We start from the raw sequence: 72089 nt of genomic DNA on the forward strand, positions 1-72089 counted from the left end.
GAAAAAGACTACTTTAATCTGAGTTGTTACTTTTTTGTTGTTATGAAAGACAGTGGAAATAAATGACTTGAGAAAAAGTTGAATCTTCCTTTACAAAGAGTGGAAGTATATTAGGAGGCGAGAAGACATAAACTAAACCATTTAAATTAAAAAAAAAACCTGCCAACCTAAAACAAAGATTTATTCCATGAAAACTCGTTTAAAAAATAATTTATAAAGACTGTGCTTGATGTATTAAACTTCAACTTTTTCTCAGGAAAACTCAGTTATGTTACAGGCTTTATATATATGGCTGAAATTTGTGGTACATTAATTTATGAATATGCTAGCCAAAAAAAATTAATACATTTAATAATGTTTATCTTCCAAGAAAAACAACTGTTAACCTAAATAAAGAGTTAAACTGACAAGCTCAAATGGTCAGAAATTGAGTTTATTTGGGAAGAGGGGAGGAATTGAAATTAAAAAAGGCATGCTCTAGCAAGCTACAGATGAGTCCCCCAACGCTTTAGGACAGACTGTATTTATGGTCAAGAAACCCAAAGAGGGCAAAAGTCCAGTCAGAGCCCAAGTTGTAAGTTCATTGGCTGGAGAATGGGGAGAGATTCTTGGCGGATATTCATTGGTCAGGAGATAAGTCTCAGTCTTCTCTAAATCCGGCATTTATGAAAAATCAGTGTCTCAAGTTCTGTTCTGCAGATGCATGTGTGAGATTTTCCATTTTATATCCTCTGGTTTTATTTCAGATTGAAATCCTTTCACAAAACAATAATAGTAATGAAATAAGTGTTTACTGACATTTGCAATGTTTACATTTTGCAAAACACAAATTAGCCTCAACGTCTCATTGCATTTCTATTGATCACAGTGAATTGTCCTGGTCTAAGCTGCTTAAGGCTAATGGAGTGATGGTTTTCTGAGTTTATCCATTTATGCCTGGATTTAAGAGTACATGCCGAGTAGGACATTTTAGCTAAAATAGTCTTTGATACTATCTGTACACACAAGTAGATAATCCAAACAAGTACCCATTCGTTATTTTTTCCATGCACAGTTTCAAATATCCAGAGAATTGGGACATATGTAATCATTTTCTTTGACTTACTAGATAGCTACAGCTATTTAGGGCTTATTTATAGACTGAACCTAGACCTTTGAGTGGCTATAAAAATGTTGTTGGAATTTGTACCTCAAAATTTATCTATTTAAATGAAAGACATAGTTATTTTTCATGAAATTTATATTTGTTATCTATGTCTGAAAAATTGACTGCACCACTAAATCAGAAATTCACTGTGAAATTTTATTTCCTTATTTAACTCATTAATCAGGGATTTATGTCTTTATTCTTTAATTGGCAAATATTTACTAACATCAACTAAGTCTCATGTAGTTTTCTGAGAGCTGAGGATATGTCAGCAAACAAAAAAAACCCACAAAATTTTCTGATCTTTTCCAATACAGTAGAGAGATATGTTTGCCTCCAGTGGAGTGATTCAGAGGGTGACTTGTAGGGATGAAATAAGAAATAAAGTGAGGATGAGGAGATAGCTCTAGAAGGAACTTGCTGTGAACTTATGGGATTTTTTTCCCCCTTTGAGTAAGATAGAAATCATTGGGACAAAAAAATTAAGGGTGAGACATGATAAGTCTGGCTTCTCTCTGGGGACAAAATTGAAAGCAATAACAACAAAAAAAAAAAAAAGTAGAAAGCGATTTCCTCACAGGAAAGATGATAGTGGTTTGGACCAGTTGACATTTGCTGATGGATTGGAGGTAGAGTGTGAAAGAAAATGTCAATAATGATACCAAATTGTTTTTTGTTTATGTTTTTCAGAGTCTTGTTGGTTTTTATCTGAGCAACTGGAACACTTTTTCACTTCCTGATAAAAGAATGACGGTGGCAGTGGTGAGTAAGATTACAAATTCTCTTTGGATATATTAATTGTAAAATCTCTCTAAACATCTAAGGTCTGATGTTGTGTAAGCAGTGGTTTACATTAATTTGATGTTCAGGGGGACATTTCATACTGGCCATGCATTTGGGACCTATAATTATGTAGATGACCATAAGTCTAAATGAGGTCCCCAAGTGCCCCTGGGTCCTCCCTCCAACATTTGGAAGTCAAATGATGAGACATAATGAGCAAAGACACAGAGAAAGAGTGACCAGATAAGATTTCCAAGGAGTCATGTGGATCAAGTGGAGTAAATGCTGCTAACAGAAAAGGGAGATGAGATTTATGAATTGACTATGGGGTTTTATAATGTGGAGATCTTTGGAGACTGACAAGAGCAGGTTCAGTGGAGCATTGATGGTTAAAGCACAACTGCAGTACTCCAAAGGGATATGGAGATAAAGGGTGGAGACACACCTTCAAGGAATTTTGCTATGAAAGGGATCAGAAAAATGGATAGTCATTGCAGAGGAATGCAGTATAAAGAGAGATCTGGGTCAAGAATGTGGAACATACAATATATTTACTATTTGATAAAATAATTTTGCAGAGAGGAAAATCCAGGAAGAGAAGCTAAAAATATTCAAAACACTACAGTTGTGTTATTCCCTCCAACACCTTGGCACGTTGGTGCTAACTTTAAAAAACATTATGAAAAGTTTATATAACTCAAGTTTACAAGGTCAAGTTCTGAATTATTGTATGTTTTGATTTTTTAAAAATATTTTTTATTCTTAGGTGAGGGCTTAGATAGTTTGGCTCATGAAATAAAGCACTGTCTAAAATCAAAGAAGCCTACTAACATAGAAATCAATTAATCAAATCCTGTACTATCTTATTCAGTGGGTTACAAAACAGAAACATACATGTGTATTCGTGGGGCTGTTTGGCACTATTGTTCATTTGAAAGAGTGAGTGTCATATTTGGGAATGGACTTGGATTGACAGCTGTCAGGATGGATGTGCACTCCAAGCTTTACTTTCTATTCTGCCATAAGCCCTAAAGTGAGCACTTCTTATATTTTCAACTCCAAAGCAAAACATTGTATGGGATTTTTGTCCTTGGCATTTTCCCTAGAAAGGATTTTTTTTTTTAATTTTGGGCAGCATGAGTGTATGAGTGGGTTTACTAATCTGGGAGAGTTAATTTTAAAAATATAACAAATTTAGCTTAAATATATCAGTAGAAACTCCAGAAAGAAAATGACCAAAATGGTGTGTATTAGTCACCTTAAGTTCAAGGAATACCCTTAAGAGGTTGTATTTAGGTGTATGAATCCATCTCAAACTGGGAGTTCCACTTGCCTTGGATTTTTCAAATAAATGTGATGCCCTGTATTTCATTTATAGATTTTATAGGCACTTAGGTAGTCACACACACACACACAAAAGGAATGAGATACAGCAGTAACATGGGTTAGTGACAAGGCAGAATTTCAGTTCTCAGTTTTCATAAGCAAGCAGGTTAATTTTGGATGAACATGTTCAGAATTTACCTTCTGTAGTGTGAGTTATTACATAAGTCCAGGAAAAATATAACATTTGTTGATTCTGGTTTCATCAACAACCTGGTAATTTAAGCCCAAGGTTAATAACTCTGTTATGTAAAGGTCACAGAAAATCAGATTCCATTATAGTACCAAGAACCTTAATATATATATATATACTAGTTTGTTTGTTTTTTCCTTTCCTTACCTTACCTGATCTTATAGGTTTCTTACAGTTTGTGGGGTACTGTCCTGGGAATGAGCCTGGCTCAGCGGTTTCCGGAGGTCATAGGGTAGCCACTGGCATAGCACTCAGGCACCATGGTGGGCCCTTTATGCTCACCCGCTCTTAGATGGGGCAAAGCCCCTTCCAGTCTCAGGGGATGATTTCAAGTTGTCCTGACTCACTTTCCAGAAAACATCTATTGCCATTTGGTGGTTGGCTGTTGGCCAGAGTCTCAGCTTTCTCACTGATTCCCTTTGTTTCCTCCCCTTCAAACGCTGGTACCTGGTATGTTTTTGACTCTTTGTCCCAATCCTCATGTATTTTACACTTCATTTTATTGTGTTATAAAATTTACCCATGAGGTATGCTCTCTGTTTAATGTGACATTTGGAGGAGATTTAAATATTGTGTTGCTATCTTCGCAGAATCCCCTGGGGCAGTTTTATTTTTATCCCATCATCCCTGACATAACAAGGGATGTTAGCACCCCAAATTTGCTCCTTGCACACTCAGTGTATGAATTTCAGTTTTAATATTAGCACTTGTCCACAGGGTGACTTCACCTGTTGTGTATCAAAAGGAATTTTCCCCTTCTTGGGGGAGAAGTAGGGACTCTAGATTTCCTTTCCCTCCTCTGAGTCCAGCACTTCTCCAAAGATTTGATTTTGTAGCTCCTGTTGTTTATCATATTATCAGAAGGTTGAGTGTCCAAGAGTCGTTTTCTTAATGTTACCCACAAATCTTGTTTTAACCAAGATTTATGCCTTACTTTTGTAAATTAAAAAGCAAATGATTGGATGTGCTAATTCCAGGCAATTGCATCAACCTAAATTTGTTATTAAAACTTTAAGGCAATCTTCCATTATAGAGTCCTAAATTTAATCTTTAGAACAAAACCATTCTCAGTTAATACATATATATACAATCCTTCAAGAAAGGAAAACATGCCTTTTTGTAGTGTATTGATTAAATGTTATTTCAGGATATATAATGATTGGTTTTAAAAATTGGCTGATTTATTTTTTTTTTAATTGTCTAAAGTATTACGGATGTCTCCCCCTTTCCCAATTGCTACCCTACACCCCACTCCCAAACCCTCTCCAGGCCTTCCCTGTCCTACTGTCTGTGTCCATGGGTTGTGCATATATGCATATAAATTCTTTGATTAATCCCTAACTGTACCCCAACCCTTCCCGCTGAGATTCATCAGTCTGTTCCATGCTTCCGTGTCTCTGGATCTATTTTGTCTGTCAGTTTACTTTGTTCATTAGATTCCATATATAAGTGAGATCATGTTATACTTGCCTTTGTCTGACTGGCTCATTTTGCTTAGTATAATACTCTCCAGGTCCTATTTTATCTACCAATTTCTCTTTGAAGGTTAGTACTACAGGTATCTACGCATAAACAAACATATTTTAGATTATGAATTTTTATCACAACATTGAATACATAACTAAATTATGACTAGTTACACAATGGAATAATATAAGCATTTTCTAATTTTGTTTTCAAGAATATTTTTATAAAAGGAGAAATGGTAACTTGCCTCCTAATTTTATCATAAAATTACTATTTATCTTGGTAGTGAGGAGTTAGTCACATTTAAATTTTATTTTTCTTTTAAATGATTCTGTATTTTTCCAAGTTTTACAGGAAGGGTATTTTTAAGTTGAAATTAAGAGAAAATGATGTGAAGCAACTTATGGTATAGTTAAATAAGTGAAACTTAAAGGTGGGTATTGTGGTTAGGTAGAATAAATTTATCAAATTTGAAGATAGTTGATTTAGAGAACTAGTTTTCAAATTTTTCTGAAAGAAAACCTTTTAATTCAAATAAATATCTTATGGTACCGATTTAGAAATAGTAAGATAATAACTAAGTACATAAATATCTAATATTGTGCCATCGTTGCCCACTCTCTATCCCTTTCTGTTTTCTTTCTTTGCTTTTGGAAATTTTGGTCTTTAAAACTTGAAATTTATGGCTGAGGGGGCAGCTAGATTTGCATAACTAACTTGAATATAAAGATAGCATGGCTACAACTCCTTTTCACTAAACTGGCAGATACCAAAGCACCCTGAGGTCCATCAGATAAAAGAGTCATGGAAAGAAGGAGCATGATAAGGAGGGAGAGAAAGGAAGAGAAACAGGGAATGTGGAAAAAAGAAAGTCCCAATTTCAGAACCGAATTAAGCTAAATGGTCAAGGAGAACTCATCAAGGATGTCAGGAGAGTAGCAGCTGCCTTTCTGCGGGCATGCTTCTGCTTCGGGGAAGCGTGTGCCTGAGAGACGGAGGGAACTTCTGCTGATGGGGCATATCACCTGTGCGTGTTAAACTTGGCTGCAGCTGGGGGAAGGGAGCTTGGATTACTTGTATGCTATGTTCTATTATGGGACATCACAATTACCTATAAATTTAATCAAATTAGAGATGATAGAGTTGTAATAGTTGTGATAGAATTCTGATTCAGTCCCCTGAAAGCACCCAATGCATCTTTCTTACTGCTATGTAGAACACAATTTGAAAACTTATGATTTACATTAGTGACTCAGTTACACTTAAATTAATGTACATGAATATCACTCTGTCTGACTAGCTAATACCGCACAGTATCTCATTGGTCGGTAAGCTTTCAAATGGGGTTGAAAGTGCCAACCAGGGAAAAGGAAAGAGAAGGTTGTGGTCTCACGGAAGCCATGGGAAGAGGGTTTGAAGGTAAGAGTAGTCAACCATTTGAATGCTTTTTATTTTTTCACTAAGCAAATACTCATTACCATGCATCATAAACTGTGCTAGCCACTGAAACACGCCCCCACACACACACATGCATACATGCACACATGCACGCACACGTTTTATGTAGCACAGTCATTTTTAAAAATTTATAATGCGGTTGAAACATATGCTCAATTAACATTAAAGAAATATTTTCTCAGATTATGAAGAATTTTCTATGGAAATTTACATTTACTGGTGATACAAACATATGTATTTGATTTTAAAATGCAAACTTTTGAAGAATAATAAGTGCAACATTTATCTAACAGGAAGAACTATTACCTTAATTTTTATTTGAGAATTGACAATGAAATGCAATCTTAAGTTACATATTACTACACTCAAAAAGTGATTGAGGTCATTGAAAAAAAAATGGATACAAATACTATTATTTTGGATTGTTTTAAGAGTGCTATTTAAATTTTTCTATTTTTCATTTCTGCTTGAGACTACATTTAATCAAAAGAAAAATATAAACTATTACAGACATCTGTTCTAGTCACATTTTATGTGTAATATCACACCAAACCCAAATAATATAATTATGGTTATTGATGTTTTACACTAGACTTCTACTGCATAGAAAAATATTTTAAATTTGAACAGCCAAAGAATGTAATTTGAGATAGTCAGAAATATAATTCTAAGCACGTAACATTTAAAGCATATGGTTATTATTAGCCAAATTATTTTAGTGACCCCAAATATTATCTACCACTACTTCGTAAGTAAATGATTTATCAAAAATACCATTACATTAATTTCTCATGATCAGCCATAAATGCACACAGGTTGAGCTGACCTAGATAAAATATCCTTCCTATCTAAAGTATTCACTTTAATGGATTATTTTAGTGTCTATATTTCCCATACACAGTAGACTGTTTTAAGGTCTCGTAGATTATGCATTGCTCATGCCCTTCATGTGGGCCTGTGGCACCTCGCAGAATTGTGTCCTACAGACTCCATCTACTCAGCTACCAACCAAGTCTTGCCTCATTAGATGCTCATTTGTTTATCTTCTTTTTTTGTAGTGAATCTCTGAGTATCCAAATTTTACTATGACAGCAATGATTGTGAGATTATGAAGAAACATATGATGCTTTTGAAAAATGACACCTGGACTTATTTTTGTCAAACACAAAGCATACACACAAGATATTAAGAGAAATCCCCTATAGTCAAGCCACAACTAGGGAGGGAAAAGAAGAGAGGAAAGTTAAGAAACTATGGGGCCAACCTAACTAAGGGCATTTGTTGTGATATAGACTATTAAATAAGTATTTTAATATATTTAGTGGTAGAATAAATTAATGAAAATAGGACTAAAATAGATGATAAAAATTAACAAGCATATTTGGGGAAAAACCAAAATAGACATTCTAAAATACAAATTTGAGGTCTAAATTTTAATAAATACTAATCAGCAGTTTACTAGTAGACATTGATAAATATATACTTTTAATGATCTCTTTCCACAAGCATACATACAGAAATGTTTATATAAGCTGAACCATTTGAAAATGAGTCACCTATTTTCCTGTAAATATTTCAGCAGGCATCTCTGAAATTTAAGACCATTTGCCTACACAATCATAAGTACACACACACACACACACACACACACACACACACACACATATCCATACATTATAAATTTTGGTATCCTGGTAGAATATTTATGTTCAACATTAGACTACTGGATCTGGTTCTGTTCTTTAATTCTCTGCAAGACTTCTAGGCAACCCTGGAATCTCCTCAAGAAGAATTGCCATAATTGCTATCGGCTACATTTACATTCTGTTTTCAGCAGCTCAGAGTCACACATTCAGATTAAAGAGGAGCTCAGAATTATTCATTAAGCACATCTATTGGGGTTATAAATAAATATCAATAATTTGCTCATATTTTATAAAAATGGTAAAGAAACTAACTTGAACTGTCAAAATCTATTCAAAATAGGACTTGGGCTCGAATAAAAAAATCTGGGTCATATATTCTCTCTCTGTGAGATGTGTAACAAATAGCCCTGAACTCAACACACAACATCCTGGGTCCCCTCTCCAGATACCATCAGCCTGTCATGAGGCATTTTGCCTGGGATCTGGACTTTTTCAAGTCTCTACATGGAACTTGATTGATTCTCACTTTTGTCTTGCCAAGACTCCTGTCAGATTAACATATCTGCATCAGCCCAAAATTTGGTAAAGTCGGATCAAAATCAGATCAAAAATTGGTAAAATTCCTCACTGATTTCTAAAGTCTAAAATATTTCATCTGTTGTTTAAAAAACTTAGTGCTGCTGCCTTAACACAACGACCTGTTTGTCTATTTATCTTACAACTTTTTTTACATGCCCCTCATTATAGTTTGAACAGACCTACCTGTTATGTTTTACAACTTTAGACTTGTTCATGCCCCTCTCGAGTGGCAGTGTCCTAACCTTTCGATCGTGCATGATAGAACCCCAATTGTCTTACAAGAAAAGTGCCATCTTCTTCATCAAGCATTCCTGATTACTTTTACCTTAATGCCTGCTCTTTTGCATGTGACTCCTATATCGGGAAGATGTTTTAATATCTGTCTATCCTGACACGTCTCTCTTCAAAGCTTCACTAATTAAGCATTAATTGCTTGTGCCCTCCAGGATTTCTTTATGTGCTTCTTAGTAGTCTGAAGTTCATCACCTTCCTTCTTCACTTAAAAGATATGGTCCAAAGAATTTAATACTTAAGAATATTAAAGACACATTATTTGGAATGTGTCTTATTTAGTAGTGTACTTAAGGAGTACAAACAAGGTAGCAGAAGCTTTAGTTTCCATAAGCAAGCTGGACAGTCAATCTAGCACTATAATATTTGTCAGATTATTCAATAATTGCAGAGTCACTAATTCTTTGTAAGTAAAACGAGAGGCCCGATCTGTAGGGTGACCGGTAGGGTGATCGGTGGAGGGGAGGGCCCGTTGGCACCTGCCTTGGCTGGCCTGGGGCCTGTGGGCTGGGAGCGGCTCCTGCATCAAGCATCTGCCCCCTGGTGGCCAGTGCATGTCATAGCAACCAGTCCTTCCACAGTCATTCCAAGGTTTGGTCAATTTGCATATTAGGCTTTCATTTTACAGGATGAGAGTTATATTAACATATTCCTTGATTTTTGTGTGTGTGAAAAAAATACTATACATATTAACCCCCTTTAAATTGTAAAGCATTATACAAATGAAAGCATGATGTAGGCATGACCTCAATTTTAACCCTTTGTACTCGCTTTTTTCTCGATTCCTTTATTCTAATGCTAACCGTGTCGAGTCACACTCGACATCCGAGTGCAAAAGGTTAATAATTGTAATTATTTTTGTTTAATAGAGATATAGTAGTCAGAATATTGGGCTGAATGGTAGAAGAAGAAAGATTATTTAGAGATGGAGAAATATAGTTTGTTATGTATCTCAAATGACACTCAAAAAGCTAGCATTTACTCTTTGAAAGTAGGGAAGGCTGGAAATCAGAAAAGTGTTTCCCACTGGGAAACAGTAAGACTAGGAGGTAGCACATCTGTTCCTAAGCACTTAAACACTGAAATCCTTCTCTGCTTGGGCAGCTGTCTTTAAAGAAGAATCAGTACCGCCACTCAGTGCTCAACTAGACACAATCTTTCTCCCCTCAGGCAATAATTACCCCCCAGTTATCTCTTCCAGCCTTAAATGGCCCATCTTCTGGGCTGGGGCCTCAGTGAATCCACTACTGATTATTCATTCTTTTCCCACTGATCCTTGCCACACTTAAGCAATCTCTGCCAAGTTCTTTCTACTGGTCTTTAAAAGTGGCAAGGAATACAAATAAAATAAATACTGGCTTGGAACTAAGAACTTATAAAACCACCCTTAGAGAATATCAATTGACAAACTGATTTTCTCCTGTTAGCAATTGTTGGTGGAATTCAGGTCCCTAATTTGAACTTTTGCTCTATTTTGAAAGCAAAGATCTTTTCTGAGGAAATATGAAGTTTGTTACATGGTTTGAATAACCATTGGCTTTTTAGCTTAATTTAAGCCATATTGCTTTATTAAGGTTTTAACATATGAAATAATTGACTAAATTTGACTCATTAATATGAAGTTGAAATATCCATGGGAGAAGTCCAAGCAATCATTTTCATTTTCTAATGCCAACTAATGGCCTATAATCAAAGCATAGCCAGTTAGCTAAATGAGAAGCTATTAGCTTGTTTGTTTGAGGCCCAAAGAAAGGATAATGTAATTGCTAGGTTTTCTTTCCTACTGGAGATATGAGCCAGGCACATTTTCCGCCCCCATCAAAGTCAATCATTGTAGACGGTCAGTCTGACCAAAGAGCATTAAAAAGATTTCTCCTCAATAATAAGGGCTTTTAAAAATGTTGCCTGCATTATATTAAACTCTTTAAGCTCTCTTATTCGATTTGTCTGAGAAAAGTTCTGTAGTACTAAATTACAAGCATACATTTCTCAAGAAACTAGAAATTCACTGAGCAATGCAAAACTATAGGTGGAGAAGTGTAAGCCATATTTGGGGATTAAGGTTCTTCTAGGGCTTTACTTAAAATAAAATGCTGAGTTGGTGCATTGCTATTCTTGAGGAATGTTTACCACAAGCATTTTATGGTACCAAAGGATTTTTTTTCTTTCTCCTGTTACTAGTCAGTAAATTCCATTATCCAATGCTATCAATTTTGATTTAGCAATAACTTGACTATTTCCTTTGTCATCTAAGCTTTCTAATATAAAAAGCTAGTAAAGGTGCAGCCTTCAGTCAAATTATAAGGATTGGGAAATGGAATTGCATTTTTATTTATATTAGTTTATGCAAAAATAATCTAAATAGCTGTCAAAATGTCAAGGAACTAGCAGCATAATAAGGTTATCACCTTCACAGAGTTTATTTGATTTGCCCTTTGCTTATAAACATTATAAAAGGGTGATTATCAATGAACATATATTTCGACAGAGTGTGTGTCTTGAGAATTTGAGAAACAAAAACTTTATTAGAAATGGAAAATCTTGTCTATTGTGCTACTTATAATTCATATAATTACAAATTGATGAGAATCTTTCATACAGACCAGTAAGGGGGATTTGAAATAATCCCATGCAGCCCTTTTATACTTTAGATGGCAAAACTAAGTTCCAGAGAAGATAGACAACTTCTAGGTGACTACATTTAGCAGGGCCATCAATAGAATCCATCTCCCCTTTTTTCATGTGGACATTTCCCACTTTACAATATGTTTTCCATGGGAAGAAGTATATTGTGTACTGAATATTTGTGTTCCCTCAAAATTGATATGTCAAAACCCTACCTTACAATATGATACTATTAGGAGGTATGATCTTTGGAAGGAAGTGCATATTAGATGAAATCTTAAACGTGGAGCCCTTGTGAATGGAAACAGTGTCTTTCTAAATCCCCTCATAATGGGATTAGGGCTGGCTTCCTCTCTCTGAGCTCTGCTTAGTGGATACAATAGGTTGATAGTCTGCAACCTGGAAAAGAGCTCTCACTGGATCCACCGTGCTGACACCTTTATCTTAGACTGCCAGCTCCCAGGACTGTAACAAATAATTTCCTGTTGTTTATAAGCCAACCAGCCTATGGTACTTTCTTACAGCAGTCTGAGCAGACACAAACAGACTGAAAAACTGACAAGATTAAATATTAAACATTCAAAAATTTAATATTAAATACACTTCTTTCAGAGAGCCAATGCCTATTACAGGATTTGTGCTGATACAAATGAATCTGTTGACTCTGTATTGAAGATAAAGTATTTCATTTAATCAATGTTAACCATATTTAAGGGGTTCAAACTCCTTTATCAACCTTCTTCATGTAATGTGAACATTTCTTAGACTCAGTAACCAGATACTGTGAACAGCTCTGACAATTTGAGGCTCTTAGCACCTTGTCTTTAGCTGATGGTTTTATCTCAGGACCTCTTCTCTTTAAGAAATTTGGTTCACTCAGATTCAGAAATTCATAGCTCAAAGCTCACAAATCAAAACATTTAAGAGCCCAGATAAGATTATTCCTTATGTTTGTTATGCAGTCACAGGACATTTCTGTTCACATACACACAGAGGCTAGTTGCTATGACTCAAAAGATTTTGAAGCCATTTTAGTCATTTACTTATGCTCCTTTAACACCTTTAAACAATAGTAAACCCCACCCAACAGAAAAAGGCTGAACCACACTTTTCACTTTGCAAACACACTTACAGCATAATTTTCACTTTACTTTTCTTTAGCATACATCTGGTAAAGTACATTAGAATTTTTAAAAAATATCCTAATTTCTCTACTTGATAATCTTAGGAAAGAAGGAAGGTTAACTGAAAGTTACCAGAATTCTCTTTTGTTTACTTGTTCTCTATTCTTATAATCTCCCAACCTAAAACATTACCTTCAGGAATATTTACTCCATGCCATGTTATTAAATTACCTTTTTATTCACCAGAGAAAGAGATATTAATTTTTTAAAAAGGCATTCCTTTTTTCCTTGGGAAAAATTGAAATGAAATCTTTCTCTCTGGTTTCTGTAAGTGCTAGTTATTTAACAATGTAGTTCAATACTATCCTGACTGACTGACTCATGCATTCTCTGGGACATCAGGGTGTGAGATAAAAGTCTAGGCTAGGGCTTTCAAATTATGACTGCCATAACTATGTTTTTCTTTCTCACTCCCTTCCACTCTTTCTTTTTTTACTCTTTACCACTTTCTTCTCACTTAAAAAAAAAAAACAACAAAACAAACACAGTTCACTCTCAAACTGACCTCAATTTGAATGCCAAATCCACCACTTACCAAATGTAAACTTAGACTAGTTATTAATAATTTCTAAGCTCTAAATTCCTCTCTTCAAATAGGAATGACATATTCTTGGGGAAGTATGTATTCAATTCTTTTTTAAATACTGACTTATTTATTGTTGGGTTATTTGTCCTAATGATTGACATGCAAGTGTCATTTATATATTCTGGATATAAATTCATTTTCTCCTTCCTTTCTGTGTGCAGCTTTTCTGCCCCTTTATTTAACAGCAAAGGGGAGAGCAAAGGAAAATTGTGAATAATGAAAATATTCTATATCATGTGATATCCAACTGTGTATATTTATTAAAACTCTAATTTCTATATCTAAATTGATGAATTATATAAAATTAAAGCTCATTAGAACTGAGCTTTAAAAATTAGAGATGATAGTTGATAAGTTTAAAAATAAAACATTTTCTGAATATTAGTAGTAGTCAATGACATTTTAAAATTTATAAACATATAAGTATAAACTGTATGAAACTAAGCACTGATCTATAATGTCCATGTTTTGATTAAATAAATTCTGCACTAAGATATCAAGCAATATCAGGCATATTCTACCTTTTCTCCTCCTGTTTATAAGAATTGATTTGCAAGGATCTGTCACAGGGAGATCCTTGCCCTCTTCTAAGCAATGCTGTCCAAGATGATAAATGCTACTGCTGATAGCCTGAGTGTATGTGATAAAGTGGGGCTTTAAGCAATGATGATAAATAATAACCCAAAAACATAGGGTATGGAGACTGCCTTTTTGTTATAGCCACTTTACCCAAGTTTAAATTGCTCAACATTTTCTCAAAATATGTTTGTCAGTTTATCATGGTGATTACAAACACAGCTTAGATTTCGGTCCCAGATACAACACTTTCTAGCCTGTAGATACATGTACTCCACATATGTGTTCTCCACTTCCCATGCTTCTCTTGTAGAGTTACTTTAAGTTTTAAATGTTAGTATATATGAAGGGCTTCTGAATACTTGATGAGCACTACTCTACATTTCTTTTCTTTTTTTTATCAACACCTGAGGATATGTTTATTGATTTTAAAGAGATGAAGGGAGGGTGGGAGAAAAGAAGAAAGAGAGAGAGAGAGAGACAGATCAATCAGTTGCCTCCTATACTTGCCCCAACCAGGGACTGAACCTGCAACCTAGGTATGTTCTCTGACCGGGAATTGAACCCACCGCCTGTTGGTGTATGGTGTGACATTCCAACCAACTGAGTCATCTGACCAGGGCTAATCTACATTTCTATTTTTTTTTATTGATTTTTTTACAGAGAGGAAGAGAGAGGGATAGAGAGTTAGAAACATCGATGAGAGAAAACATCGATCAGCTGCCTCTTGCACACCCCCTACTGGGGATGTGCCCGCAACCAAGGTACATGCACTTGACCGGAATCGAACCTGGGACCCTTGAGTCCGCAGGCCGACACTCTATCCACTGAGCCAAACTGGTTTTGGCTAATCTACATTTCTTAAAAAAAAAAAAATCCTGATCACACATCCAAATCATATGTCTTTAGTTATTACCAAGCATTTCTCTGCTGTACCATGTTATGCCCAATCTTTCATTCCAAGACGTTTTTTTGACACTTTCATAACATTGGCAATGCCATCTAATAAGTATTCTGTACAGACTAACTCATGTTATTTTACAACTCTGTGAGCAGGGATCAATTTCTTTGATAGATAAGGAAAGTAAGGCTTAGACACTTTAAAGTAATTATCCAAGAATACTCAAATCATAACTGATTAAGTTTAGACTCAAACTCATGTATTCTAATGTCAAGCCAATAGCTAATACTTATATTAGCACTATTCTTTGACCTAAAGGCCCAAGCCAATACCGTTTGTTGCGCTCATTATATTCATCCTGGTTCCCTGAGGGAGAGGGAGAGAGAGAGAAGCAGTTCACATTTAAAAAAAAAATTAGAGAGAAGGGAACAAATACAAATGGGAGAGTTCTTGGCTGAGCACAGCATGTAATCATACCATCATGGGATGTCTTCAGAGAGGCAGTATGCACAATGCCATCTCAGTACAGGGAGGACATTTATTTTTCTGCCTTTTCCTTCTCATATTATATATATATATATATATATATATATATATATATATATATATATATATATATTTTATTTTTTTTTACTGATTTCAGAGAGGAAGGGAGAAGGAGAGAGAGATTGAAATGTCAATGATGAGAGAGAACCATTGATAGGCTGCCTCCTGCATGGCCCCTATGGGGGATCTAGCCCACAACCTGGGCATGTTCCCCTGACTGGAATCAAAAGCAGGACCTTTCAATCCCCAGGCCAATGTTCTATCCATTGAGCCAAACTGGCTCGGGCCCTTCTCATCTTTTATGTCTCTTTTGTCATCATCTGTCTTATGGATAATTTCTTTCTCTGAACATCCAGTTTGTTTCCCTAGACAAGCCAGGTGACTAAAGGAAAGACTAGAGCAACTAAGAATACTCTCTGGCCAGGGAGCAGGAAAACAGTGGCTCTTCAGCAGTAACACTACTCAGTGTTTTTTGAGCTTTAAACAGCCATGGCTTTAGCAGCAGCTGTTTGCTTCCATGGAGCCAGTAACGGGATGAGCCAGTGCCAGGGCCACTGTGGTGAGAAATCGAGGTCAATGTGCCAATCTGGGCTGATGCATAAACCAAATATGATATACCTGACACAAGAATTGTTGGCACATGTGTGTTTACTATCCTTCTAAAACTTTGCCTCCTTCAGCAAGCTTTCTGGTGGTTTTTGAGTTGGTTTTTTTTTAATTAATTATTATTTTCTTAGTTTTACTATGGTCAAAGGATAAACAGTAAACCCAAATGGAGAATATGCTTATGCCAGTCCAATAACTCCCTAGTTCTTGCAATTTACATTTTAAACTAGTTGGCATGGCATATGAAGACAATCACAATCACAGCAGCCTCAACTTTGCATTTCAGTCATATATCCTTACTATCTAAGCAATCCATATTCCTAAATGTACCCTTTGTTCCATCCTTATAATCAGATAATATGTCAGCAGATAATAAACAACCCAGAATCTCAGTGTTTTCCAATGTGAAATATATATATATATATTTCTCATTCATGCCAGTGTGCATTATCTACCACTCAGCTGAGTTTCACTTGGTTCACCTAGTTTTAGATGGGGTTAGCCTGGCTTGTCTGGATTAGCTTCAGATCTTCTCCATTTGTCTTGTTATCCTGTAATCTTCTTACACAGAATAGTCAATGATTTCCTCATATGTAGGGATTAAACTCAAGAAGGGATACATTAATGTATGATGCCTTTTAAAGCTCCTGTTCATAACATCACTTTCATACTCATGTCTCAAATCAAATTACATAGCCACGCCCCAAATCAATGGGTTAAGTAGTAAAATGCAACCACATTGCAGCATGGCAGACATTAGAGAAGAAATGGGTATTTGTGAAAATGAATACAATCACATAAGCCCTCAAGTATCTCATTATCGTTTATGCTTGTGTTTCTTCTAGCTTATTGCCAGGAACATCTTTGAGTCAGTGACTTCTATTATGAAGTGAAGGGATTATTAAAGTGTCAATTTTGGTTAAAGACATGACATGACCTTTAGACTTACATGACCCTCAGTTCAATATATTCCCTGCCATTCACTAACTTGTGCAAATATTTTTCTGAGCTCAACTTATTCATCTGTTAAATGGGAGTAATATTTTACCTGATTCGGTGTATTTTGAGGATTATGCATATGTATTACTCAGGTTAGGATAATTTAATTGCTATAATAAAACAGCAACACAAAGACAGAAACAGAACATATCTCAGTAGTTTAACAATATTCACATTTATTGCTGATTCACATAAAATCCATTATAGTTATTTCTGATAGGAAAGTTCTTTTTCAAGCAGAAATGCAGAATTCTGGCCTCTTGCATCTACAACATAGACATTTTTCATCACATCATATCACAACCATATTTTCCATGAAAAAAGAGAAGAGGAAAAAGAAACACCAGATTTACAAGCACACAGACCCAAAACTGCTATACATAGATTTGGCTCCCCCTTGATTGCTCAGAATTAGCCACATAACTCCCCCAGATGAGAGGGGGCTCTGGACTGCCATGCTTGGCTAAGAAGTTGTCATGGAATGGAAATACAGATCTTTGGTGTTTAGCCCTCTCTGCAACATGGTGTAGAGTACACAGCCCTTTACATATATTACTCACTCTATACATAATGTTCATTAAAGGTAGTCAAATATATCATGAAAGAAAGCATGCAAAAATAAATAAAATAAAAATGAACAGAAATTGTGAAAGTTATTTATAGTTAGGTAAAGAATTAACTTAGAAATTTTGAAACTTTTCATTGACATGCCACTGTTCACATCAGTGATATTTGAGCATTTCAGTTTCATTGTTTTCATTGTGCAATACCATTCTAGGTCTCTAAAAGTGCTCTGATTTTTAAAGTGAAAATGAACTAAAAGTGGTGCTCTGAGAAATTCATCACACATTTTCATTCTCATCTGACCCATCTCACAGAAATCGGGCTGTAATGTGAAGCCTGCTAGTTTGCAGTTATAAAACCAGGCCTGAAAATTATATAAGCCCATCTTGAATGTCTAACTATTTCAATAATTAGAAGTTATTGTTAATAATTACAGACCCATGTTTGTTTCTCAAAAATATCATTATAGCTGAGTTTCTATTGCAAAGTTGCAGCAACAGTTTATCTCATTATAAGCTTGTTAGATATTTCTAAATGTTCCATGTCTCTACTCTCACTTGTCCAAATTACTTACTCAACTGTTCTTGTTGGGCAATCATGGGTCTTCACAATACTATTATCATTTATTAATTGCTTTGGTAAATTCTCTCCATGTGACTGAGAAATAGTTATCTGGTAACCATCCTACCTAATAAAAGATTAATATGCAAATTGACCATACCTTTGCTGCACCCACAAGTCACACCCACCATCCACACCCACCAGCCAATCAGAGTGAGTATGCAAATAAACCCAACCAAGATGGCTACAGCCACAGAGAGCAGGAGGGAGGCTTGGGTTTTCCAGGCAACGGAGGAAGCTAAGCTTTCTGCCTGCCCTTGCCTCCACTCAAGGCTACAAAGTTTCAATTATAGCAGGTAAACAAATCCAAACAGAAATGACGGCAGCCACGGAGCTGGAAAAAGCAAGAGGCTAGGGTTGAAGGAGGAAGCCAAGCTTTTGCAGCCCTGGCCGGCCTAGGCCTCCATTCCAGGCTACAAAGTTTCAATTATAGAAGGTAAATAAACCCTAAACAGAAATGGCTGCTGCCACAGAGCAAGCAGAAGGCTTGGCTCCGCTCCAGGCTACAAAGTTTCAATTGTAGAAGGTAAATAAATTCCAGATACCAGCGCCTCTGCTTGGGTCGCCAGGGGGCGTGGCTGGCCTGCAAACCACCACAGGCCCCTTGCTCAGGCCGCCCCATGCCCCAAGGGGACCCACACCCTGTGGGACACCCTTCAGGGCAAACCAGCTGGCCCCCACCCATGCACCAGGCCTCTCTCCTATCTAATAAAAGAGTAATATGCAGATTGACCATCACTCCAACACACAATATGGCTGCCCCCATGTGGTCAAAGATCCTGCCCCCATGTGGACACAAGATGGCCACCACAAGATGGCCAGCAGGGGAGGGCAGTTGGGAGGCACCAGACCTGCAAGGGAGGGCAGTTGAGAGGTACCAGGCCTGCAAGGGAGGGCAGTTGGAAGTGATCAACCCTGCAGGGGAGGGCAGTTAGGGGTGACCAGACCAGCAGAGAAGGGAAGTTGGGGGCAAACAGGCTGGCAGAGGAGCAGTTAGGCATCAATCAGGCTGGCAGCTGAGTGGTTAGGGGGTGATCAGGCTGGCAGGCAGAAGGGGTTAGGGGCAATCAGGAAGGCAGGCAGGTGAGCAGTTGGGAGCCAGCAGTCCTGGATTGTGAGAGCGATGTCCGAACGGGCAGTCGGACATCCCTCGAGGGGTCCCAGATTGGAGAGGGTGCAGGCTGGGCTGAGGAACACCCCCCTCCATGCACAAATTTCATGCACCGGGCCTCTAGTTGCTTTATAAAATGAAAACTTTGCATGTTTTAAGCACGGGGCAACCACAGTGAAGTTTACCTTTACCAAGTCTGCCCTGGAGTGACTGCTAGTGTTAGGAGTTGGAGATTTATCACTAGAAAATCAGCATATCTGAATTTTAGTAAACATTCTATGTTGGACTCAGAGCATTATTAAAGGAATTTCAACACACAATGATAATTTTCCCCTATGGGAACACCTATGCTAAAGATGTAAAACAGTGTTCCTCAGAGTAGATATTTTCTTAGATGACCCAGACGTGACTCTACTTATAAAAGTGTTTCACCCATAGAGAGTTGGTTCAGAGAAATAAACTGTGTACTCCCCACACTAAACTCAAAGTGCAGCATCTATGGGCTGAGCAATTTATCTTATTTTCAAGATTCAAGCCTGACTTTAGAGCATAGGAAAAGGTTGGGGTGAAATGTGTAAATACTGAAAGGGCACAGAATGGTCATTTTTAATTGAATGGAGGGAAAATGGTACATTTTTCCTTTTTATTCTTTGCACTACCTCAATGCTCTGTCCCTGTTCAAAGGAGTAGAAAGGGAGCCAGAAGAAAAGATGGGTTTGACATAAGCAAGAGGTGTTTCCTTGACATCTACTTCCAGAGGAATCACCTCTAAAACTATATACTTCTCTTGGGTTCAACTCATAGATCCTGGTCCACATAGAAGATTTCTCAGTGGCCTTTTGAAGGTAACACAGCCTGAGGCGTTAAGTACTGTTGGAAAGCATGGCAAGCTCTTATTTTATCTGAATTAATTTTGGGTGTTGTTTACCCAATTATTCTCACAGGAACACCTTCCTACTTTTTCAAAGTAATGTGCCACCTTGTGGGAATTGTCTTTGAAACACAAATTGGCTGTATAATATCCATTCCCCCACTAATATTTTATATCTATTAAATTATTTTCTGGAGTCAAGGACCCTGCTTTCCTGTTCAGTAGAAACTGTAGTTCTTAATGGAGGCTACAAACACACACACACACACAAAAGCACACACACAAACTAGTGATTATTTCTATAAAGATTACACTATTTATCAAGGATTTCCCAAATAGTCCAGGACAGCTCACTGAGTTAGGCTCTGATTTGGAAAAATATTTTGTCTTATTGGAGGAGCCAAGGATACACTACTTCTCAGCTGTGACATTTGTAGTCCACAGGAATGTTTTAAGCATATATTGTCTTAATACAACACATTTATTGCAATTAACACTGGGAAATTTTATTTTTATTCTGAAAATATTATTTATATTTACAGTGTCTAGATACCCATTTTTTTCTTCAAAACCTTTGAAAAAGCAAATAAATAGGTTTGAGGTTTAAAAAAATGTGTGAACTCTTCCCTCTTGTCCTCCTACTCCATTTTTTATCCTTCTGACAGAGCAGTTGTTCTAGGGAACAAATCGATTTTGTCACTCCACTGATTAAAACCAAACAGGTGGCGACCCATCACCCAGTAGAAAGGTGTCTAAGCACCAGCACAGTGTAAAAGGACTCTGAGACCTGCACCAGACCTTCTCTGCAGTTTCTGATGATCAACTACAGTAACTTGTAGTTTTCTATTGGTGCTATGCTTCTCTCCACCTCATTGCCTGTAAACATGCTGAATATCTGTCTTACCGAGCTTCTGGCCTTTCTAGAGTTGGCTCAAGCACTGCTCCTAATATGAAGCCTTTTTGAAAACACCAAAATCTGCGCTACAATAGTTCTTTAGAACCCCAACACAGAGTGTGTGTGTGTGTGTGTTTGTTTGTTTTATACTGATTTGGAATTATTTATTGTTAGCTGTCTTTTCTATTCAGCTGTGATCAACCTGAGAGAGATATTAATGTATTTATCTCTATATTTTACAACTTGCACAGTTCAGTTTTTCTGGAAAACACACACACACACACACACACACACACACACACACACACGCACACACGATACTCAGGAGAGCCGATGGTGTAATTTCAGTTCAAATCTAAAGGCCTGAAACCCAGAAATCAGTTGGTGTAAATTTGAAGGCAGGAGAACAATGTACTCAGAGACAATCAGGCAAAGGAAGCAAATTCTCATGTTTACTCAAATATATCAAGGCGCCCTTTGCCTCAGTCAAGTTGACTTATAAGATTAACCAGCCATTACAATTGTGTGCATGCATAAAAAGAAAGAAAGAAAGAAAGAAAGAAAACAAACAAAAAAAGCCAAAATCCTTTTACTCTAAAATTGTGCTTCCAGTTCTGGTGAGAACTTTTGAAGAAAAAAATGAAAAAGGCAATTTTCAGATCTTGAGGCATTTACCTATATAAAAATAGATGGAAGTTGAGAATTTTTATCTCTAATAAAATGGAGCTCATGACTTTTGTGATTGTGACATCTTGTCAGTTATGAGACTATTAAAACAGAGAAATGATTCTGAGAGCCTTCATCCACCACACCTGTCCCTAGAGCATTCTTACACTGGAGTTTCTAGAGCTCAAAGACTCTTAGCAGAGAAAATCCATAGAATAGTTTTGTGGGCAGAGGAGAAGAGGTATCTTTCTCCCTCAAAATTGCATTTGTTCTGATAAACAGGTACATCTTGGAATACAATTTTGGGCAATATGGCTATCCCCACTTGAAGGTAGAAATTTCCAGTTTTTCACTGGACTCTGACATTTTGAAATATCTGAACATTAAAGAGTAAAGGTGGATTTACATAGAGGTAGGGTGAGACAGAAAATGTTAATATGGGCCTACCTATATAGATATATACTATGCTTTGTAAAACTTCACTAGCAATGATTAGGTTACTACTAATGACAATGAAAACCTATCTCTAATAATAAAAGTGTAATATGTAAATCGACCGAATGGCAAAGCGCAGAATGACCTTCTGGACGACCTTCCAGATGAAGCCGGGCTGCGAGGGTCAAGGCAGCTGGGGCTGTAAGGGCTACCCCTGCACAAATTTCATGCATTGGGCCTCTAGTCCAATAATATATAGAAAGATATTGATGTAGGTAAATATAGTGCAACTAGAGGCCTGATGCATGAATTTGTGCATGGGTGGGGTCCAGCCAGCCTGCCCCAATGGGGGTTCATAAGGGGAGGGGTCGGCTGGGGGAAGGGGCTGCAGGAGGTTGGCTGGCCATCCTGCCCCTGATCAGGGTGTTGGGGGCCGATCGAGGGTGGGGCCAGCCAGGGGGAGGGGCCGCGGGAGGGCTTCAGGGCATGTCCAGCCCATCTTGCTCAGTCCGGATCGGCCAGACCCCAGCAGTAAGCTAAGCTACCAGTCAGAGTGTCTGCCCCCTGGTGATCAGTGCACATCATAGCAAGCAGTTGAGCAGCCTTAGCACATCATTAGCATATTACACTTTGGTTGAATGGCTGACTGGACAACCCGACACTTAGCATAGTAGGCTTTTATTATATAGAATTACATGTACTATCTACTTTATTACTAATTTATGATTTGGATCATATTAATGACACTAAAGAAGAAACTGAGGATTTAGAAAGCTCAGACAACCTACACCAGGAAAGAAGTGCACTAAATGGGAGGGGCAAGATTCTAACCCAATCTGACCACAGATACAAGCCCTAAATTCCCCTTATGGCATTTCTCTTCAGCTCAGGGAGACAAGAAGTTGTTCATATGATTCCATTAAATCTGGGCACTAGAATATTATTTTAAATAGAAATAGCCATCTAGATAAGACATCATTATATGAAAATGACTTAGTGGTTTTTATTAGTTGGTAAAAATGGCTAAATTTTGGACAGAATGATTGAACCATAATCCTCAAATTAGAACTAACATGGTTTAAATAATCTGTGCACATCACAGTATGAAGATCATATAGTGGGTTCTGTTATAATTGCAGTCTTTTTTCTCTAAAAAATTAACCCTTAATGAGTAAGGTGGAGTTTACATTTTATTTTAAGCTAGGCACTCTTCTCTTTAACCAGCATTGATCTTTTTTTGCAATGTGGTCTAATCTGCTAAGGATTTTTCACATCTTGCTCCAGTGACCTTATATTTTCAGTGTTTGTTTATAAACTTCTGCCAATTTATATGATCCTTATGTATAGTGTTATCAGATTTTCATGGTGGTCTTTCTTCCCTCATATATGTGCTCTGTTCCTGAATGGCCACATTTGTATAAAGATACAGCTGTCTCTGAACTGAGTCCTATGTGTCTGTATATCATATTCTCTTTGATGGTCACATTCCCCAAAATTTTAGGGTTAAAATCCCTTTTTACTTGGAGACTGAACTGAAATCAGATCCTTCTAGGACAATTTGTGTCAATAGTAGTTTAGGTGTAACTCAGCAAAATTGTGATACACGTTTGTTTCCAATTGAATGGGGCTAAATTTGTTTGGTACTTGACCGGTAGTTCAGTGTTGTTCTGTTTACTTATGTTTGCTTTTGTTGTTTGTCTTTGGGTGTTGTATTATAAAATAATTTCTAAAACCAATGTCAAAAAGTCCCCCTCCCCCTATGTTGTCTTCTTGAAGTTTTATGGCTTTAGATCTTAAATTTAAGTCTTTAATCCATGTCAAGTCAATATGTGAGAGTAGTAAAAGATGGGGTGTGGAAACCCCTTTCCATGTCCTGCGTGGTTCAGGGTTCAGGTTCTGGATTCGGGTTCTGGAGGAGGCTGCACACAAATGAAAGAGACTAGAAAAATATTAATTTGTGAAATGGGGGTCAGGCGGAAGCCCAAGAGAGGACTACACCCCGCTCCGGCCTTGCTACCCCTTTTATTAAGGTTTGGGATCCACCATAGAGGCAGGCAATTCCAGTAATAGCCAATCAGCAAGGATTTACATAAGATTGAAAGGTGGAAGTTGCTTTAGCTACCATTGTCTCAACTAGACAGTGGGTGGTTGGCTCTGACCTTTCAGAGCTTCAAGGTTGACCAGCCTTCTGGGTTCCTTGTCCACACCTCTCTGCTAGTGAAGGCAATGGGCAGCTTCCAACAATGGGGTCTAGTTTTATTAGTTTACTTTACAATATCCATTTTTGCCAGGACCATTAATTGAAGAGACGATTCCTTCATTTTAGCTCCCTTTTCAAGTATCAGTTGACTACATATGCATGAATTTATTTCTGGGCTCTCAATTCTTTCCTATTGGTAAATGTGTCTGTTTTTATGCCAGTGCTATGCACTTTTGATTACTATAAATTTATAATATAGTGTTAATTCAGGACATGTGATGCCTCCAACTTTTTTTTTTTTTTCATGATTACTTTGGCTATACAAGTTCTTTTTGTGGTTTAATGTAAATTTTAGGTTTATTTTTTTCTGTTTCTGTAAAAACATGCCTTTGAAAATCTTGGTAGGGATTGCATTAAATCTATAGATTGCTTTTCATAATGTGAATATTTTTACAATATTTATTCTTCCAATCCTGGAGCATAAGGAAGTTTCCCTTTGGGGTATGTTTCCTCCAATTTCTTTAATCAGTTGCATGGTCTCAGTGTATAGATCTTTCACCTACTTGCTTGAATTAATTTCTAATCATTTTGTGTTTGATACTATTGTACATTGGGCTTGTTTTCTTTATTGATTTTTCAGATAATTTGTTGTTAATGTATAGAAATACATCTGATTATTGTATATTGATTACGTATCCTGCAACTTTACTAATTGTATTGATTAGTTCTAACAAGATTTTGGTTAAGCCTTTAGGACTTTATATATGTAAAATCATGTTATCTGCAGACAGAGACAATTTTACCTATTCCTTTTTTATTCTGATATCTTTATTTATTTTTTAGTTAGAACTCTAAGTACTATTCTGTTGCACGAGAGTGATGAGAATGGTCACTCTTTTCTTGTTCCTGATCTTAGAGGAAAACTTTTCACTGTTGAGTATCACATTAGCTGTAGACTTGCTGTGTGACCTCCAATATGTTGAGGTATATTCCCTCAATAACCAATTTGTTGAGAATTTTATCACGAATAGATGCCACATTTTGTCAACTGTGCTTTCTGCACCCATCGATACGATGTGATTTTTATCTTTCATTCTATTAATGTGATGTATCACATTTACTGATTTGCATATGTTAAAAATATCCTTGCCTCCCAGGGATGAATCACACTTGATAGTGTATGAGCCTTTTAATGTTCTAATAAGTTATGTTTTCTAATTTTTTTGAATATCTTTTGCATTTATATTTACCAGTGATATTAACTTTTAGTTTCTTTTCAGTGGTATAACATTTACCTAAGTTTTCATGACCCTTTATTATTTGTGCTGATATCTTCCAGGGTTAGAGATTCCCTTTGGCAGGGATAGTCCTTCATCAGTCAGCTCAGCTTGGGCTTCTGGATGGCTCAGCTGGTAGCATCATTGGCAGGTGGGACTTGCTATCAGGGTCTCTATTTGGACAAGGCCACTGCTTGTGTTGTGGTCTCTGCATTTCAGTGGGCCTATTGGTTGAGTATCATGTTCACATAGGGCCTGTGGGTGGAATGGGGTAGAACTTCTCCCTCTCTCTCTGGTCAGGTGGAGCCATTTACTGGACTCCGCAATAAACTCTGGTTGGGTGAGTTTGCTGGCTGTGTTCCCTGGCAGTGTGGTGCTCCTGGATGGGCTATCATTTTGGCAGGGCTATAGGCTTGGCTCCACAATCATTCCTGGTTGGCTGGAATCTCAGTCTGTGACTGGAGGGGCCACTGGCTGGACTGTGTGTCCTGGCAGAGCACCAGGCAGGGCTTCCCATTTGAACAGGAACTCAAACTGAGCTATGCAATCAGGTGGGGACACAGACTGTGCCCTGAATTAGAGTCAAGCTGCAGGCTGGGTTTCAAGTTCATGTAGGCCACTGACTGTACAGGCTGTTGGGCAAGGTCATTGGCTGGGCTTCTTGGTCAGGAGGGGCCTCCTGCTATAACCCTGCACTTGGGTGAGGCAAGAGACTATGCTCTGCAGTTGGGCAGAATCACTGTTTGGGAATCCACATAGGGTGGGGTCACATGCTATGCTCTGACATTGGACTTGGTCATTAGCTGGGCTTTCTGTCTGGGCAAGGCTTCAACTTGCACTCAGTAGTTGGCCAAGGTCATATGCTGGACAGGTTGTAAGTGTGCTCCTTGGCTGGGTGGTACCCTAGGATGTATTCTGAGGCTGTTCAGAATCATTGTTAAGGCTCCCTGGTTATGTGGGCCCACAGCCTAGACCTCACAGTTGGACAGTACTGCTGGATTGGTTCCCTGCCAAGTGTGGGATGGGCCCTGTGGCTATACTGAGCAGTTGAGTGAGACCTCGGATGTGTTTTCCTGTCTGTGTGGAGACACAGAGCGGGTCCTGCAGCCGGTATGGTCTGTCGGCTGGGGACCCAAATCAGGCAGAACTGCCCAGCAGGTGCTCTGGATGGGCACATGGGGCCACTGGTAAAGATTTCTGCTCAGATGTGCTGTTGCAAGCATGGCTACCCGATGAGCTGCACAGCTGCCCTATCCCCTGGTTAGGCTTCTGGGTCTGGCGGGGCTGGGGGTCATAATTAACAGTAGGTGGGGCTTCAGATGTGTTTCCCTGCCCAGGGAGGCCATGGAACAAGATCCACCCCCAGCACCGCTCACTGGCTATTCCTCTGTACCAGGCAGAACTTCCCATCGAACTCCTTCTCCAGATAATGTCACCAGCTTGGCTCTGCAGATGGCAGAGAGGCTGGCTGTGATCTCTGCTCACGTGCAGCTCAAGGAAGAAGGCAGTGTACCAAGATTTGTGCACTGGTTGCTATAAGCCCTGCCTACTGTCCATGTTTGTACCTGGTCTTCAGGGAGAAAGCCCAGTAGATTTCCTCAGTAATGTCTGCGAAGTGAGCCTCCCAATGTGGGGGTGCTGGATATTCACCTTGGGCTCCATTTTTTTCCCCACTGGAAAACCCATAAGCTCAAGGGCTCCCCCTTGGTGAGGCATTCACTGGGGAAGTGTGATATGGTCAGAGTGTAGCTGCTTCTCTTAATTTTCCAACATGATGCTTCTCAGTCTCTGGGGTGCCCAGGGGTGCCCCGGCCTCATCCTCAGATTCTAAAATCAGCACTATGGAGAGTTCCTAGTTGGTCTTGTTAGGACACCTGAAGTCAGAAAGGACCTATGTCATCATCTTAAGGACATTACTCTCTCCCTCTAATATTGATGGTAATAGAGGTCATAGGATTTAGATGCTGTCAGCTGATCCATCTATTATAAAGTTCCCCATCAACTTTTGCCTAATAGCTTCATTATGCGTTAAGGATTACAGCCAGTTTATATTATAAAATCAGGAGTGAATAAAACGGTTTTCTAGCTTTAGCTTTTCTTTTACCTTACTAGCATTTTCTTTAAGAACTGTTCCTCATCAATTATTTAGTTTCCTTGAAATATAGTTTTATAGCAAATAAAAGGTACATGCTTGATTCCTTTCCCCTTTTTCTCAATTTTTAAAATGAGTTGTTAGCCATATTTATTAGTGCACAGTGAAAATTTTAAAAAAATTTTATTATAAATTTATGTGTTTATATATATTTTATGTTTTGATAAACTGAAATCATTAAATTGTCCCATCTTACACCATACCCTTTCATGGTGACTCATTTTTATTTTATAGAATCTCATACCCTTGCTTTCTAACACAAAATTTCTCAGGTTTATATGTTTTCTATCTCAGACTTTGATTTAACCTTTTTTTCCAGGTAATCCTGGTTCCTCCTAGTGGGAAATAGTATTTACATACCATAATCTGGGCAATAGAGATGCTTATCAATTTGGAGTTGTCAATCATTTCTAGCTATTTTTTTAGCGGCAGAAATAGGAATACTATACACCATTTTTTTAAAGAAAGAAAATCATGAATGAATACTATAATTTCATTTCAAAGTTAACATACAGACTTTTTATTTATAATTCTTGATTTTATACCACTAAGCACAGCCTCGCTATTTATTTAAATATGGTGAGATATTAACAGCTTTTTCTTTAGGATAAAAAAAAAACATATTAATACAGTTCACCTTTTTTACCAGGTTCTGTATTAAGTAATCCGTTTGTTTTCAAATTGGTTTTTAGAGTATGTCCCACTCCACATCTGGTACCAATTTGCTTGAGAGGTAGCTAAATGCAAAACTAGATATGTGTGAGATGGAGATGTGATTTAAGTCATTTACTGAGAGATGATGCATAATACACGGAAGATCCAGAGCCCTTCTAGAAAAATCTCATATACTAATGAATCTCAGTTCCTCAATGAGGATTTCCAGTAAATCTTTTGTGTTTGGTTGACATTAGCCAAACCTAGGAAATATCCTTTAGCTTATTCTGAACTGGGGAAAGAAATCAATGAAGGATTAACATCCTGTGTCAAAACATCTTATTTATTCTTTTTCCATAAACCACTCATTGGGAAGAAACTAAATACTGACTATACCCAAGCTCTCATGGTAAGGAAAAAACACCTTTATTTGTAGTTATTAGAGGGAAAAAGAAACTACACCAGCCTCCTGTTAGCAAACCTTGGTCCCAGGATATAATACTGTCAAGTTCTATTATGACAAGAAAAAGGTGGGTATAGTATAAATTGCTCTACTTATACCATGAGGTCATTCTTCAGACTTCATCGTCAAAAATGGAAGAATCCTAGAGAGGGATGTCATATAGACTCTGTGGCATTATTTAGAAAATATATATGTAGAATATAAGCGTAACTCTCCTAAGTCCATGAACTCCAGTTATCAATCTTTTACATTAGTAGACCTAGTGTCTATTGGTCCATCTTACTCAATGTTTTGTTTTTTTTTTCCTTGAAGAATGGGATATTCATTCTAAATAATTAACATATTAATATGATTTAAGTAATTTATTTTTACTCAACATATTTATAATACACAAATGAATATCAAATGTGATATACAGAAGAGAAAGAAATAGGTTCAAAACAAATGATACCTGAATTAAAATGTAAACCCAAGCTGGATATGCTACTCTGAAACCTAGAGGAATCTAGTTGACTTCAAGAAGACAAGGGAGCCCTAGCTGGTCTGGCTCAGTGGATAGAGCGTCGGCCTGTGGACTGAAGGGTCCTGGGTTTGATTCCCATTAGGGGCATGTACCTTGGTTGTGGACACATCCCCAGTGTGGGGTGTGCAGGAGGCAGGTGATCGATGTTTCTCTCTCATCGATATTTCTAGCTCTCTATCCCTCTCCCTTCCTCTCTGTAAAAAATCAATAAAATATATTTTAAAAAAAGAAGACAATGGAAATCTGGAAATGAGGGACTTAATTTATAGAGAAAGGGAATTATGATAGATTAAGTAAAGATACATTATATCAGTTATACTAGTGCATCTCAGGAATACTCCTCTTCACATAAGTAATATGTCCTGACAATATGGAGCAAAACACTCTTTCAGTTGTGAAAGAGGCATTCAGGTTATTCCTGAAAACTCTGAGATTATTGTTACATTAATCCTAAGAAATAAAATTTAAATTAAAAAATATCTGCTGCAGCCATGATGAGGAAAGACTCTGAAACTACAGACCTAATTCACCTTATCCCATTTAGGTAATCTCTCTGATATATTCTCAATTAGCAATCTAACTTTAAAATATTTCCCAAAGACTCTCTTCCACTACCTCTAAATTATTATGTTGTTTCCCCAATTCAACACCCTCCTTTGGTTGGTGGAGGTGCAGATTCAATTTCTGTTATCCTAATGTTGTCATGATAGACTCAGTGCTCCCTTTCTATACCGCCGCATTTCATCCCATCCATTAACCACTAACTAGGAGAATGAGGAAGGCAAGCAGAGGAACACATTCACACCCAGGCTGTTTTCCTGTGTCACTGTGCCTCATAACATGCTCACGAGTTCAGTTTCTTCAACAGGTCTTGTGCTTACAATTTAATTGATGGACTTTCTGAAAAAAATTGCACAATAGTCTCAGTGCAAATAAAGTGACCTGGAAGAGACTTTGCAGCTAGAAAATGCACCTTCTTGCCAATTGCCAAGCAGTGGCTCTGACCTAAGCTTTGCTACATATTTCTGAGCTCTCAGTATGTGTACCCTTCCCATGGCACTAACCCTGAGAGCTGAATAGGTCCTTTAGTTTCTTGATTTCTTAGAGATATAATGTAAATTGTATTAACTACCATGAATCTCAGTAGATCTTTAATTGTAAAGGATACCCAAAATCTCCAGGCACTGAAAACTTAACAGTGAACATCTCAAATGTGTTTTGTTTTGTTTTTACCATTAATATTGTATGCCAGTGTTCCTTTCTTCCTTCCTTCCTTCCTTCCTTCCTTCCTTCCTTCCTTCCTTCCTTCCTTCCTTCCTTCCTTCCTTCCTTCCTTTCTTTTTCTTTCTTTCTTTCTTTCTTTCTTTCTTTCTTTCTTTCTTTCTTTCTTTCTTTCTTTCTTTCTTTCTTTTTTTTTTTACTATGTCATCTTAAAAAATTATCTTTCAGTTACAGTTGACATATTATCTTATGTTAGTTTCAGGTGTATAATATAGTGAATAGACATGTAGCTATCTCATGAAGTGATCACCCAATTGAGTCTAGTACTCAGCTGACATTACATAGTTATTACAATGTTATTGACTATATTTCCTATGTTGTATTTTACATCCCCACGAATATTTTAATAACTGACAGTTTGTACTTCTCAATCCCTTTCATGTTTTTCACCCATCCTCTTAAACTCTCCCTACTCTGGCAACCACCAGTTTTTTCTCTGTATCTATGAGTTTGTGTTTTGTTTGTTCATTTATTTGTTCTTTAGATTCCACATATAAGTGAATTCATGTGTAGTTGTTTTTCCCTATCTGACTTATTTCACTTTGAATAATACCCTCTATGTCCATCCATATCACAAATGGTTAAAACTTCATTCTTTTTATGGCTAAGTAGTATTCCATTGTATATATGTACCACATCTTCCTTCCTTCCTTCCTTCCTTCCTTCCTTCCTTCCTTCCTTCCTTCCTTCCTTCCTTTTCTTTCTTTCTATCTTTTTTTTTTTTTTTCCTGGTTGTTCCCCTGCTTTCAGCACAGAGTTATCCACAGGAAGAATAACCCTGTTTCCTAAGCTGGGGTTTAGTTTCAGCTCACCACTGGATTGCAACATCTTCTTTATTTAGCTGTCTATTGATGGACAAATCTTGTCTATAATAACACTGCAATGAACATAGGGATGTGTATATATTTTCAAATTAGTGTTTGGATAAGTACTCAGAAGTGGAATCGCTGAGCCATGTAGCAGTTATATTTTTAACTTTTGAAGACTATATTTTTTGTTATTGTTTTTGCCATAAGACACATGCTAAGAATGAGCACTCTTTGTACTATAATTCTGTCAAAATTTGCTCTATTTATCTATAAAATTTAAAATTCTGGTTAATATAGATTGAAGAAGGTATAAAAGGGCCTCCTGTCCAACTGATTTATTTGAAAGAATGAGGTTGAGATAGAAAAGTCACTACTTTTAATAATCTAGAGCAGTGTAGTCAATAAAAATTTTGCCAGTGATAGAAATGTGTTACTGCTATGCTGTTCAATATGAAAGCCACTAGCCATAATAAACAATCAAAATATAGCTAATGTGACTATGGATCTGAAGTTTGACATTTATTTTAATAAATCTTAATAGCCACATATTGGATAGCACATATCTAGAGAATGATGTGGAAAGAACCTGGAGAGTAGTTATCTAAAATGTTGTGGTGATTTGTGGAATTTTATTTATCAAGTGATATTTATACAAAATGATTTTGCCCAGGAAAGTGAGACTTTTTCAAAATTTAGCTACCATGGATTCCTATATATACAATGTTTTATTTCTATAAAAGAATAAATGCTATTGTCTGGCTTTTGAATTAATTATTAAAGATTATGTGTGTGTTTTTTTTAGTTTTATCATTATAAAAGAACTAGAGTCCTGGTGCAGGAATTTCATGCACCTGGGGGGGGGTGTTCCTCAGCCTGGCCTGCCCCCCTCTCACAGTCCAGGAGCCCTCAGGGGATGTCCTACTGACAGCTTAGGCCCATTCCCTGCTGGGAGAGGGCCTAAGCTCCAGTCTGGCCTCCCTCTGTGGAAGGCAACCAGCCAATCAGGGGAAGGCGCTGCCCCCATCACTCCCCTGCTGCTGCCACTGCCAGCCGCGGTGGCAGCTTGCATACTCTGGGCCCTTGCTTCTTTCGTGCACTGGTGGGTGGGGGGCGATCTGGGGCCAGTCCGGCTGGGGGAGGGGCTGGGGAAGGTTGAGGCACAGCAGCTCGCACCCAGTCCAGCCTATGCAGAGCCATGGCACCGGGACTGGGCCCGTACCACTGTCTCTGTGGCTGCCTCTGTGGAGGGGCAGCACTGGGACTGGGACCACATAGCCCCCTCTCCTGCTGCCTCTGTGGAAGGGGCCACAGCACTGTACCTGTGCTGGACTGGCGACACCTCTCTCCTGTGGCGCCACCTCTTGGCCCTCGCAGCTGCTGTGACTTTGTCCGGTAGGACAAAGGACATCCAGTAGATGTCGGATCTATCCGGTCTAATTATCATATTACCCTTTTATTCGTATAGATATGATGTGAACCTACTTCGAGGATTTTGTGTGAATTCTGATTTTTTCTTTTTTAATTTTATAAGATACTTCTTTCCAGTACCCTCCCATTCCTTCAGCATATATTTCTCTCTTTCCTATGTTGTTCTGCATTAACACCAATATAATTAGCATTTCTCTCAGGTTATAACTATTTTATAAATGTGTGAGGAGGATGTGCAAGAAAAACAACAGCTTTCATTGTTAATTTGCATTCACTGTATCAGAAATAGTGAAATAAGTTGATGAATATTTTGCTGAAAATAATTATAAAATTTGATTACTCAAATGAAATCAGCTTTAGAAAGATGAAGTGACTCACTTTACCTCCTACAATAAAATCCATCAAAGACAGATGACATACTGCAACTGCCAAGTTCTAATCTATTGTTCCTTTTCTACTACATCAAAATGATAAAATTCCAATTTTTAACTATATTTGACTTGGAAAAAAACACACAGAAAAGCAGATTTCTGATTATTTTTAATTATCATGATATTTTCCAGATATTCTTTGATGGATAAAGTCCTCCCCTTCCACCCCCAAGGTATTCTAGATTCATAATTTTGGAGACAGTTTTGCTGATTTGACATTCTTATGTAATAGTTGTTTCCAAGCACCTTTACACACACACACACACACACACTCACACACACTTGAAGAGACTGTAGGTTACTTATCAATTGAAGAAATATGAACAACTCTACTCAACCTGAAATCATACTAAATTTCTAGTTCCCCAATTCCCTAGTCCACTCTGTGCTTTAGCAAAGTAGCTGGAAATACTGGTTAGCATGCTCTGACCCAAAGGAGACTTATCTCTAGCCTCTTCTGTGATACCTTTTTCTGTTTTTAAGCCACAGCTAGATAACTCTCATTCTCCCATTTCCTGAGGTTATCATTTCTTACTAAGAGCCATATTTTTCATGAGTCTGCAGATATACACATGTATTTTGGGCACTCTCATTATCCATATCAGTAATGGGATGCCAAGTAAAGCTGACTTGAATGTGACTAATAGAAAAGCACTTTTCTTTTCCTTTGCCTCCCCTTTTCTTTCTGGTACTTTCTTGATACCCATTGCCACTATGTGGCTCAGGCTCCTTATGGTCTGTGAGGGTTCACTATAAACCTGATCTTCTGAGTGACCCAATTTACCTACTTTCCTCTGCTGCTGCCGCCATTGCCATAGTCTGACTCTATCAGATCATCGCAACAGAATGAGTCATAGAAGTCCTGTAACATTGATAGCATCTCCTATACAGTTTGTGTTGATGTCACAGTAGCTAATACAAAGGAATACTAAGTGTGCTTCTGGGAATACATAGCTCTCAAAAGTTTGAGTCAGAAAACTGCCTTGAAGGTTCCTACTTGGTCAACTCCTTTTTATAGTCCTTCTGTGTGGCAGAAACAGGGATGAAGTGTATAACATGTGACTAAAACATTGTCATAGCATTCATGTTTCACCACCTCTCCTATGTATTAGACAATAACAATGTAGTTATGATGGGATCACATTCTCTGCTCTGGCTGAAGATCAGAAAACATAAAAACATAGACAGGTAGGAGTCTGACCTTAAAAATTGGTCTAGTGATAACACACACACAACCATCTTAAAATCGTCCATTACTTTTTTTGGTCCCACAACTTATAGGCAATGCACTAAAATTCTTGTTGGCACAGACTTTGAAATATTTAAATTGGTCAACTCAATATTCATCACTTCTATTGAACCACTTTAGTTCAAGTCACTATTATCTCTTCCCTGAATATTTAATAGCTTCTTACTGAGCTTCTTGTTTCACTCTTACCCTTTTCTCCAACCCTGAGATTATTTTTTTGTAAAGTAGCAAGAGTGATCAAAATCTTGAATGACTTCTCATCCCTCTTAGAATAGGAGCCAAAGTTTATATCATGACCTGTAAGATCCTTGATGACTGAAACTCAGATTAATATCTGTTCTCATTTATTCTCTTTCTGATTCAGCATCTTTGTGACAGAGGCTTTAGTCCATGCCATGGAGAATTCCAGAAACTAGGGTGACCCTTCAGAGTTACACCAAATCGAAGCAAGGGTTGTGCAGTTTATAGCCACAAGTTGTCCTGGCATTTATGCGGCATTCCCTGGTGGAGGGGGCATGAGACTGTGTTGAGTCTGGTCAAATCCAGGAACGAGATGCAGTTGTGAAGCATAGACTGGCAATATTTCTCTCAGGTGGGGAAAGGGATGCTTCAATACTGAAGAGGAAGAATATGGGAAGCATAATACAACAGGGACTAGAGTCTTCATCGGAGTTCATAAGTGTACTTGCTTTACATAATAATAAGTTCACTTCATCTGAGAATAGCACCTGGTTTGTCTCCTTTGCTGGGCACACATGCAAGGAAGGTTAGTGAAATGGAGTCTAGCTGCCATCACTGTAGTTGATCTTGGGGCTATAACTGATACACGCCGTTTATCTCTTACTAATACCTATTGTGTATCCCCCTCAACCTCAGCAAGTATCTCTGGTGGTCTAGAAGGCTTGATTGGTATGGTTACATAGCCCCTCGTATTTGAAGGGTCTTAGGTGCTGGTCACAATGCCTTCCTAAGTCTATGGTTGTTGGATCTATCAATTTATTTTTTAAAATAGGCATAGAAGCCCTGGCTGTCTCACACAGTGGTTAGAGCATTAGCCCATGCACTGAAGGGTCATGGGTTCAATTCTCAGTCAAGGGTATGTAGCTGGGTTGCATGCAGGAGGCAACCAGTTGATATGTGTCTCTCACATCAATGTTTCTCTCCCTCTCTCTCCCTCCCCATCTCTCCCTCCCTCACCTCCTTCTCCGTCCCTCCCTTACCTCCTCCCTCCCTCCTTTCCACTCTCTCTGAAAAGCAATGGAAAAAATATCCTCAGGTGAGGATTAACCAAAAAATAGGCATGGAAGAACCAAGTAAATTAGACTCATCATCAAACATATTTTCTCTACCACCTACCCTCTCCTGATGATCAGGCTCAATCACCCTCTGCTAGACAGTGACTCCTCTCCTTGCCCGCTGCCTCTTGGAGCCAATACTTAATATTTAATGGGAATCATTCTGTGTCCCTGGTGGAATGGTTCCCTTCTGAAAAACAAGATTTCTGCATGTGCGCAGTCTACAGCTACATCGACCAGAAGAATAAATTTCCCAACTGGATCACGGAAAGGATGAGAAATGAATCACTCACATTTCCACAGTTTTGATTCAGATCTGTATGTTACCCAAAAAAGAAACAAAATTAGGTAATGGTTGTTCATTTTAGGCTGTATACTAACTCCTGGCCTAGAGGATGGGAATCCATTATGAGATTGGGTACTCTAGCTGCAGATTAGAAAGGCTTTGCTGTATGAGACCAGAAGCTCCTGAGTGGTGTGCTATGTGACAGAGGCAGTGGATGGTATCATTGTTTGCCCACTGCCGTAGCTCCTTTGCCTATACAGTAATTAGTCTGGACAAGGAGATGCCTCATCTTCATCCTTCTTCAAGGAAGGAACCTTTTCCAAGGGGCTAGTGTGTTGTAAGTAGGCATCCTTAAACTACCAGTGCCTTAGTCACAGAAAGACTCATACCCAGGTGTGCACCCTGCAAGAGAGTGCACATTAAGTCACTCGTCGAGGCTGAAGAACAAAGGCCCAGTCACTTCTGCTCAAAGTGGGAGTACCCTCCGAATCATTTTATCTCCAGAATTCTGCATACACGGTCTTCACAGTTTGCTTTCTCCCTCTACTTGTTTCTACTTCCTTCTCTTTTGTCTACAGTTGTTGATCCTAAGGGTAATAAAGACCCAAACACTAAATTCTACCTTAGATTCTGTCTCCAAACCTAAGACAGTTGGTGACAGGAGTAGCCACAAAATATATTACTTTTAGTCTTATCATGATTTTGGATTTACAGCATAGTTGTAAAGATAGTACAGGATTCTTCATACATTATTCACCCAATTTCCCCTAATGTAAGCATAATTATAGCAGAATTATCAAAACTAAGAAATTAGCATTGATATAGTATTTTAACTATATACTTTACTCATATCCCTACTTTTTAAATTAGCTTCTTTATTTTTTTCTAGTTCCAACTAAAACAGGATACCAAATTACATGTATCCTGTGGTATCTTACTAGTCTTCTTTAATGTTTGAGGCTTTTTAGTCTTTCCTTGTCTTTTTTTATGACCTTGATATATTTGAAGAGTGATAGAAAAGGACCAGTAATTTATTCTTTTAAAAAATATATATATGTTTATTGATTTTTAGAGAGAGAGGAAGGGAGAGGGGAAGAGAGAAATATTGATGTGAGAGTGAAACATCAATCAGCTGCCTTCTACATGCTCCTTACTGGAAATCTATGGGTGGATTAGAAATCTGTGGTACATCTACACAATGGAATACTACGCTGCTGTAAAAAAAGAAGGAATTATTACCATGTGCAGCAGCATGGATGGATCTGGAGAGCATTATGCTAAGTGAAATAAGCCAGTCAGTGAAACATAAATACCACATGATCTCACTCATTTATGGAATATAAAGAACATTATAAATTGTTGAACAAAAATAGAGGCAAAGAAGCATCAAACAGACTGTCAAACTACAGCGGGAAGGCAGGGGAGGGCTGGGGGGATAAGAGATCAACTGAAGGACTTGTATGCATGCATATAAGCACAGTCAATAGACACAAGACACTGCCGGGGAGGTGAGGGCAAGTGCTTGCGGGTAGGGGAGGCCGGGGAGAGGTCAATGGGGGGAAAAAAAGGAGACATATGTACTACTATTTGTAATACCTTAAACAATAAAAACAAGAAAAATAAATCTATTGGAGATCAATCCCACAACCTGGGCATGTGCCCTAACTGAGAATCAAGCTGGCAACCTTTTGGTGCATGGGACATCACCCAATTTGCTGAGCCATACCAGCCAGGGCATTACAGGAGCAGATATATAGTTGTGTGTGAGTTGTTTTTTGTTTGTTTGTATGTTTGTTTTATTCCCATAGGACCTGAGCCAGCATGAGTATTTGATGACTTTTGTTTGATCCACCAGCATAGGACCCAACATAACATTACATCGACATATAGGGGACCCATTCCACACCAAAGGAGGTTTGGGAATGGTCCTGTAACCATAGGATTTATTAGTCACTAGAGGCCTGGTATACAAATTCGTGCATGGGTAGGGTCCAGCCAGCCCGGCCTGATTGGGGCCGATCAGGCCGGGCCAGCTGAGGAGAGGTGAGGCAGGAGATTGGCTGACCATTCCTGCCCCCAATCGGGGTGAGGGGGCTGATCATGGGTGGGGCCAGCTGGGGGTAGGGGTCACAGGAGGTTGGTGGGCCAGCACCACCTACTGGTCGGACTCCCGGTTGAGGGGACAATTTGTATATTAGCCTTTTATTTATAGGATAGTACATGCTTCACTATGGAGAAAGTTGAAGTGGCAGTTTGGAAATGATATATGAGGAGAATATGCCATCCTGTAGGAAATAGTATATATCTCGAATCAAAGACATGTGTAATGGACTGAGCAGTCTCCCCCACCCCAATATGTCAACCAATACATAAGATTAGTAAATGGCACTTTATTTGTAAAACATGTCATTGCACATATAATTAAATATAGCATTATGCAATCAGGAGATCATCCTGGATTATTCAGGTGGGCCCTCAATGCAATCACATATGTCCTTACAAGAGGTCTGCTGAGGGAGATTAGACTCACACACAGAGGAGAAGACAATGTGCAGGCAGAGCAGGGAGAGATTTGAAGATGCTGGAGTTGGAGATAAGGCTGATGCAACCACAAGCCAATGAATGCCTGCAGCCACCAGAATCGGGACAAGGCAGGAACAGGTCTCTAAAGCTTCCAGGGAGGGACAGCATAGCCCTGCTTACACCTTGATTTTATTTCAGTGAAGGTAATTTCAGTCTTCTGGTCTTCGGAACTATGAAAGAACAAATGTGTGTCATTTAAGTCATGAAGATTTTGGTAACTTATTACAACAGCCATAGAAACTGCCGTAAGTTGTATATACTGCTATGTCTCTAAATGGAAACTTACATGGTTCAGGAAGCACGGTTGAGAGCAGTAGCAGCCCATTTACTATCACTGCAGTGATCTACTTGAGTAAATGAGTTTCCTGTCCTTGAAATCCTGCACTGTGCAGGATTAGAAGTCCAAAATGTGAAATATTGCCCGGTCAGTGTGTCTCACTGGTTGAGCATTGACCTATGAACCAGATGGTCATGGTTCGATTCCTGGTCAGAGCACGTGTCTGGGCTTGCAGGCTCAGTCCCCAGTAGGGGGCGTGCAGGAAGCAGCTAACTGATCGATAATTCTCTCTCATCATTGAAGTGTCTATTTGTCTCTCCCTCTCCCTTCTTTTATGAAATCAATAAAAAAATATATTTTTAAATGAAATATTTCTGCTATGGAAAAAAATAAGAGTTTGATTCAATTATAAGATATGGTTATGGCCTAGACATAGCATTTGTGTCCTGGAACCATAAGGAAAAACACTATCATCTTGACAGGGGTAATTGATCCTGATCATCAAAAATTAGAGGGCTGTATAATAATAAAAGTGTAATATGCTAATTAGACTGGATATCCTTCTGGAAGAAGCTGCTGCGGGCAGGGCTGAGGCACAGGCAGCCTCAGTAGCGGCAGGGGCCGAGCCCCTTGCATTAATTTCATGCATCGGGCCTCTGGTGTTACATAACAGAGAAAGGGAGGGGTATGGTCTGCACCAGGTGATCCACTCAGGTGCCTTTTGGTACTTCTTTGACCAATTGTGATGGTAAATAGGCAAGCGCACTAATCCAGTATGAGAGAGGTATGGTGACCAGAGGGCATGCCTCAGGAATATGTGTCTAGGCAGGCAGTGTGAATCTAAAATGGATAGGGGAGGAGGAAAAGAATGAGCTTCTGCTGAGATCCTGAGACCAGTTGATGCAGGAGCGGTCGTAGTTTTTCCCACTCTTATTCTTTAAGGATCTTCCCAGGGACTGAAGCCCAACTGGACCCTAGAATAACCACTACTTGAAAATAGATGAAGAAATGGGCCCAAGCAGAGCAAAGGGTAGACTGTACTGCATATGGTGACAGGCAATTCAGATATGCCTTTAGGAACGAATGGACTGCAGCTTTGGGAGGATTTTCGGCAAACATATTTTAGCTTTGGGGATTGCCTCAGAGGCAGAAAGCCATCTTGCTTGAAGGCATGTCTCTCCCTAGGCTGGCTCACATTGAAGGACATTGTGGTATAATGGTCCTGCCATTTGCCCCTAACTTCTGATACCTCCCTGTGTCCACTCAGTTCGGGAGCTCCCAGGACACCAGCTGAGCTCTGGTACAGACACATTACAGTGTGGCTTCTCCTCCTGCCAAATACTGCTTTCTTCTCTTTCCTTCCACAAGTGCTGATCTGAAGAGCACCATGTACTAAAAAGTCTACATCCTACATCCCTCTCAGGACCTGCTTGAAAGAGAACTCAGGCAAAAGCATGTTAGCACTGCCTTTGAGAGTTATGGCTGAGGTGTTCAATCCTGGATCTCAGGAGAGTTCAACCAAATCAATAAATCTCCCTTATATGTCCCCTGTTCTCTCTCTGCTTCTCACCTCTGATGCCGAAAGTATAAGGTCCAGGAGGATGGGGCCAATGTTTCCTGCCACATAGTACCTTGCCTATAGTAGATTCTCAAGGTAAATAGTAAATCAGTTATGCACGAGTCACTTGAGTCAATCTCTGGAAATGTGGATTTCAGGAATGCATGTGGCATTTTAAGGTGTTTCATAAGAAAAAGAACTCTAGTAAGCCATCGTAGACTGCTTATTGAAATGACTGGAGGTTGGTTCACTATTTTGTTTCCTCTCTGGCTCACTTGTCTTATGGCTAGAGCTGAGATTGTGTTGTACATGTACACAAGAAAGGTCGTAAGTGGGAGGAGGCTGTTCAGACTGAGGTCATGTTATTTCAGAATTAGATGTGGTTCACAAGACGAAAAGCTGCTTCGTTGGGCACTCAGGCACCAGTCTAACTAGTTCTGACATTTTAAGCAGAATGTTTCCCTAATCCACATACTTCCCAGTCTTCCTAACACAATAACCTCTGTGGGTTGAAACAAAATTGTTTTTGCTTCTTTTACGCTGTTAGTGTGTTGTTGTTGTTTTGTTTGACTTATAAGAATGTAAGGAGACAGTATTAAACTTTCCTTCTGCCAAAAAAATAGTGTAACAACAGATACTACCTACAGAGGACAACACATAATGAGAACTGAATCAGAGTAATGAATATCTGATGAATTTTTATTCTGAAAGAATAAAAGTTTTATGAACAGTCCAACTATTCTCTTTTGAATTTTAAAAGTATTTATATTTCCAGTGATTCATAATTAGTCAAATGTGTTTATTTTGAGGAAAAGAATATCATTGAACAGCTGTCTTGTTTTAAAGGAAATGGATGCTTGTTTATAATGTTGCCATCCTAATCCATGCGTTCTGTAACTGTTAAAAAGCAAGTTAGCAGCAAAGTGACAAGAGCATTTTAGGTGGGTACTGACATTCACCTTGCTAGGAACTTTCAAAGCCCAAATCTACATAAATTTTCAACTCTGACAACCATGACAGAGACCAGTAAGTCTGGGCAAGAGTTAGAGACACACCAATTTAATGCTTCCTTTTATAGAGAGTCAAGAATAAGAAGTGGCTAAGAAAAATGGTTGTAGAATCAGGACTGGGCTGTTGGCGTCAAAACTTTGGCACTTAAGAACTGTGATTCTTGGTCAAGTTATTTAACCCATCCCTGTCAGTTTCTAGGTGGTCAAATAGGACAATGAGCAAAATTGAAAATAATAACTAAGATTTTATTCACTTACTACGACAGCGTAAGCAAGAGGCAAAAGGTGATGATCGTACCTTCCATCGTGTTCCATTTCCCCCGATGGAAGGGCACCAGGTGAGGGGCAGGTGGACCAGTGCAATGGAGGGCCTTGTCTCAGTTCTCAGGAGCAATGAAGAAAAGGGAGGGAGAGGTAGAGAGACTAGGAGTGGAGAAGCACTGAGTCAGAATGGGAAAAAGTGTCCTAGTCAAGACCTCCTGATAAGGAGTCCTCCATGATAGTGCCTGAGCTGCAGCTCTTGATAAGGAATCTCCAAATAGGTGGCTGAGCTGGGATCCAGATAGGTGTCTAAGCATGGCTGGCCCAGGGGGACTGAGTCTTTAACGGCAACTCCCTTCAGTGCTGTACGTAATGAACCAGTGTCACCCACATCTATAGGGGGGCAGCTTTCCCCATGAGGCGTGGCAGGCAAAGCCTTTGTAATTGCCTATGGTCGTCCTATGGGCACCTCTCACCAACACACAGAGAGGTGTTACCAGACAGCCCCCTGAATCAGTGGGAGAGGGCTGTCCCCAGCCGGGATCCTTGTTTTCTCATATAAATGAATTTATAGGAGAGACCTTGACTGCGTTGTGAAAAACCAATTTCTTAAAGCAGGCACCTTTATTGAAAAAGCAAAGCAAGCAAACCTATCCATGGGGCTTATGAAGGGCAGACAGGCTCTCAGCTAATTTGAAGAGCAGGTTGGGTGGGGGTCTGGGGTGTTATAGACCCTCCTGTCTATAGGATTCAAAACTCCTTTGCTGAATATCTTGGTACAGATTCATTCTCAAGGTCCCCTTTTTTATTTTGTTGTGGCTTTCCCAGAATTCATAAGCACCTGGCAACTTCATCTGGCCAAGCCTTGGGACTGCTGGCTTCTCTGCTTAGGGAGTAAAACTGCCCTTTTTCCCTTTCCCCTCCCCTTTCTGCATTCTCTCGTCATGGAAGTTTTTGTAACCATTTGCTCTTGTGTCCTTGGCTGGGGAAGATAATGGCTCGTTAGTTACAAGCCGCCTGCACATTGCTCACGGTTTGCCCTTGTTTTAATTTCCTGTCTCAGATTCCCTCTTCCTCTGCCCTGGGATCCTGTTAACAGTCCAGCATGAACAATTTTACATTGTTTATTTTTTTTTCTGGAACTGGATTCTTCACTTGCTGGCAGTCAGAATAGACTTCAGTCATTTAAACAATCCCAAATTCAACAGCGTAACATAATTAATTTATATTTCTTGCTTATTAAATAACACTTTTCCAAATGAGGGCTTAGGAATCCAGGCATTTGCCATGTAATGGCGTTGTCTTTATATTATGTGGCCTCTGAGGTCATTGGGAAAGGAAAGTATACATAATAAAAAACCCTCAGGAAATCATGACCTGATCTAGAGTGGCATGTATGACCCCTGCTCACCTCTCTCTGCCAAAACCCAGTTAAATGCCTATAAACTATAAGGACTATTGGGTAACACAGACTTCCTCTGTGCTCAGAAAGAAACATCAAATAGAATTTGATGGGGGGGAAAATCATTAGCTCTACACCACACTCTGAGATTATTTTCTCACCTTTAAATGCCAATAATAATACTTCATAATATTTTTTAAAGGTTAAGGGGGAAATTGCCTATAAAATGATTAGCATCATATCCAGAATATCTATATAAATAAAAAGTCTGTGGCCCTAACACCGTAACGACCAAAGACCGGCACGGGTGGGCAGGGCTGCAAGCACAGCGGTGTGGCAGGCGGATGGGCGGGACACACGTGGGTGGGAGTGGCTGTGCAATTTCGCACGCTGGGCTTCTAGTATTAAATTATAAATACGAATTGTAATTATTAATATTACGTGAGGAAATTCCCGATGTCCTTAGCAAATACTTATTCTCTGACAAACAGCAAGATGTATGCAAAAGTAGCTGTGATTACAAAAGGTACCATCAGTTCTCAAACTCCACTGTGAGAAGAACAAAGAGCAAATAAAGCAAAAAAGAGAGAAGAAAGCAGGTTAATAATAGTAAAAGCACATCTATTTCAAAAGGAGATATTAGACATAGAGTTAAAATAGTCAATGAGTGGAAAATTAGACAATAGACCACAAGAAATAATACAACAGGGCATGAAAGTATAATAGATGACAATTTCAGGGGAAAAAAGAAAACTAATTTTGGAAAAATAAAAGAAATTAAGTCAGGAAAATAAAAGTTTCTGTTGAAAAAAATATATGTATAATCAAGAGTGTGATTTTAGTCTAAACATTAATCCAACTAAACAGTGAAGTCAAGGCATCTCTTACCTGTCTGGTGTGTTAAGATGAAAAAACATTTTTCTGCATGATGGACAAAATGTTTTATTCATGAACAACATGCAGAACTTAAATCACAGAAAGGGGCTGATAAAAGTATTTAAATACAAAAGATAATGTTTGTCAAGTAAAAAAATAAATTTGAAATAAAGGCAAAAATAGGTAAGATTTGAAATATAACATCTCTTTTGTTTAAAAAAGATGTATTCTTGAAAGGAGGTGTGTACCATTGTCATTAGAACTATTCTTGCATATTTACCAGCCATGGTAAGCCTGTATTATTTGACAACAAGAATTTCTCTCATTAGAGGACCTAACTATAAATATCAAGTATGTCTCTGTCTGAATTATTTCACTAGCATTAGGCCCTCAATGTCCATCCACATTAAAAACTAGAGGCCCGGTGCACGGATTTGTGCACCGGTGGGGTTCCTCAGCCTGGCCTGAGTGGATTGGGCTGAAACTGGCTCTCTGACATCCTCTGAGAGGTTCTGGATTGTGAGAGGGTGCAGGCCAGGCCAAGGTGCACAATCAGGGCCAGGGAGGGACCACAGGAGGGCCCAGTCCCAATTGACGGAACCCAGCAGCAAGCTAACCTACTGGTTGGAGCGTCTGCCCCCTGGTGGTCAGTGCACATAATAGCGACTGGTTGAATAGTTGCACGAAGGGTCAGACACTTAGCATATTAGGCTTTTATTATATACTAGCGTTCCTGTTGCAGGAAAAATCCTGCAATAGGATTTCCTGCTGCACTCAACCCCACCTCCACTCCTCCCTTGTCGCCCTCCCTGCCTTCTCCGCCAGCTGGCCTGCTTTTCCCTTCTCCCCCGGCCCCGCCTCCGCTCCGCCCTTGTCGCCCGCCCCGCATTCTCTGCCAGCCCGCCTGCTTTTCCCTTCCCCCCCGGCCCTGACTTTGCTCCTCCCCCCCACCCCCCGCAGCTTGCTTGCTTCTTAGAAGCTTTACTCCCTTCTGCAGCTCTTGGCTTCTTTTGACACTGTCTTGATATGCAAATTAGCCGCCATATTTGTTGGGTAATTTTCATACTCGTCCTGATTGGTTGGTGGGCGTGGCTTGGGTGTAGCGAAGGTGCGGTCAATTTGCATATTTGTCTATTATTAGATTAGACTAGGGGCCCGGGCATGAAATTCGTGCACTGGGGAGGGGTCCTTCAGCCCAGCCTGCCCCCTCTCACATACAGGGAGCCCTCAGGGGATGTCCTACGGATGGCTTAATCCCGCTCCCCATTGGGAGCGGACCTAAGCTGCAGTCTGGCCTCCCTTTGCTTGAGGTGACCAGGCTGATCAGGGGAAGGCGCCCGCCCCATCACCCCGCTGCTGCAACCACTGCCAGTCACTGCAGCCACCAAGGTATTTTCATCAACACGGACTCCAGTACCTTCACCATGAAAATATGACAACTTTCTTTAAGCATTTTCAAGATGTGTCTTTCATAGGATATGACATTTCTTTCTTTATTTTTCTTTTTATCTTCACCTGAGGATATGTTTCCATTGATATTTTCTCCTTCCCTCTGATCCCAAGCTCAGTCCCTTCCCAAGCCAAAAGCCTCCTCCCCCGGTTTAGGCTTGGAAAGGGGTCCCCCCCCCCCACCTCCTATGGCAGGCTTGGCCCCTTCCCAAGCCTAAAGCCTCCCAAAGCCTCCGCCCCAGGCTTTAGGCTTGGGAAGGGGTTCCCCCCAGCAACTCCCCAAGCCCAAAGCCTCCACCCCAGGCTTTAGGCGTGGGAAGGGGTTCCCCCCTAGCCCCTTCCCAAGTTTAAAGCCTTCACCCCAGGCTTTAGGCTTGGGAAGTGGTTCCCCCACCTGCACCTCCAATCGCAGGTTTAGCTGCTTCCCATGCCTAAAGCCTCTGCCTGATGGCCGGCTGGGAGTGACCTGGGTGCCGAGGAGGTTCCGGGACCCAGGTATGTATGCAAATTAACCGCCATCATTGTTGGGTTAATTTGCATACTCACTCTGATTGTCTGTGGGCATAGCGAAGGTACAGTTAATTTACATGTTTCTCTATTATTAGGTAAGATATATGGCAGGATTTCCCTATTTTTATGGCTGAAGACTATATGTATATTAATCCAACTTGGATTAATATACATATAGTCTTCAGCCATATATATATATATATATATATATATATATATATATATATATATACACACATATACACACACACACACACATACTAGAGACCCAGCATGCAAAATCTCGTGGGACCCAGAGTCCCTCCTGCTGCCACTGTGGGACTCAACAATGCACCTCCTAATGACCAGTTGTTTGGTCATTCCAGCGTTATGGCCACTGGCTTTTTATAATATATATACTAGAGGCCCTGTGCACAGGATTTGTGCACTGGTGGGGGGCATGGCCTGTGGGGATCGGCCCGCTGTGGGGGCGCTGCTCATCCAGGTCAACTGAGCAGTGCTTCCACTGCAGGAGCACACTGATCACCAGGGGCAGCTCCTGAATTTAGTGTCTGGCCCCTGGTGGTCAGTGCACATCATAGCGACTGGTCGACTGGTAATTCTGGTCATTCTGCCATTCAGTCACTGGGCTTTTATTATATAGGATATAACATATATTTTTAAATTTATATATATATAAAATTCCATTACATATGTACCCCATCATATGACATTAAACATACATACCACAACTTCTTTATCCATGTATCCATCAGTGGACACTTAGGTTGTTTTCATGTCTTGGCTGTCATAAATAATGCTGCTTGAACATGGGGTTCAGATAACTCTTTGACATAGTCCAGTAATTTTCTTCAGGTGTGTACCCAGAAGTAGAACTGCTGGGCTAATGGTAGTTCTATTTTTAATTTTTTAGGAGCCTCTTTATTGTTTTCCATAGTGGAAATTGCTTTTGCTATATCCTGTACATTTTATGTTTTCATTTTTGTTTGTCTCAAAATACTTCTTTATTTTCCCTTTAATTTCTCATTTGATGCATTGTTAGTTCAGGCAATGTTTTTTAACTTCCATGTATTTTTTAAGTTTCTAGTTTTCCTCCTGTTACTAATTTGTAAGTCTGTAATAATAAAATGGTCAGATTAGATACTTTGAATACTTTACCTTTTTTTAATTTATTGATTTGAGAGAGAGGGAGAGATTGATTTGTTGTTCTACTTATTTATGTATTCATTGGTTGATTCTTGTATGTGCCCTGACTGGGAATTAGAGCTGCATATCAGGACAGTGCTCTAAGGGCAAGGGCTTAATATTCTTTAAGTTGCTAAAACTTGTTTTGTGGCTTAACACATGGTGTGTCCGAGAAAATGTTCCACGTGTGCTTGAGAAGAATGTGTGTTTTTCTGTTGTTAGATAGAATGTTCTGTGTATGTGTGTTAGGTTCATTTGGGTTATAGTGTTTTCAAATTCTCAGTTTCCTTATTGGCTATCTATCTGGCTGATCTATTCACTTCATATATGAACATTGGGTTTTAAAGTCCCCATCTATTGTTATATTGCTGTTCATTTATTCTTTTATCTCTATTACTTTTTACTCCAAAGGTGGGTAAATAAATATTTAGAATTTTTATGTCATCTTGATTATTTTCCCCTTTGTCATGATATAATGACCTTCTTTTGTCTCTTTTTACCATTTTTCATTTAAAGTCTATTTACCATTACCAGTAAATCTCAATGGTAATGGTAAGTAAATAATCAGATTCTGTAAAAATGGTAATGGTGGTATGAAATTCACTTATAACTATAGTTTAAAAAGTAAAAACAAACAAACAAACATATCCATAAATGTAGTAAAAATAGCCATAACCATAACTATAATAGTCTTTTATTGCATACACTATATTTGAAAACTGCAAACTGTAATTTCATTAAGCTAAAATGTAAGGAGGACAAGAAGTAAAAGTAAAATTTAGGAATACTATAAAGTTTAGTTTTATCAGTTTAAAATAGGGTGTTAATAATTTTTTAAAACATTGAAGTACTTATGGCAACTACAAGGGGAAAACCTGTAGTAATTATTTAAAAAATATGTGATTAAGAAGTCAAAATAGCCCAGCTGGTGTTGCTCAATGGTTGATATCGAGCATGAATCAAGAGATCCCTGGTTCAATTCCCGGAGAGTACACATGCCTGGGTTGCAGGCTTGATCTCTAGTGTGGGGCATGCAGAAGGCAGCCAATCGACGGTTCTCTCTTATTGATGTTTCTATCTCTCTATCCCACTCCCTTCCTCTCTCTTTCAAATTGATTTTATAAAAACATACTAAAGAAGTAAAAATATACTGATATCAAGACATTTCAAAATACACAAAAATACAGTAGAATAAGAGTCAGGGAATAGTAGATCTATGAAAGAGCCATAAAATAACAATATGGGAATAGTAAATCCTTACTTATGAATAATTACTTTAAACATTTTCCAGTCAAAATACACACGGAATTACTGAATGAGTGGGGGGGAAAAAATCCCAAGATTCAAAGATATGCTGCCTACAAGAGACTAACTGTAGCCTTTAAAAACATACATAGATTGAGAGTGAAGGGATGGAAAAAGACATTTCAAGCAAATGGTAACCATAAAAAGCAGGTTCTGATCCATATATATTTATATCAGATGAGACAGACTTTAATCTGGTCAGATAGCCAGTACTGGGTACTACAGACAGCAGTATTCAGGGCTATGAATTAGATGAGAACATTTTGTCACTAGAACTGGCAATTATTCTAAATATGAATTTGTCTTTCTTGACTGTCATACATAATTCCACCAGACACAAAAATCTATGTTCTTATAGAATGCCTTAGTCACTATCATGATATAAAATTACTTTACTTTTGACCAAGGAATACATTTTACTACCAAAAAATGAGACAATATAAATAGACCAGTTGAATTAACTAATATTACTACACTAGGGCCCCGGTGCATGAAATTCGTTCACTGGGGCGGGGAGGGGGTCCCTCAGCCCAGCCTTCCCCCTCACACATACTGGGAGCCCTCAGGGGAAGTCCTACTGAGGCAACTGGGCTGATCAGGGGAAGGCACCACCCCCATCACCCCACTGCTGCAGCCACTGCCAGTCACAGCAGCCACCAATGTGTTTTCATTAACACGGACTCCAGTCCCTTCACCATGAAAAAATAACTTTCTTTAGGCATTTTCAAGATGTGTCTTTCATAGGATATGACATTTCTTTCTTTCTTTTTTTTTATCCTCACCTGAGGATATGTTTCCATTGATTTTTAGAGAATGTGGAAGAGAAAGGGAAAGACAGAGAGAAACATCAAAGTGAGAGGAACACTTTGATTGGTTGCCTCTAGCATGAGCCCTGACCTGGGCCCCAGCCAGGGAGGAGCCTGCCCTTGATCAGAATCGAACCAGACCCTGCGGTCGGAAAGCCAAGGCATTATCCACTGAGCCAAAATGTCTAGGGCAGGATATGACATTTCTTAGCCCTCCAGCAGCAGATCTCCTTTTTTTTCTCCAGGAGTGAGGTGGAAAAGCCCAAATCACCTTTTTGGATTCTTATACCCAAGTTACTAAGAATATTACCAGTGGCATACAGGAAGCTTAGCCAATGAGCAGTCAGAAAAGGTATTTCCTCTGTAGTTCACACCAATCACCTCTGATCTCTGTCTCTTCCCCTGCCAAGGCCTAAAGCCTTGGGGCCTGGGCAGGGGCCCCCCAGATCCCTCCAATTGCCTGATTGCCTGGCTCCACCCCTTCCCAGGCCCCAAGCCTCTGGCCAAGGCTTGGGGCCTGAACAGGGGACCCCCAGCTCCCTCGGATCACTGGGCTCTGCCCCTGCCCACGTCCCAAGCCTCTGGCCATGGCTTGGGGCCTGGGCAAGGGACCCACAGCTCCCTCAGATCGCCCAATCACCCAGCTCCACCACTGCCCAGGAGCCTCCTGGCTCAGGCCCTTCCCAGGTTGCTCAGGATCCATGGGGGCCTACCTCAGAGTGACCTGGGTGCTGAGAAAGTTCCCAGGATCCAGGCTGCTGGGCGCCTATGTATGCATCTTTATTGGGTTAATTTGCATATTCACTCCGCAACCCATCTTTGTTGGGTTAATTTGCATACTCACTCTGATTGGCTGTGGGTGTAGCGGAGGTACGGTCAATTTACATGTTTGTCTATTATTAGGTATGATTCCAAACCATAGAGAAATATCTAAAAGGTGAGAATGATGTAATAGCATATTCAAGTCTTATTGACAGAACCCACAAGGAGGCAATAACTTGAAATTTGTAGTGCTATCCTTCAAGATGTGTTTTATGTTTTAACCTGTGACCAATACATGATATATCGTTTTTGTTAAATTATACAGGTTCAAAAATTAGAGACTGAAATTTGGTTCCTTGAATTATTGCCCAATAACATCATTGCAAACATTTTCCTTTCATCCTCAACTCTGTGAATGAATGCATGTAGTTGTCAACATAGGATTGCTTCCACCTTAATGGGGATACAGTATTTCTATTAAACTGGAATATGAGAATAATAAGTTGACAAACTTTTTTTTTTTATTCTGACTTGCAGATATGTTTTATTTGACTTTTAGAGAGAGGAAGGGAGAGAGAAAGAGAGAGACATCGATGTGAGAAACATCGATTGGTTGCCTCCCATATGTGCCCCGACTGGGAACCGAACCTGTAACCTTTTGTGTATGAAACAACACTCCAACAAATTGAGCCACAGTGGTCAGGGCAAACACTAGACAATCTTTTATCTCTCTATGCCGTTGGGCAGAAAGCTGTGACTTTGGAGTACTAAACCTAACTTATCAAGTGGGAGCAAGGCACTGCTTCAGAATGGTGATGAGGGTATGTCTGAAACCTAGAGAGGGCACCTTTTCATATACCCATATCCTGTATTAATGGAAGTAATGGAGGCAGTAATTTTTAGAATTATAAATAAGTAGAAAGTAATGAAGGTAGGAATCTTGACCTTGACTCAGATGCTCCAGAAAAAAAAAAGATTTTTGATCATCTCCTAAAATAATGAATCAAAATCAACTGAGAAATGGGGTATTAGATGAAAGAAAATATTAATAATCATGGCGTCATTAACGATTTCCAACAAGGTCTATAGTCACTAAGCATATTTTCTTCCATGTTTTTTTACATTCATTTGTATATATTAACCACTTTTACTCTCTCCTCTTCCCCAAACTATAAATATAAGGTGTGCGGCGGAGGTTAATATGTCTTCTAGAAAACCAAAGGGAGATTTTTAATGAAAAAATTAGTGAAATGAACAACATATTTGAATGGAAACAGTTATTGAGTGTGCTATGGTCTCTCCTTTTTTGGGGAGAAGGTGAATGCATCTCAGTTTATACAATGCATAATGTCATTATAAAGGAAAAGACTAGTTGACATTGTTCTTTTAAATTAAATATTGATAAGAGAATGTATAGATGCTTGATCGGGGAAGAGGTGAATGGACAAGACTGACTTCAATGCTCTTTTATCTATCACAGGGTTTGGTTGTTAAGAAACTGCATATTTCAGAAACTCTGCTATCAGGGTTTCAGATTTCAAACTGCCAATGTAAAGCATTCCCTACAAGATTTGAAAAATAAAAGACAAGCAGAAGCCATTCTTGCTGCTATAGTAATGGCAAGAATTTGATAGTTTTCGCAGGCACCATAAAATATATTTTATTTTGCAAGCAACTTTGGACGTCTTGTGGCAACTTGTACACATTGGTACTATAGACAGATAGTTGAGTTTATCAGAAGAAACTTCTGCAATTTCTGCTTTTTCTAAATACCTGAATGGTAGATGCTACTTTCTTTAATTTGATCCCTCCTTTATCTTCCTACTGCTGTTCTTCCAACATTTTGTAAGCCTCTAATTTTCTGATGTAAATTCCATCTGCTTTAAATACTAGACTCAGTCCTCTCTACCTAACAAACTAGACTGCATCCTTGATTTAGCCTATACTTAAAGGTGTCCTTCAGAGATTCTGAAAATAGTCATTTTTCTCCTTTAGATAACAGAAATGCATGCATATGTATCTTTGTTACATATACTCTCATGTTTAATATGCATGTAAAAATGCAGGCATAACATCAGTGCACTGTATTTTTCATATATGTATTATTTTATTACAATTATGATTTCAAGGTTTGGGAATCTGGGCATTTGCCTGGTTATAAAGGTTCAAGGCTTAGGGCAAAGATTACACTTGCCATGTGTTTTAACCATGCTGCCTTTGGGGAGGTATGGGGAGGCCAGATGCAGTTCAGAGGGAGAAACTGGGAAGAGTTTGACAGTTTTGTTACACCTGCAGTTGCCTCAGGAGAACATAGGATGCCACGCAGAGACACCCCTGGAAAGCGCAGGGGCCTGCCACAAGGCCGAGGGAAAGGGGAGGACTGTGGACAAGTGTTTTCATCGTGTTTCTTAGGGAAGCAAAGGGTGAGACAGTGCAAGGAGGTTTATGATTTTTTTCTTTTTTTCCTTTTTACTGAATTTATTGGGGTGACACTAGTTAACAAGTGTTTATGGTTTCTAATTTGGGGGTATAGGGGTTGCCCCTAGTTTTCTGGTACCTGGCCCTGAGGGAGGGGCCAGCTGTAGAGTGTCCTGGAGTGTGAGACCAAAGGGATATGATTTCACTAGCTTTTCAAGAGAAGAACTGATTGGCTTCTAGTCAGAGCCTAAAAACTGAGTACACACAGCATTTTTTTCAAAACAGTGTCACAGCACGACATACCGTTAGAAGTACACACTCATACTTAAGAAGAAAAGATATTTCGTGTGTGTTTATATGCATGCACGTATATGGTTGTATTTGTGTGTATGAGTGCAGAAATATATGCCTATGTTTGCATTAATGTTTGACTTGAGCCTTTCGTGCCAACAATCTTCATGGGTTTTTACATTGTGCTGTGAGGAGCACTAGCCATAATTATCTGGCCAAGTGCTTAGTGATTTAATGACCACTAGGATTTTGTAATAATGAATATTCATAATACACAGAAACAAGTTCATAGGATGCTAAAAATACACCCTAATTTCTTCTTGATACTTTGTGTGGATATCCATATCCTTTAGATTATCCTCATATTTCTAGAGGTTAAAAAATACAATCTCTAAAATAATTATATTGTACAGGACACACAGTTTAGGCAGAAATAGTGAATTTGAAGGCACAGAGAATACCCAAAGTAAATTATAATAAACATAAATAAATCACTCCAAGTACATAATATAATCAAATTACAGAAAACTGTGGTAAGATAAGTTATTAAAAGCAGCTAGAGGAATAAAAATGTAAGCTTACCTCTATGATAACTGATGAAAAGTTTAGACAACATTTTGGGACATATTAATAACTAAAAGAAAACCATCAAAGTTCAAATTTAACTGTGTCCTATATTTTACATGGCAACCCTATCAATAACCAAAAATATATGCCATATATTTTTTAAAAATCTTTACCTTAGGTAGAAAGCTTTGTGTGATGATCAGGTGCGGTGGAGATGAGAATAAAAGACAGCTTAATCAGAGAGATGAAATTATTCATGCTTAGGTAGTAAAGGCTTGAGACTTAGTTTTTGTTGTTGTTGGCTGTCACATGTTTATTCCTTTACTACTGCTTATTTAATGCTATTGAACAGCTTAGTAATTGTGGGGTTAGGGGGTGGGTAATATAGCATGACTGCTGGAGTTGCTATAGTACTTCTCCATCACAATTCTGCTATTCTCTAAGCAAGACTTCCGTTTTCTTGACCATACACCTTTATTTTTTCTTCTATATTCAGTGTGTCCTATCCTATTTTACATCATGTTTATTTCTGTACTAGAGGCCCAATGCACGAAATTCTTGCAAGGGGCTCGGCCCTTGCAGCCCCCACTGCCTCAGCCTTCACAGCCCTGGCTTTGTCCAGAATGTTGTTCTGCCCTCTATCTGGTTTAATTAGCATATTAGCTCTATATTATATAGGATTTTTGCTACATAGATTTCAAAGACAAGCTCAAAAGTAATTTCTTTTCACCTGGCCGGTGTAGCTCAGTGGTTGAGTGTTGACCTATGAACCAGGAGGTCATGGTTTGATTCCCCATCAGGGCATATGCCTGGGTTGTGGGCTCAATCCCCAGTGTGGGGCGTGCAGGAGACAGCCAATCAATGATTCTCTCATCATTAATGTTTCTATCTCTTCCTCTCCCTTCCTCTTTGAAATCAATAAAAAATATATTAAAAATAATTTCTAAACATTTTCATGAGCTACAAAATTACATTACCATCAAAAGAGAAAAATGTAGAGATTACCCATGTTTTCCAATAGCAGCCTTTTTACACATCTAATATAGTAATTGCCACATTGTCATGTAATTTCTACCTGGATAGACTGAAGTCCTGAATGACAGGGACAGTATATTATCAATGGTGTTGTTAGGTACTATTTCCACAGGGCATAGATCATTGACTGGCATGTGCTGAAAATGTGAGTTCAATAGAATTAAATTTACAGAAATAAAAATCCTTATGGTGGCCCACAGTTTACTGACAATGTGCTAACATTGATAAAGGGCAAATTCTGCTATACTTTCTGGTCAGCTGCCTCATACAAAAAGATATCACAAACATTTGAAGGAATTGCTGCTGCAGCTCCTGGGAATTTATTACCAGGTTTAGCAAATGTGCTTGTACAGATCAATGGGCTGTTATGTTGACCTTTCACTGATTGCTTGCTTTGATTCAGGCACTTACAATAAACTATGCTCTCAGCATTTCAACTCTGCTCTTCAACTCCTTTTTAAAAATGTTATGACATTGTTGTCAATCGACATTCCAAAAAACCCAGTTGATGTGATGTTTTGTTTTTACTTCATTGCTTCTTACTTAGTGATGAAAAAGTTTGTTTCAAAAATAGCATAGATCTAAAAACATCTCTACAGAATATTATTGATACTTGCTAAAGATCTTTGTGTGGTGTGCAAATATAATTAGGTATAATATGAAACTCAAACTCAAGAGTAATAAAATCGCACTACAAAAGTGGAATGACAGTAAGCATAATTACAAGCAATATTAAGCTGAGTGATGTCTAAACTTCTCTGAATTAAAATATTATTTGTACATATGTCTATAGAACATACAAACTAACAAATATAAACAAATAGTTCAACATTAACAGGGTAGTATACATAGGGTGTCCCCCAATAATTTATACACACTTTGCATGGTTATAAAGTTAGTGTTTATTAACATACAGTTCACTTTAAAATTTTAAAAGAATCTACATAAATGAATATTTTTTTTGTTAACACCTATTTTCAAACTGATGACCATTGTGATCAAGGCACTGCTGATAACGTGAGGCAATGGAATTGCAAATATCAGGAATCATCTCCCTCAGTATTTGTGTGCCCTCAATTTGCCAACTGTTGCCAGTTTTGTACCGTAAACTTTATCTTTTATGTATCCCCATGAAAATATCTAGTAGAAAAATTTTCTTTGTTCAAAGCATAGTCTGGCTTCACCCATTATTTCAAATCAGTTAAACAGGAAAAGAAGTGAAAATTAAGTTATCAGCTGTTAAGGTATGTATACTTTTTTGGGGACAAACTATATTGAGATAGAGATGTATATCTCTATAGACATGTTATTTATCTATATATATAAAAGCCTAAGCAACCAGCTGGTAGCTATGATGCGCAATGACCACCAAGGGGTAGACGCTCAACACAGGAGCTACAGTAACTTGGCAGTGGCAGATCTCGGGTGACGCACCCGGAACCAGAGAGGAGGGAGCCCGATTCTGGAGTGTGTCACCTGAGAACTGCCCTCTCGCAATCCAGGACTCCTTGGGGGTGGTTGGAGAGTTGGTTTCAGCTTGATCCCTGCAGGCCAGGCTGAGGGACCCCACCAGTGCACAAATCCATGCACCAGGCCTCTAGTAAAGGTATAATTTTATTCTTAACAATTTAGTGAGGTCATAGTTAGATCTAACTTGTGGCTGAGTAAGGATATTCACCTCTAATTTACAGTTGTGATTCCAGTAATTAAAAAAAATAAAAATGTATACATCTGATGTAAGAATCAGTGCCAATATGTATTGAGGAGTTTCTGTCCACTAATTATCTCCTAAATTCATTTTATACATATTCTCATGTAATCTGCACAACGCTAATAGGTTTTATAGATTAAAAAAACAAAAACAAAAAAAAAACGGAACCCTGGAACAGTTAAATAACATGCCCACTGTTACAAGGGTTATAGGTAGGAAACAATATTTGAATGCCATTTCTCTTCTCCCAAACCATGGCAAAGTTCCTCTCCAGCTTCTATAGTGCCTTATAACATCACTAAGACAACAGAACTTATGACTGGAGGGAAAAAATATATATACATTTCAATCAAGGACCCAAAACTGTAACAAACACTGAAGGATCAGTTCAAGAACTGATACAAGAGAAGTCCAATGATGTCAAAAATGAAAAGTTCTGCCAAAACCAGTTTGGCTCAGTGGATAGAGCGTCGGCCTGCAGACTGAAAGGTCCCAGGTTCGATTCCGGTCAAGGGCATGTACCTTGGTTGCGGGCACATCCCCAGTAGGGGGGTGTGCAGGAGGCAGCTGATCGATGTTTATCTCTCATCGATGTTTCTAGCTTTCTATCCCTCTCCCTTCCTCTCTGTAAAAAAATCAATAAAATATATTTTTTTAAAAATGAAAAGTTCTCAGATGAGGCAACTAGAGTTAGTCATGGTGGATGATAGAAAGGAATGGATTCATTCATTTATTTGGCAGATATTTATTGAATCACTGGTGTGCTTCCTAGTGTTGAAGCTTCTACTAGTAGAGCACTAAATTCCATAGATAAAACTCTGCTCTTACTCAGGTAAAATTCTAATGAAGAGGGCTAACCAATAAGCAAGTATACTATTAAGTGAATGAAATCACTTCAGCGAAGGGTGAATATTATGGAGACAATAAAAAATGAGTTAAGGAGTGAAAGTACTGAGGAGCTGCCTATTTACAATTGAGTACTAGGTAAGACCTCACAAAAGTGTTGTATGGAGCTGAGACTTGAATGGCAAGAATAAACAGTTTGGCATATGGCTGAGGGCAACGCTTGCTAGGAAGAGTGGGGTGGATGACAAACAATCTAAGATGGAAAAAGTGTGTTGAGGAAAGGCCATGATCATAATTAGTAGGTCCTGATGTAAAATGAAAATGTGGAGCCCCTTGTTTAAAAGTATTAAGATATGTCAAGACAGCAATAGCAGATTATTAAGCCAAATTGAGACCCTTCTGAGCACAGAGGCCTATGTGACTGAATAGGAAACCAAGACTAAAAGTGATAAGGGGAGAAGGACAATAAGATATAGCTCTAGAAGAAGGAACCAGATTATACTGAGCCCTATGAGCCCCGGGAAGAGTTTAGCTTTTATTCTAAGTGTGATGAGATGATAATATAAAACTTTAGACAGGAAGTGATGAGTCTGATTTATAATTAGAAAGGCATGGTCTAGCTATTTTGCAAAATGGGACATAGGAACTAAGAGGAGAAATTAAGAAAAACAATTGCTAGGCTGGATCAGTAGGTCTGAAGTTTTTATGAAGACTGCAGAGCGATATACCAGTATTAACAAGAAAATAAGAGTTAAGCAGCGAGAAGCTATCAACAAGGGAAATTTAAAGATATACAGAGAGAGACAATTGAAAGAAGCAACATTGTTGTATTTAGACAGTAGTGAAGGGAGGGTCATGTGTTGGTAACTCTCTAAAAGACAATATATATTATAAATTTATTATAAATTGGGCCACTATAAATTGTGTGTACTCTACAACTTTTAGATCGTACTAAAGTACACAATTTTCTTCATTGCTATCTGCCTGTAGACTTGATTTTCAGAGAATGCTTTTGTTGATTTTTGCTAAAATCTTGCATTTGTTGGTAACTTGTGGTTGCAAATGATGATCAAGTGCACTTGCAATATGAATATTGGTTAATAGTTTCTTTGACATTAATTAGTAAGACAAGCATGAAACAACTCATGTGTATTTTGGAATTTTATTCATTCATCAATGACTTAAGTGACTTCTATGTTGAATCAGATGTTCATTAATTAGGTTATTATAATGCAGATATTCATAAGTCACTGAAGTGATCCTTTCTTGGCTCTTCTATGTAATGGTTTTCTTGTTTGTTTTTCTCTCGATCACAATCAATGCCTGCTTGGCTGGCCTAAAACATTATAAGAAGGCTGAAAAACTGTATTGTGATTTAAGGGAGTAGGGATTGAAATTCAAATCCTGGCCCCATTATTCATAGCCCATGTGATAGTGTGCACGATACTTAATGCTGTAGGTCTCACCACCGTAATCTTTATAGTGGTTTGCAGATTAGAAAAAATCTGATACTTTCCAAGTAACAAAACAATATGTCCTCATTTGTGTGCCAGTCACAATGTGATTATTACAGACATGACAACTATTTAAGTTTAATCTGATTTATTAATATTTTCTTCACCACTTAAAAAATCAACAACACACTAGAACCTTTATAGAATTTCCTGGATCCCATGATAAGAATCTTCCAGCTGGGTCCAATTTAAATTTAACATTATGATACCAGCCAATGCAGAGTTAAATAGAGGTATACACCAACACATTTATGCAGTATTTTTATTATGGACTTGGGGGTCGGGGGTCCCTCAGCCCAACCTGCCCTCTCTCACATACTGGGAGCCCTCAGGGGATGTCCTACTGACGGCTTAGGCCCGCGTCCCACAGGGAGCGTACCTAAGCCACAGTCTGGCCTCCCTTTGTGGGAGGCAACCAGGCTGGTCAGGGGAAGGCACCAGCCCCATCACCCCACTGCTGCAGCCACTGTCAGTCACCGCAGCCACCAAGGTGTTTTTATCAACACGGATTCCAGTCCCTTCTCCAAGAAAAAATGATAACTTTCTTTAGGCATTTTCAAGATGTGTCTTTCATAAAATATGGATTTCTTTATTTTTATCCTCACCTGAGGGTATGTTTCCATTGACATTTAGAGAATGTGGAAGAGAAAGAGAAAGACAGAGAGAAACACTTTGATTGGTTGCCTCCTGCATGAGCCCTGATCTGGGCCCCGGCCAGGGAGGAGCCTGCAACCTAGGTACATGCCTTTGATCAGAATCTAACCCAGACCCTGCTGTCTGCAGGCTGAGGCATTATCCACCGAGTCAATATCTAGGGCAGGATATGACATTTCTTAGCCTTCCAGCAGCAGACCTTCATTTTTTTCTCCAGAAGTGTGGTGGAAAAACCCTAGATCACCTTTTTGGATTCTTATTACCCAAGTTACTAAGAATATTACCAGTGGCATACAAGAAGCTTAGCCAATGTGCAGTCAGAAAAGGTGTTTCCTCTATAGTTCACACCAATGGAGGGCTGGGCCCCGCCCAGGCCTAAAGCCTCTGGCCGAAGCTTTAGGCCTGGGCAGGCCTCTCCAGCTCCCTCTGATCACCAGCTCAGCCCCTGCCCAGGCCTGCCCAGACCGAAAGCCTCTTGGGCAGTAGCAGACCCCCAGCTCCCTACAATCAATCGCAGGGGGTCCGCTCCTGCCCAGGCCAAAAGCAGACCCCCAGCTCCCTGCCCAGGTGATTAATCGCAGGGGTTCTGCTGGTGTACCAGGCCGAAGCAACCCCAGGTCCCTGGGATCGATTACAGGGGGTCCGCTCGTGCACCAGGCCAAAAGCAGACCCCCAGCTCCCTGCCCAGGTGATCAATCACAGGGGGTCCGTGGTGTACCAGGCTGAAGAAACCCTCAGCTCCCTGCAATCGATGGCAGGGGGTCTGCTCGTGCACCAGGCCAAAAGCCTCCGGTAGAGGCTTTTGGCCTGGAGCTGGAGCTGACACCCAGCTCCCTGCTTTCCATAGCAGGGGAACTGGGTGTCCGCTAACTCACCAGGCCAAAAGCCTCCACCCAGCTCCCGGCTTTTGATGGCAGGGGAGCTGGGTGTCTGCTTGTGCACCAGGCCAAAAGCCTCCAGCGGAGGCCTTGGAGCCAGAGCGGACACCCAGCTCCCCGCTTTTGATTGCAAGGGGTCCGCTCGCCACGCCCACCATCCAATCAGAGCTAGGAGCTGGGTGTCCGTCACCCCCACCATCCAATCAGAGCTAGGAGCTGGGTGTCCGCTCTGGCTCCAGGCCAAAAGCTTCTGGCGGAGGTTTTCGGTCTGGTGCCAGAGCGGACCCCAGCTCCCTGCAGTCCATCACAGGGGGTCAGCTCAGGGCGCCTATGTATGCACATTAACCTCCATCTTGGTCGGGTTTATTTGCATACTCGCTCTGATTGCATGGTGGGCGTGGCTTAGGCGTAGCGAAGGTGTGGTCAATTTGCATATTACTGTTTTATTAGCTAGGATATATAATAGGTATAATAACCTCAAAAGCATAGATAAATAGTAAAATATGTATAAAATGATGAGTTTTGAGTACTTATCATTTTGACTGAGGTAACATTGGTTTACATTACATAAATTTCAGGTGTACATAAAAATTTGACATTTGTATATAGTACATTGTGCTTACCAAGAAAAGTATAGTTTCTATGCCTTCCCATATAATTGACCCTCTTTACCGAAATCACCCTCTCTCCATCTTACTCCCCCTCTGGAAATCACCAATCTGCTGTCTGCCTCTATGAGTTTGTTTTTATCACATCTGAGGGAAATCAGACAGTATTTGTCTTTCTCCATCTGTTATTTTTCACTTAGCATAATAGCCTCAAGGTCCATCCATGTTGTTGCAAATGGTAATATTTCATATTTAAAAAAAACTTTAAAGTATTACATATGTCCCCTTTCCCCCATTGACCTCTCCCACCTTGCCCCCATCACAGGCCTTCACCACCCTATTGTCTGTGCCCATGGGTTGTGCATATGACTTCATTGGTTGATCTCTCCTGTCCCCTCCCCTGCCTTCCTTCTGAGGTTTGACAGAGATTTCATATTTTTAATGGCTGAATAGTATTGAATTGTTCTAAAACTGTTTACCCATTCATCTGTCTATGGGCACTTAGGTTGCTTTCATAACTTGTCTACTGTAAATAATGCTCCAATGCACACAGGAGTACATATATATTTTGGATTAGTGTATTAATCTTTGGAAAAATACACAAAGTGGAATAGCTGGGCAACATGGTTGATGTAATCTTAATATTTTAAGAACTCTCCATACTGTTTTCCATAGTGGCTATACCAATTTACATTCTCACCAACAGTGCATGAGTTTTCCCTTTTTTCCATATCTTCTCCAACACTTGTTCTTTTTAATGGTAGCCATTCCAAAAGATATGAGGTAATATCTCATTGTGGTTTTTATGTACATTTCCATAATGATTAGTGTGCTAAGCATCTTTTCATGTACCTGTTGGCCATGGGCATGTCTTCTTTGGAAAATGTCTATTTAGATTATATGCCCAGTTTGAATCCGATTGTTCTTTTGGTGTTTTTTTCCTTTTGATTTTTTGCTATTAAGTTATAAAGTTTTTTATGTATTTTGGATGTTAACCCCTTATCAGATATATGATTTGAAAATATATATTTCCCATTTAGTAGTTTGCCTTTCTGTTTTGTTTATAGTTTCCTTTGCTGTGCAGAATATTTTAATTTGATTTAGTCCAATTTATGTATTTTGGTTTCATTTGCTTGGGTGTCAAATCAACAAAAGCATCACTGAGATCGATGTCAAGGAGCTTAGTAAATATGTATTTTATGGTTTCAGGTGTTAGATTCAAGACTTTAATCCATTTTGAGTTAGTTTTTTTTGTTTAAATTATGGTTTAGTTTATTAACACTAAGGAAGATGCTTTCTTTTCTCCATTGTATGTTTTTTGTTCCTTTTTCATATTTAGTTATTCATACACTAGAGGCCTGGTGCACGAAATTCATGCACTGGGGGTGGGGAGGGTTCCTCAACCAGCCTGTGCCCTCTCACAGTCCGGGAGCCCTGAGATTGATTGCCCCACTCACCCAGCCAGGGCTCCACGATGGATTGCCCCCACAGAGGGAGGCCCTGCCCACCCACCGCAGCCCGCCAGTAGGTGGCCTGGGCCTCCCTCTGCAGAGTGATCATGGGGCAATGGCCAGGCCCCCAACTAATCTCATCGCACCTGCCAGTGGGTGTCATAGCATGGTCATCCAGACGGTCATTCTGTTGTTTGGTCAATTTGCATATTATACTTTTATTATTATAGACTAAAAGCCTAATGCATGAAAATCGTGTAAGAGTAGGCCTTCCTTCCCCTGGTTGCCGGCACCGGCTTCCCTTATAGCCCAGGCTTCGTCAGGAAGGTTGTCCGGTCTGATTAGCATATTATGCTTTTATTATATAGGATGTGTGAGTTTATTTCTAAGTTCTCAATTTTGTACCATCTCTCTGTTTGTTTTTGTGCCAATACCATACTGTTGTAGTATTTTTGACCCCAGGGAGTGTGATACCTCTAAGGCAGTGGTTCTCAACCTTTCTAATGCGCGACCCTTTAATACAGTTCCTCATGTTGTGGTGACCCCCAACCATAAAATTATTTTCGTTGCTACTTCATAACTGTAATTTTGCTACTGTTATGAATCGTAATGTAAATATCTGTGTTTTCCGATGGTCTTAGGCTCTACAGCAGCAGTTCTCAACCTGTGGGTCATGACCCACAGGTTGAGAACCGCTAGCAGGGTCACCTAAGATATTTACATACTTAGTGGGTAAAAACTAAAACCATTTATCCTAAGAACAGGAACAAAATAGGAATGTCTGCTTTCACCACTCTGAAGTCCTAGCCATAGTGATTAGACAAGAAGAAACATAAAAGGCATCCAAATTGGAAAAGAGAAAGTAAAATTCTCATTAAAGTTGATTTTCACAATTTTTGTTCTTGTTGCATTTATAAAGGAGAGAATTTTAGAAGTGCTTTTTCTACAATGTGTTTCTAAATATGCAAATAAGACAAACATTTTGATGTTCAATGTGGATGATGACATCATTCACTACAGTTTTTCACATATATAAATCACAAAGTTTGATATTAAATAAAACTTTTTGAGGTGAATATCCAATTTGCTGAATAATTTACCCCAAATAAGCCTAACATAAAGAAGTTTTTACTTAGCATCAAAAATGAAAAATCTTTGAAATGATGTGTTTTGCATATCAGAACTATATAATTCTGATCTGAACCCCAAGCTGCTCACATCCAATCCAAACAAAACTTACCTGAATAAGCTTTTTTAGTACTATTTGAGGGTATGCTTGTATACAGCATGAGAAAAAATAGGTTTACAGTTGTTCCAATGGAGAAACAATACAAGGATATATTCTGTTTTGTGTACTCACAACTGTAATCCTACTTTTGCCCCACTCTGTACAGTCTGACAAAAACATTGTCTTCCCCCAACCCTCCAAAATGTTCCAGAACTAATAAATATCTAATATTTTGTGAACACATTACTTTGTGTCAAGCATAGTCCTAAATTCTTGTTACATATAATAATTTAACACAATAACCCTGTGATAATTATTCAGATATGTTAAATAACTGGATAGAAATTTCCAAGCTACTGAGGGTTAGAGTCAAGATATAAACCTATATTCTATGATTCAAAGCCAATACTCTTAACCTCTGTGTTACTATGCATGCAGATAAAATGTACCCCAAGAGATTATGCCTAGTGAACAGCATTCTCACATCCATTTTACATAGCAAAATTTTCATCACTGCTCTCAAGTGAGTGGAACAACTCAAATGAGTGACAAGCCTACAGCAGTCAAATCCCTAGGACTTAAGCACATAAGGGTAAGTAGCTGCAGGTCCATTATGCTCCAGAATCTACAGTAACAGTCACCTGCTTTAGAAATAGATCCTGGGAGAGAAAGTTTTAAGTTGGAAAACATTGGCGAATTTTACATGTGGTATTGTATATGATGCAATTGTAAGTTGTATTCCTAATAGAAGCAGGCTTGGAAAATGCCAGCAAAACATGAATCGAGTTCTCACCTGATTATATTACATCCACAGGAATCCCACAATAACTGTCTAGGGAAAACCCAAGTTTGTCAACAGATGCTTAAGGTAAACACTCTCTTCTATATTGTGTGTCCCTAGTGCAGCCAAACCAGTGGGGAGCAATGCACGCTATACCTGGGAGGGAGCGGCGTGCTTTTCACGCACGGCAGGGGGTGACGTTTCCACATGCTGTGTGCCAAGGGGACACAACCTGTCTGAGTGAGAAGTCGTTAGGACATGTTCTCTACACAGTCATTCCTGCATTTTGCATTATTTGAATCACATTTGCTGGTCTGGGAAAACCTCTCTCCAAAGCCTCTGAATCATAAATGTGCTACATGATTTTCTAAAACACACTGCAATGTGATTCGTACACCCAAGGGCAAGATAGGGTATTAAATCAATGTCAGGCTTTGTGTTTTTTCATCAGGTTTGATTCCACAATAGGACTATTTAGCTTGAAGATATTTTTGTACTTTGAAGAGTAACTTTGAAACTGATAACTAAAGGAGGTCAAGGAGGTATTACAGACGGTATTTGTATGTTTATGTGAATATATTGTGTATGTCTGGGTACAGAACAAGAAAAATAGATTAAGAAAATTTGTATTAATAGATGCCACCTATTATAGTATAGGTATTCTTATGTTACAGCATATATAATATTTTAAGTCTATTAACTCTATAAATATATAATCTCTCTTATTCTTATATTTCTAGCATATAACACACTACTTAATGTTTATAATAGCCATGAGACAAATATTCCCAATTTATAGATGAGCTACTAGAGTCTCTTTTGCTGTTAACTCTCTATCCTGCTAGCAGTGGCAGATCTCTCTAAATAAGCTCTCATTTGTTAAGTGAAATAGCAATCACCCATTCTGTTTTGCAGGGAGCTAATCAGATAGTGAATCTGATCTTTCTGCATACGGTTACTCATATATTTCAAAGATGATAGATATTTTCTCAAACTTATATCCCTGACTCTTTGGTTCAGTTAGATGACACCCTTTGGCATGGAGGTAGTACCTACCCAGATTAGTAATCCATTAATGGAATAGTTGCAAACTATGTTTACACTTTTAATATTACTAATACTTTACCCTACACAAGATACCCTTACTTTTATGTTAGAACCTGTACCGCCAGGTCCAATTCAGAGTCTACCTCACCATAAAACCTTTCCTAACCATTTAATTCTGAGTGTTATCTATTTTCTATTGCCTATATAATATTTTGTATATATTTACAATTCACAATTTTGATTAACCAAATGTATTCTTTTAACTTTGAATATTAAGTTTTTGCCTCCTGTGATGGTTAATTTTATTTGTCAACTTGGCAAGGCCATGGTACTCAATTTTTGGTTGACCATTTAAATCACTAGACTTTGAGTAAAGTGTTATCACTTTACTCCATTGTGTGGATGGGGTCCATTCAATCAGTTGAAAGCCTTCATAGAAAAATGACTGACCTCACTGGAGGAGTAAGATGTACTGCCAGTAGATGCCATTCAGATTCTAATTGCAGCTCTTCCCTAGGCCTCCAGCTGGCCACGCTATCCTGCAAATTTTAGATTTACCAGCCTCAACAATCACATGAGCCAATTCTTTAAAATAAGTGTCTCCTACGTCCTATTGTTTCTGTTTCTATGGAGAACTCTGACATACTTTACTGCAGTTAGTACAGTTTTGTATTTTTTACTCCTATCACACTTTTGTGTATTCCTTCTGGATCCTTTAATACAATGCATATACTATGAACTCTCAAACAAAGGGCATTGGTACAGCATGTAATAATCACTTAGGGCATATTTTCTGAGTGAACATTATTTTTACATTCACTCCATTAATGTACCTACCAACTGCTTTTGCTACTGAATTGCTAGTCATGAAACTTACATTTTAAGGAAATAACTTTGATACAGGAGAATATGATTCATCCCTTAGGAAAGAACACAAATTTCATTCCTATCCATTAAAGTCATATTATTATGCCATTATTAAATATACATAACTAATACAAAATAATTTCCATTTAAATTGGAATAAGTTTTCTGATTGCTAACTGGTTGTGAAATAATTTCTATTAGTGCTGTCAATGTTCTTAAAAAGTCTGTTCGTGATAAGGCGAAGTTAGATAGTGGTGGTGTGCTGGAATATAAGAAAGGAAATGAATGCTAAATTTAGTCCTTGTAGTTCTTTCACAAAAGTGTCTTGCAATTATAAATTCAAACATAAAAATTCACAAGGCCTGATGAATTAGAAATAAAATTGCATTGTTCCTGAGGTAATAGGCAGTCTAACTTAAACCTCAATATTTTAAAATATGCTAGATATACAAACAAAGTAAAAAGATAATTCTTTGGTACAAAATAAATACTAAATACCAATGACGATGTTAATCATCACTCCTTAAAGCTCTTATGCAACAATTAGATCAACTCAGAAAGCTTAATGACTGTTTGAAAGCAAGAATTCTTTAAGCAACTTTACAACATCACCCTTTGGCTGTATTCTCTATTTCATGATATGATATAAAAGGACTCATCTTGTCAGGAACAACATAGTCTTAAAGTGAGAGAAAGGTTACTATCTTCTCTTTTTTTAAAAAATATATTTTTAAGTATATGATTTCAGAGAGGAAGAGAGAATCATTGATAGGCTGCCTCCTACACTCCCCACACTGGGGATAAAGCCCACAACCTGGGCATGTGCCCTTGATCAGAATCAAATCCTTCAGTCCACAGGCTGATGCTCTATCAACTGAGCCAAACCGATCTTAATTATATATTAGTACAATTACATCTAGTGGGTTTTATCAACCCCAAATGTCAGGTCTTCCATAGACACACACAGGACTTCTGCTCAGTGGCATGCTGGTAAATATTTAACAACTGGACCTCAAAACAAGCCTCAATTACTTTGGTAATTACTCCATCATGGGTGATTTCTACCAGTAGGTGGTCACTGAATTTGGAAAGGGAGGGGGACAATCAGCTGTCAAGAACCAGTACATGCTGGTACAGGACCCCATTGCCCACTGGCCCTCAATGCTTCTATGTCTTGAATTATGTGATTAATCGGGCTCCACCAAACAGCTTTGCTTACTCATTTACAAACATACCATTTTGGCAATTCGATTTACTTCTTTCTTTTAGTCTTTACTCTGTAAATTGCCTGATTTGACACATGGTAACATTCCCAATTCTGATAAGTCTCTATAGCAGATTTAAGCATTAAATGTGATGATAGCAACCACATAGCAGCATAATTACATAACACTTTATACTTTTTTATAAACCCCTACAGATAGATTATCTCATGTAAACCTCAACTTCCCTTTAATTTATATGTTATTCTCACATTGCATAAGCAGAATTAGGCTTGTAAAGACCAAAGTATTTGCCTTCGATGACAGGATGAGAAAGGATAGGGTCTCATGAAACCCAAAGAGATTAATTACAAAAGTGTAAGTAGCCATGAGCTCTGCAGATAAGCAGGTCTGAGTTTCCAAACTTAATAACACCAGACAAGTAGAAAATTGTCTATTTCCTGCTATATACCATAAAGTATGATACTGCTAATGTTTGGAAATTAATTCCTAATAAGCATGTTCACCCATAGCATTTTAGACATGTAGAGAGAAGGACAGTAACTAAATACAAGGCATTATGTTTGTGTTCTTTTATAAAATAGCTTATATAACTTCTGCAATACTGTGTTATACACCAAGCATATCAAACTCAAAGGCTAACACAGGCCAAATAAAAGAGGCAAGGAGCCCTCGAGTTTGACATGCTTGCTATACATTATTTTCTTCATTTGATAGGTAGGACAAAAGAGAGGATGAGTAGCCTGTTCAATTGAAATATTTTTTAGTAATCCTAATAATATTATCAAATATCCATGCTTATCTTAAATTGGATACTATAGACTTATTGTAGATATACAAATGGTATAGAAGAAAACATTTTGTCTTGGAATAAGAAAGTGTTTCAGGGTATGGAGTCAGGATTCTGCAAATGCCATTTTGACTAATGAGATGTATGCCATAGTTTCTAACAAATATCCAAATATTGAGTTGTATATGTCATATTTAATATTGCCACTCATGGAAAAGTTTTTTCACATTTTACTTGGTTGAGAGAGGAAGGTAAAATTTCACATTGTCCTTTCTTTTCAAATTGAAACTGGCAAAAAAAAAAAAAGAGAAAGAATTAGATCTTTACATTGTAGCTTGTGTATTTTTGGGAAAGTACTCATTGGTTGTTAATTCTTTCTGATGAAAAGCTATTGCCTTCTTGTTTGTCTTGTAATGTGCCCTGAGAGCGTTCCTTGGCAAACTTCAGATTGGGGACCCCCTAAATGTTGCTGTACAGAAATATAGATTTCACTCCATTTGTACCTACAGTCCTACCAACTATTGACAGCTCTCAAGGAAATTGTCTTTCTTTTTTAAAATTTATCTTGAAGTGGCTCTGGGTCTTGGGAAGTTAGTGTGTTTTGCACCCTCTTTGGGGATGCCTCTTGCATTGTTTAATAATGCTAGGAATATTTACTGTTTGTCCCAATTGAAACCTGACAAGGTATTTGAAAGTTTTATTTTTGCTTAGAGGAGAAACATTCTATATGCCCAGAGGGAAAGACAAACACTATAAAGCCTTTTGTGGGAAGATTTACTAACACACTCCAGAGTCACACAGATCTAGATCTAGGAATCCTTTGATTTTTATCTTAGTTGAAGATTTCACCGATATAAAGAAGAAAATTGAGGATGATGTTAGTTGGATGGGCAGTCAGCCCCTTGATATCATTGAAGCTGCAACCCTATTATTTGAGGAATTAAAAGCAACATAAGGTCTAAACATGACTAATCACTATTTGCACATCTGAAACTAACATAACATTGTACCTACACTTAATAATAAAAGCAACTATCATTATCTTCCAAATTTGCAAAACCAGAAATGCAGCTCTAGAAGCAACTCAAAGTCCATGTACCTTTCCCATCCATCTCAAATGCTTGCAGACATTGTCACAGGTCAGGACTTTGTGAATAGAAGTGTCCTGCTTTTAAGAAAATGAAGGGAATACATAAATAGTAGTTACTTTAGACTTCTTATAAGAGATATACCCCAAAACTCCTAGGATAAAATGTTAATTTTTTCTCTGTCCCTTAAAGATATAAATCTTTCCATGTCTTTGAAATGTATACACCCCAAAAGGTAAGTAAAACACTGCCCATAATCACAGGAGATGGAGGTAAATAAAAGGGGGAAAGAGGCTTTTAAAAAGATAGATTCTTATAAAGGCACTCTTGTTGAAAATATCCTATCTAATAAAAGCGTAATATTCAAATTAACCATCACTCCACGCCCATAAGCCAATCAGGAGGTGAGTATGCAAATTAACCCAACCAAGATGGCTGCAGCCACAGAGAGAGCAGGAGGGAGGCTTGGGTTTCCCAGGTGATGGAGGAAGCCAAGCTTTCCTCACCCCCTGGCTGGCCCAGATCTCTGCTTAAGACTACAAAGTTTCAATTATATAAGATAGATAAATTCCAACAGAAATGGCTGCCACCACTGAGCTAGCAGAAGGCTTGGCTCTGCTCAAGGCTACAAAGTTTCAATTGTAGAAGATAAATAAACACCAGATACCAGGGCCTCCGCTTGGGTTGCCGGGTGGTGTGGCCAGCCTGCAAACCACCACAGGCCCCTTGCCTAGGCCGAGCCACACCCCAAGAGAACCCCCACCCATGCACCAGGCCTCTATCCTATCTAATAAGAGTAATAGGCAGATTGACCAGCACTCCAACACATAAGATGGCTGCCCCCATGTGGACACAAGATGGCCAGCAGGGGAGGGCAGTTGGGAGGGACCAGGCCTGCAAGGGAAGGCAGTTGGGGGCAATCAAGCCTGCAGGAGAGGGCAGTTAGGGGTGACCAGGCTGGCAGGGGAGCAGTTAGACAGTGATCAGGCTGGCAGGGGCAATCAGGAAGGCAAGCAGTTGGGAGCCAGCAGTCCTGGATTGTGAGAGGAATGTCTGACTGCCCGTTTAGGCCTGATCCCAGTCAGACATCCCTCAAGGGGTTCCAGATTGGAGAAGGTGCAGGCTGGGCTGAGGGACACACACACACACCCTCCCCACCCGCGTGTATGAATTTCGTGCACCGGGCCTCTAGCAATTTTATAAAGGCTGTGGACAGGAATAAGTCCTCACTTAACAATGTCAATAGGTTCTTGTAACTGCAGCAAAATGATGCATAATAATTACAATTTTACCATAGCCTAATTGATATAAAAAATAGTTAAATCCCTGGGGCAATTCATTAATGTTATAACAAAATTATGTTAAACAAAACTTTATGCAAGAACCTGCTATATGTGTCAAGAACAAACAAAAACCTTAAAAATCTCCTTCACAAATATTAGCAAAAAGCTTCAGCCATCTGTCACTTGATCAAGTAACCTTAACTTACCCATCTGCCAGAACCACAGTTTTGATCCAACTGTTCTTTTTTAAACTAGTGAATTTTGCTTTATTGTACCTGTCTCATGGCTAAGATTTTAAAATGAATGCTACAAGATTTCTGGTTACATTGGTCTATATAATTTTGCATGTCTATGCATACTTATATTTTAAAAATGGGTCATTTTTTTCTACCTCTGAATGGTATAGCCAAAGTTAATTTTTAAAGAGCTCTATTTAAATCAAATATATACCCTAAAAAATATAGAGACTACTAAAAACATATAATGAAAATAGTGGACTTATGTAAGACTAAAACTTAATTTTATTTCATCTGCTAAAAGGACAAACTATTCCTGGACTATTGAGCTGCTCTTGATAATAGTTTATAAAAGGTTTTACTTATTTTGTTTTAAATTTTTAACCTTTAATCGACCTAGAAAGCAAAGATTTTGAGTCTTGCCAAATGTTTGCCAAGGTCACATGATCTAAGATAAACTTCTAGTTTAAGTTTGTTAGTTTAAATAAAGCAGGCATGTCTTTAGAGTTATTAGAATTAAATATAATACTTTATTCCACCTAGGTTTACTAAAAGTCAAATAAGCTCATGTTATCTCTATTACAACATTTGTGAGCAAGAAAGGTAACCTCATATGTTGGATTGCCACTTCTGAGGAACTACATAACTTCTCAACTACATAAGAAGAAGCCACTTGGCTTAAGAAAGTGACTCCTTAAAACTGGGTCTTTTTAAAACTTACTTTATCCCAATTGTTTGGCTCTGAAATGAATTTCAGACATTGAGAATTATCATGCTTCTAATAATTAGTCTCCTTGGTACCTCAAAAGTTGTAAAGGATGTTCACAGCCAGTAACCACCAAGAAGATGATCTCTCTAAGATTAGAACATCAGAAAAAGAGCAAAGAGAATGACTGACTTAAAAATGTGAACCCGACATCATTACCTGTGAATACCCCACAGAGACTCAGCAAAAAATAATGGAGAATTCCAGATCAGTAGCAAGAATAGTGCCAATGCCTTAAATATTGACCACATCTCTCCATTTGGCCGATAATCTTATTTGTTAAAAATAAGACAACAGGTCCAAAATGGAGTTGCTTCCACGTCACCAAAGCCAACACTTAACCAGAAATGTACTCTTAAACCAGTCAATCAGGAATCACCTGATCAGCACTAGATAGACCCCAGCCATCCCCTAGACCAGTGGTCAGCAAACTCATTAGTCAACAGAGCCAAATATCAACAGTACAACGATTGAAATTTCTTTTGAGAGCCAAATTTTTTAAACTTAAACTTCTTCTAATGCCACTTCTTCAAAATAGACTTGCCCAGGCCGTGGAAGAGCCACACTCAAGGGGCCAAAGAGCTGCATGTGGCTCGTGAGCCGCAGTTTGCCGACCACGGCCCTAGACTAGAGGAAAGTAAC

The 72089-nt window shown here is 38.8% G+C and overlaps 1 non-coding gene across 1 annotated transcript; it reads right to left on the bottom strand.

Moving 5' to 3' along the window:
* Positions 1-31413: 31413 nt before the first annotated feature.
* On the bottom strand, positions 31414-31539 carry LOC129151361 (small nucleolar RNA SNORA65). Its single transcript, XR_008558050.1, has one exon. It is a non-coding gene; the product is annotated as a small nucleolar RNA SNORA65 (small nucleolar RNA).
* Between the last annotated feature and the right edge of the window lie 40550 nt (positions 31540-72089).

This window comes from Eptesicus fuscus, chromosome 13, assembly GCF_027574615.1.
Source record: "Eptesicus fuscus isolate TK198812 chromosome 13, DD_ASM_mEF_20220401, whole genome shotgun sequence".
NCBI lineage: Eukaryota > Metazoa > Chordata > Mammalia > Chiroptera > Vespertilionidae > Eptesicus > Eptesicus fuscus.